The following is a 72,089-nucleotide window of genomic DNA, read 5'->3' as shown; positions in this document are numbered from 1 at the left end:
GAAAGAAACTCAGCCAGATGGGCTTACAAGTAGAGAGGCCCACGGCCAGCTGACACCTCCTGATGTAAATTCTGGGAGACTGGTTTCCAAGATGGCTGTAGATTGATGGACAAAGTTCTTGACTTGGACAGATGGAACTGGATTTCTTCTCTACCACTTATTATTAGCCATGTGTCTTTGAACAAACCACCAACGCTCCCTGAGGCTTATTTTATATAATAAATTGGACAATGTATGTGACAGTGAAAGCAATATATAGCATAATAAAATGGGATACAAATGCTGGGCATTATTTTTTCTCAAATAACGACCTACAGCTAATGAGGAAATATGTCAAGATGGACATCAAACAGAAATCTAGGGGAAAAATCCATATAAAACAATGGCATGTTTATTCAGCACTGATAACTGATATTTCTTTTTTCTAAAGAAATATTACCATTACTTAAAATTTAATCTTATGTATATATCATCTATACAGGTGACCAATTTTCAAGAAATGACAATGCAGTAAACTATTGGAAACTACATACAGAGTAGACATAAATTAACATGTCTTAATAATTCAGGAGGCATTTCATTGTCTTACTACACCTAGGGGTCATAATTATGATTATCAGTGGCTAATTTCCTAGAGAAATGGATGGAATCCAAATGACTCTACGATACAACTGAGAATAAATCCTAGGCATTAATCCCTGCTACCTATTTGGGATACTACTACAGGTCTCTATTTAAAAAAAAAAAAAAAAGTAGCATTACCTCAATAATTCTAAATTATCTGACCTCAGCTTATTAGTGATTTGTATTCTCTCTAGGGCGATGTGAACCACGACAGAAAGGTACACAGTGTAACATATCACCAAGCATATTGCCTAACATGATGACTTTTGGGTGGCACTGAAGGCCAGGAGTTCTACTTCTCTGAATCGGATGTACCAGGTTTGGAAAGAACAGCAGGAAGTAACTGCAGGGCTGGGAGAGAAGGTGGAAATAATAAGCTCGGTCCTGACTAATTGATGGGACTGTCAGAAAGATGAAATGAGTTAAAATTTGAAGAAGACGTTGCAAGTTATATGGCACTATACAAGTGTAAGATAGTATTGTAATTATTACTCTCAATAGTCTTGCTCAGTTTATGATGGATGTTATATATAGATTGAAAGAGAAGAGTTCTTTTTCAAACGATGGCATGTTTATTCCTCCATCATCCAGTTCTTGCTTTCTCAGCTCAACTCTCAGCCAACATGAGTGACATGTATAGTCTATTCTTGTTTTCTTCTGTTTTTGTCATAGTTTGACACAGTTGGAATAGATGGGAAGATCTTGCAGTGAACAGAGCCGCAAGTGAATTTGGAAATTTTAAAAATAGCTGTCTCTGAATGGTAAGGTATAAAGGTTTCTGTACGTAGAAGGGGAAAGAAACTTCTTGTTAATAAGGCCAAAAGCATGTAGCAATTATTGCAGGATAGTAGAATGTTCTGAAAGTTCAGTGTTTGCACACTGTATCTGTTAGGGTGCCATTGTCACAAAAGGCAGATTCATGTCATGATGATTTCCACTCTGAGCTTAGCCATCTGAATTGCCTCTTTGAAATAAACAAATCTGCACATGTGCACGGGCATGCGTGTGCAGGCGTGGGTCCTTATGGTTGAATAATTATAAACACACAGTTATACAAAAATATGCCACAGGAAGAACCCAGGACACATTTGGCAGAGTGCTATAAAACTCTACAAAGCGATCAACAATCATCCAAAAATCAATTGAAAGTACAACTAGATTAATTAAAGTTGGCGCTCATTTCTCCACACAGAAAGGGCTGTTTTCACCTCCTTAATTTCTAATGCAAGTATATTTGGAACGGCTATAAGCACAGCACACAGCTTAAAGGGGGCAGTGGAGAAAAGTAAAAAGTGGTTGTGTAATGGGCACTCCTTTCCTAAATAGAATGAGGGGGCTTTAAATCAGCCAGCATGGAATGGTCACCAGATAGATACATAGATAGATAGACAGAAAGAGATAAAAAGCAACTAGTAGAAACATAGCCCCAGGTAGGTTTCAAACACACAAACAAAGTGTATGTATGATAAAGTGTAAAAAGAAGATGAAGCTCAATCTGTTAATAGATGTCCTGTCTGGGAAGGGAAGTAGAATTAGGGAGGGGGGAGCAGGAGGAAGAGAGGGAGCTCCTTTTGCCTCTTAAAATTTCACTGTGATTATTATTATTTTTTGTAATTAATTTTTAAAGAAACATAAGGTTAAAGAAATACAAGTTATGGCACCTATACTCAAGGAATGTTGAATGTAATTACAGGTCTTTTGTAATTGAGCCTACCACTATCTTGATTGCTCACTGAGATCTGTAGAGTAGAAATTCTTAACCTATGTAAATAGCATCTTTTTTGGCATATGGCCACTTATCTGTTACAAGCACTTCCAAAGCTCTACCCAAGACGCTATGCCCATGATAACCTCAAATGTAAGGAGTCAAAAATACTAGTAAATCCATCATGCTCCTCAGCCCACATTCACAGGCAAAAGGGTTTTCCTTCTTGTTTTTAATGTGACAGATTACAGCGCTAAAGAAAAAACCACACCATACTTGTTAAAATCCTATCCATACATGCTCACCATAAAACACTCCCACGATCAGCTGTTGCAGAACATGGGCTCAGGTGGAAGCACACACCACTTTCGCCACTGACCATGGCCTTGTTCTTTATACCATTATCAGTGCATTTAAGCCAGCATCTTTGGAAATAGGAGAGTGCAAGGAACTAAGTCTTAAAGATTGGGTCTGACACTTTGTCTGCAACAGGATCAGCTTGACTTACCAGTTGGCATATAGAGCCTTAATCATTCATTCATTTGTTTGAAAATATGCCTGGGGGTGCCTGCAAGGCTCAGTCCTTTGAGCTTCAGACTTGAGCTCAGGGCGTGATCTCATGGTTTCTGGTTCAAGCCCCACATCGGGCTCTCCATTGTCAGCATGCGGAGCCTGCTTTGGATCCTCTGTTCTTCTCTCTCTCTGTACCTCCCTGCTCATGCTCTCTCTCTCTCTCTCAAAAATAAATAAACACTTGAAAGAAAGAAAGAAAGAAAGAAAGAAGAGAAGCACAAAGAAAAGAGAAAAGAAGAGAAAAGAAGAGAAGAGAAAAGAAAAAAAAGAAAAGATAAGAAAAGAAAAGAAAAGAAAAAAGAAAAGAATAAAAAGATGCCTGTATCATGAAGCAGGCATTTGGTCATGGTGAAAGTGTGTGATAAATTATCATCCCTGCACTTCCCTCAAGAAACTTGCAACTGTACAAGCAATAACTTCAGATATAGAAAAGATCTTAAAAAGTATTAATCTTTTGTAATCTTTGAAGAATTCACGTATTTGTCTCTGATCATAAAATTTTACTCACTAAGGAAGGAAGCATTAATTTTCATGTCCATGACTTTAAAAATCAAAATAAAAGAGTTCCGAGTTAAATGAGGAGTTGGCAAAGTATGACAGTGGGCCAAATCCAGCCTGCCACCTGTTTGTGTAAATAATTTCTTTGGGACACAGTCACGCTCATCTGTTTATGTATTATCTGTGCCTGCTTTTGAGCTACAAGAGAAGAGGTGAGCAGACACAAGAGAGAATGTATTAAGTGAAATCAGAAGGTGTACTTAAAAAAAACAAAGTATCTATTTGTCTTCCATTTTGGCATGTTCTCTTTGGAAATCTATTTCTGTAGGATATTCTAAGAGTGATTTCTTAAGGAATGTGTGTGTTCCCTCTCTGATTCTAGGAAGAACAAAAAGAGATAGTGAATAAACAGTACTGTAAAACACAGGAAGAAGGAATATAAACTAGAAATGGAGGGACTTTACAAACAACGTTTTTAAATCTGAACTTGGCCACCACTTTATTCACACCTATATAGGTCAAGTGCTGAAATTTGAATGTGTGTAGGTGGGCCTAGAAGAAAAGACTTGAATTAAGTGATTAGGAAAATAATGGAGCTTATTTAACCAGTCTTTGAAAATGTTTATAATATTGGGAGAACTGCCCCCAATTCCTGAATGTCTCTTCCTGAAGAGAATCTGTCCAAAAAAAAAAAAATTGCTTAAGCTAAATTTTTGCAAAACATTTGCATGGAGGGAGCTACATAGTGTGCTGCCAAAGATGCTCCAATTTAATTATGCCCAGCAAGTTGGCTAGCTTGTTTGGCACTTCATTAACAAAAAATAAACCTCACTCTTTTTCCTGAGAAAATAGCATTTATAGTATTTTTGGGGACAGCAAAGTTCAGTGTGCTACTTCTTGGTATGAAAAAAAGTGTATGTGGATAAATAAAGCTTTAAAATTTTTCCTCTGGCATGGTAACTGACTATCCTGTAAAATCAATGTTTTAGACATGTGAGTGAATGAAGGTCGTATAAAATTTATCTTTAAATGTTTTAAAAATCACAGAGAAGCAATGTCACAAAGCAGTAAGAGCCTAGATCTGGAAACTGAGAAAACAGATTCCTGTGACCCTTCTAAACGAACAGGGGTGTTCCATGCAAGCCAATAACTTAGTCTTTTTCTTTCTTTCTTTTCTTTTCTTTTTTTTGGGGGGGGGAGGGGGGAGCGGTGGGGGGAGAGGAAGAGGGAGAGGGAGAAAGAGAATCTTAAGGGAGCATGGAGCCCCACATGGGGCTGAGCCGATTGAGCCACCCAGGTGCCCCAACTTCATCTTTTTCAATTTCAGCTTGTTTGGCAGTAAAATGTAGGTAAAGTGTGGATGTTGGGAGAGAAGGTAAAATAAAGATACTTGTATATTTGTGACTTAGGTTACTGCTCGCTAAAGAATGAAAGGTAAAATTAAATTAAAGGTAAATTATATACATATAACTCCTTACATGAAGAGCTCCCTGACTCGAGATCAGCAGAGGAAGAGAGATCTTTCCAATACTTACCAAGTTCTCATCCAAAGAAGTCAGTCTGAATTTAGTTGAAAGAAATCAGTTGCTAACAAGTTGTTCACAACAGTCAATCAACTGTAGAGCTCACACAAACACAAACTAGAATATGATGTAGCTCATGCCATGACTGGAATATGCTCAGGGCATGGGTAAGGATAGTTGAGGTGGAGGGTGAGAAAACACACAAAAGAAAGATTCTTAGAAGAGATGACACATTTGTGTTTAGTAAAAGAGACCTAGGAGTGGGCCAGGACAGAGGACAGAGAAGTGACTTAAAGGCAAATGAGACAGAAAAAGCCAAGAAATGATAGGGTTCATAGGCAGAATTCCCAGCTGTTGTCTGTGCCTGGAAAGCAAAGTTTAAAACAGGAAATTGTTAGAGATAAGATGAGCGGGGCAGGATGTAGTGTTTTTTAGGCTAGAATTTAAGTTGGGACTATTTTGGATTTTATCCAGCAGGGTAGGAAAACACACCCGTGTTTCAAGCTTGCAAGAGGCAGGTCTGCCTTGGGATGAATATGTCAGGGGGACTTGATGGTGATAAGGTTGATGGAAGAAAGGCCATTTAAATAATTCAGATGCCCAAGAAAAAGAGAAATCATAGCCAAATAGCAGCCGTTCTGAACTATACCAGTGGCAGTAATGATGGGCATTACAGACGAATGCAAGAAGTATTTACGATGGAAGACGAGCCGGTCCTGGCAATGGGTTGGACACGGAAGATAACGACAGTGGTGAAAAGGAAACCAAAAATGAGTCTCAGGGGTCTAGTCCAGGTGAACGCGTGGACGCGGTTCCACAATATGATGTAGAATGAGCACAGAATGAGAGACCAGGTTAAGGGGGGCCATGATAAGATCAGTTTACACATTAAACTGGAGAGTGCCTGATGGATACAGCAGACAGTTGTATATTTGAAAAAAAAAAGGTATTTGAACTACAAATAAAATTATGAGTAACTGCAAATCTTGAAAGTCGCTGAGAATACGGGAGGGGAGCAATGGGCTGAGGAAGAACCCTGGGGAAGAAGGAGGAAGAAGAGACAGTCACAAAAGAGATGGGGAAGGAACAACCAGAGAAACTTTAATAAGGAGAGAGTGATCCATCAGTCCAAATGTGCAGAGAGATCCAGGAAAGGCTCAAAACACCCACTTGGTTGAGCAATTTAGGAACCATGAGTTCAGTTGTGAACTGAGAGCAGGTGCCAGATGCTGGGGACTGCAAAGTGGAGACAAGGAAATGCACAAAATACATATACATCAAATTTTCAAGTGGTTAGAATGAGATGGGGAGAGAGATATTGGAATGAAGATGGACAGGAACCAGGACAAGGGGAGGAAACTTAAAACAGGAGAAACACAGGGATACACTTGAACTAATGAACTGTGCTGTGCTAAAGAATGAAACTGCTAACCCAGCCCTGAACTGCTGTTCTGAACTGCTAACCCAGCCCACAGCAAACTCAGCCGTGGCTCCATCAGTGGCTGTTCCACCCTCCTATCTTCTTTTACTTACGCTTTCTGTTATACCACATTCCCAGCTGAGAAACCTCTTGGGCAATTTGCCCTGCTCCCAGGATTTAAAAAAACCAAACCTCTTTAACTCCTATTTAAGCCCTGTCATTACCAGAGCGCTTATATGGTACTTTGTCATAATGCTGTTGAGACAGATGTGCAGGTACCTTATGAGATATCACACATGAAATCTGATTTGTTGGTGGATGGCAATTATATGTGCAGTTAGCCTTCTACAGCACAGAAATTCCTACACTGGAAAGGGACAGCACAGCATAGTTAAAAGAGGGTCATCTGGATATGAATAGATGTGAGCTTTTCCTGGCTCTGTCACTACGTAGGCCTGTGACCTTCTAAACAAGCTCCTTCTCCAAGTTCAGCCTCTCTTGTAACTTTGAACTGAGGTGCTTCCACTCAATGGTTTCCTCTTCTAGAATTTCCAGCCAAAAGACAACTATGACCGACACTTCCATTATATTTTGTAAGATTTAGGAAATTAAATCAAAATATGGTTTCTAGATACTGAGGCAAATATTGAGCAGTACTGAGGTCATAAAATTACGGCATACTTCTTGGGAGAGAAACACCTACTGACAATAATTAGAACAGAGAGCTACACACATAGCCTTTTCTTTTTCCAAATGAAAAGCTCATTTGAATCTCACAATATTTTTCTTCCCTTTCAAAGTCCAGTAACAAGTGTTTGATGACAAATCAAAGCAGGATTGTTCCAGTCACAGTACACATGCCAGTGTCTCCAAAAGCAAAGTCAGAATGACAGTTTCTGGAGACAAATGATTCATTTCTGTTTCTGCTCTATTCACTAGAAGAACATAACTACAGTCAAGATTCAGTCTGAGGTTCAGTAATACAAAGACAGCAGTTTCTCTGTAGTGTCTCCCTAGACAATGGGGAATAAAATGATCTCAAAGAACTCTAGTGGGTGGGGACTAGGAAATTAAAAAAATGCTTTTAGTTTAATATAAATTTAACTAATACATATTTTGTGATCCTGGAGATAAAATGGAGTAAGTCATAGTGCAAAGAAATAATCTTATTCTCTTTCTTCTTCTTTCCAGAGACAGAAGAAAAAAAAAAAAACCACAAAAACATAACAATAGGTATGCCTGGTCCTTTTTCTAGGATTTGCTGGGATCCTGTCTATCTTTGGACTTGCTCTATCCATCATTTCTCCATCAGAGAAGAAGCAAGACCTTCAAACTATTAGTCCCTTTCCATCCTTTACTGTTTCGGAGCCCTCCTTCTTTGATGTTGGGTTTTGTGGATGTAATTGTTATTCTGTTTGATTATATCCTCCGTCACTACCACGTTACCCTCGTTTTTACACGGTGTCCTCGGTGTTAGTCCTGGGCTTGGTGATCCCTCACCTGGATGACTGTGGCCTCTTTCAGCGGGTCCTCTGATTTCTCAACTTAAGACTCTTCATCTGCCTTTGTGCCGCTTCCAGACGTCCTGAATAAGCCTACTGTCAATACACAGCAGAACCACCAGGGCTGTTTCCCATGCTTTTCCATGGACCTCATGTCTCCCAATTCCTCCTTAGGTTTCCACATTGGCATTTCATCTGGGAGGTTTCCCCAGCCTCACAGCCCACATGGGCACCTCACCCTGCCCTATCTGCTTTGCCTCCGCACCCTTTCCAGCCTGCCATATTCTTCTCCAGCATGTCATCTTGATGCCTACGTCGTCCAGCCGTGTCTCTTCCATTTCTCAGCCTTCTCCCAGAGTGTGCCCTCATTTGTGATGATGCCTTCTCCATACTTCCCTCAGCAACGCCTGGCTCTAGCTTTCTGTCAGGACTCTGCTTTTGCTGGCAAAATCTGGAGAGCAAATGTGCCTTAGTAGCAATTTCTCAAACACACACTATTCTTTAGGCCATCCCTTTTTAACCCTGAAATCACCCTATTTGCATATTCCATGTCTTCGTGACTTTAGTAGTATTTTCTCACTCCAAATCGTTGTTATATTTATATTTTCTTTATTAGACTTTAAACTCCCCGAGTATAGGAATTATATAGGTCTAAAGCAACCTTTTGAGGATTGTCCAGTCACCACTTAAAAATGATTTTAATAGTGACAATAAGATAGAAAGTATTATGCGAATTTCCCTGTTTTTCCACGAGGACATAAATGAACAAATCGTCTCGGTAACCCCATAGCTTGGCTCTATCAGCTCCCCAGTGGGCCTTGAAAGCACTAAGCCTGTTTCTTACCTTGCTTTCTGTCCTGTGGAGCTAATCCAACCACAGACTTGCCTTTGAAGTCAACTGGAACATCATGCATGGGTGAGCTCCAGAGAGCACACAAAAGCAAAAAAAGAAAACTGACATGTTATTCTTAACCAAAGGGACTGTGCTATTTCCGTGTTTCCGTACACACTTAGGCATCCCACAGATTTCAAGAGCCTGCAGATGAAGTAGGAGAAGAAGCTGAAGTTAGCAGGGTCTTGTGAATGGGGAATGGGCAGGAGATGAAGCACAACAGAATCAAAGTTTTAAATTCCTAGGAAATAATTCTCTTTTTTTCTTTATCAAGAGCCATACAAATCACAAATATAAAATTCTTCAAGGCTATAAAACTCCTCCTTGAGAATGTCAAACTCTTCTGGAAATGGCATCCACTCTTCATCTAAGGCATAACAATTGCCTCGTAGGCTAGTATCCAATTCCATGCAACAGCCATTTATCCAGAATCGTTACTGAAAAGGAACTGTGCTCATCAAGATGAGAGCATCATCACTATCTTCAAGAAGAAAAATATAAAGCAGTTCTCATAGCATATAGCTCTCCACGGCCACTTACAAAGAACACTCTCAAACAGCAACAATCTGCAATGCAGCAACATGGTGAAATATAAAATACAGCTTTAATACTGCTTCTCATAGTCAAGGGCTTAAAACTAGAAGATGTTTAGAAATGAACTAAATTTATTATGTACATACCTTTTGACCCTGCAAGTCCTTTCTTAAAAAGAAATTCTATGGAAATAAAAGAACCAACAAGAGGCCCCACTACTTAGCACCAATGTGTATTTTGGAGTGGATTTACTTTACCTCTCTAAGCCTCAGTGTGGTAATTTGTAAACCATGAATAATAACAGTATTTGCCTTATAGCCCATGTGGGTCTGATGCCTGGCATGTGGGAAATGTTCAAGAAGTGTTAGTAAGGTGAGTATTAGAATCCCTATTTTGCAGAGGAAAAAAACTGTTTCAAAGATGTTAACTAATTGGTCCAAAGTAATAGCAAAGTTTGGATTTGAATCTAATTTGGTTCCAAAGACTATCCAAAGACTATCTCCTCCCTGCTTCAAAGGTTGCTGCTTAATTTAGGGCCCTAGAGTGAACAAAAACAGGAGACATCAACTGAGAAAATGCTCCAACTGCCATCTGGATGATCCTTTAAGGAGGTCTGAGTTCTTATCACCCTGTCTTCAAAGTGTGTGCTCAGATATTAGAATATTAGACTTTTGAAAAACATCCGAGACCCTCAAATCACAGGACATTAAGCTCAAACATAACAATGACATGACCAGTTGAGGTAGCCTAAAAAATGAACACGAACCTGAAAAGCTAACGGTCAATTATTGACAAGATATGGATTCACCATAGGTGTGAGAAAAATGCTCTGTGCTCCTGGCCATTGACACAGCACTGTAATATTGATTTCATATTTAAATATTTCAAGATGAAGCACAGGAATTTGTATTTGCCATCAGAAGCATTATTAATCAAAATACTCTGGGGTAAAGACTTGGATGACAAAAAGCAAATTATACCAACGTTAAGTTGTCATGTATGAACACCCTCGAGAGGTGCCAGAAAGGTGTCATCCCCAGAAAGAGCAAACAAGGAAAGGATGTCTACACTGAACCATACTTAGAGGTAAATCAAATTTTAAGAAGACAGTGGACATTATGATCTAGGAAGAGAAACTGAGAATAGATGAATCCATAATTCAACAAAAACTTGATCTCTTTGTTTCTAAACGCTGTCTTTCATCCCTTCTGATTCACAGATTAAACCATATATTGTGTTCCCCAATACAGAATGCTTTTGCCTTCTCAAGTTTTTTTGTTGGTTTCATTTTTTCTTCAAATGGTGTGAGTCTAAATGTGTAGTTTTTTTTTAATGTTTATTTTATTTTTGAGACAGAGAGAGACAGAGCATGAGCGGGGGAGGGGCAGAGGGAGGGGGGGAGAGAGAAAGAGAGAGAGAGAGAGACAGACAGACAGAATCCAACTCAGGCTCCAAGCCGTCAGCACAGAGCCTGACGAGGGGCTCGAACTCCTCAACTGCGAGATCGTGACCTGAGCCGAAGTTGAACACTCAACCAACTGAGCTGCCCAGGCATCCCTAATGTATAGTTTTAAAGGTAGAGATTGATAGGAGGTGTCTAAGTTTATAAACTTCATGTTCCAAATCACCTGCTGGGGGAGGTAGGAAAGATATAACTGAAGAATTTCTCAGACATACTTTCTTTACATTTCATGGAGTCTGAAAATGTCTTCTGCAAATGTCTATCAAAAATGAAATACAGCTTAGAGTAGACAGCAGTGAAAGGACTTCCTTATTTGGGGACACCAAAGGCATTCACAAGTCACAGAGAGAAGGTGCATAATGTCTTTGCTCTCTTTATCTGTTTAGACGGATGGTGGATCCTGCTTCTCAAAGACACTGAGAACCCAGAGCTGCCACTTTTTAGACAGGAAGCTGCTCTCTATTTTCTGAGTGGGGATCATTAAGTATCCTTCTGTCTGAGTCTCCCTATGATGCATCTAGTACAAGTCCATTCATAATAGGAGACTCGGGAGAATGAGTCCTTTGCTGCACCCTCCCCCTGGTCCCTTAATATGAGGGGATCTGTCCTCCTGGTTTATCAAATGCTATATACACTGTCCACAGGCGATGTCTCCTAGGACTGGGGTGCTTATTTGTCTCCAATTCTTCCCTTCCCTGAGAAGAGAGGGCAGAAATGCTCAAGGCTCTTTTCTCTATGTCTATAAACTCCACAAGATCAAGAGTAAGAATAATTGGATTATTACTGGGCTTTTCAATATGGAGGTCTTAACATAACTAAGGGCAACAACCTCAAGGTTTGTAAATTAAAGTTTAACAATTTTTTGGCTAGCTGATCTTTGGCTGCCCTGGTAAATGGCAAGTACCTACATCCGAAGTTGCTTTTCCTTAAAATCCTCAAATTTTATAATTGTAGTAAGAACAAATAAGGAACAAATCTGAAAGCTCTTTGCTTAATGTTAGGTGTTGCTTGGCCCAGTGTTTTCAGCCATGTGGGTGAGTGGTGTAATATTTCTGCCAGGGAACAAAGTCCGGGCAGGGCTTTACACACCTAAGGATACTGTTAAATACAGCTTTGAAAAATTTTCCATTGCCTAGAATATGTTAGTCTGTCTTCTCAAGACAGCAAGGAAGCTGAAGTATTTCAAAAAACGTTTCAATTTTCATTTGGGTCCAAATTTTAAAAGACTATCATGACGTACAATTGAGGCAATGGTAAATAAACTCCACCCCCATCCACACACACACACACACACACACACACACACACATTGTTTATTATAAACCTTCAATAAAGTATTTGTAAGTTTTGGACAGTTCATAACTAACCCTGTGACATGGTTAATTTTTTTTAAGTCTTCTTGAAATGAAATCTTTTTGCTGATGAAATAAATTGAAAATTGTAAAATCCATTTTCAAGAACTAGCCTTTATTCTGAATGTACTCATTACTGTTCTCACAACAAATAATCTGAAACAATGTTGTGAGCCAAAAAGCTACATTTGATTGTTAATACTGCTTTCTACCTGTGAGGGAATAGCTTCTCTCTTCACAGAACTGAAGTATGATTGCTAAAAGTAATTTTATTATATTATCCAATTAATTCTTGAAAGTTCTTTTTCTCTCTCCAATTATATGATAGTTGATGAGGGAAACATCATATTTTTGCCTGTTGTAAAATCCTCAGTGCCTTTAGCAACACTGGTCAGACAAGATAATTAAGGGGGAAAAAAGCCAACTGAATAATTGAGTAAATAAATGATTTGAAGTCTCTCCCAATTTATGACAATAATCATGATTACTAAGTAAAAACAATACCATTTTAGTTAGAAAGGTCTCACACTGTACCAACTTCAATTCAGCTTAGAATGAAAACAATAAAGCCCCCAAACTACACAGAAATTCTGAACTCTTTAAAATATTATATTCTGTGGTAAAGATGAGAAATTCTTTGTCCTATGTACTAACATCTCTTATTATACTTACCCAGCCAAAAAAATAAATACTATCGAAGAGATAATTGACGGAAGGAAGTTTAAAATATTCATAAATATCAGAAATCCAATGAGTAACAGTGAATTGAAGCAGGTTAGTCTGGATCACACTGCACTACACTGAATTAGCAGAATTAAAGTACAATGAGGACTAAGTTCTGGATTCAAATCTTTCCAGCACTTTGAAAGCACCAGGATTAAAAAAATAGACCTTAGTCTTTAAGATGATATGCTGCCTGTTTAGACAGACAATCCTTTTCTTATGCCATTTTCCTACTAGTCAAAGCTATTTCTCTGGACTGATTATAAGCACAGCATCTGATGGGAAGCAATGGGTATTTCCTGTTTCCATTAAGTAAGTACCCACTTCCTAGGTGACTTTCTCATCACTGGAAAGTTATACCATTTTTGTCATTTATTAAAAAATTAAAATTAAAAGCAGCTAAAGTGAAACTATTTTTGTAAATGTCACCAAAGGGAATTTATTTTAAAGATCAACAGCCTCATCATGCCTAAAAATGGAAGAGTATCATTCATGCGTCACAGCCTTTCACATGTTACGTCCACAGTGAGCCAACAAACCGGAGGACTCAAGGAACTTAAAAAAAGATCTTTTGACCAAAATGAGTTTTTAATTTTGCATTGTTAAAATACCTTCGTTTCGTTTGGACATTCAAATTGATAGACCATGTCCCCCAATTTGCATGACAAGAATCTGGGAGGGAGCCAAAGGTTTTATTTTTGCAGTGACAAAACAAACAGTCAATTCAGAGAAAACAGAGTCTTCAACCAACTCAACAGATTATGACTGCATGGAGAAAATTGGCTGATTAAATATTTCCCTCTCCAACTGCATGTGGTGTGTTCTTATGGCAAATCACAGGGGCTAAATATTGTTCGCCATTGTGCACCCAGGTGGCAGCGAGATACCAACAATTACACACTATAGCTAAGTGCCAAGGTTCATGCCTGAAATTAGTGTCAAAATGAAAGGACCATGGAAAGTCAGGGTTAAGGGGGAGACGAGCTCATCCTCAGCATTTTACTGACATCAATACGGCTTGTGATAAGCACTTGGAGCACATTTTTGTTTTTGGAACTCTCATGGGCTGTTCAACTGCTACTATTACAAATACAGACTGTGGAAATATTCCTTGTTTCCTAAAAGCAGGATGTAGCTCAAAGCCTCATGGAGAAAGCTTTATCCTCACTTACCTCAACTGGCAAGTAGGGATTTCCAAAGAATGGGGCTGCTTCAACAGAGTACTCCCATAAAAGTAGAGGGTACACACAGGCTATCATGTTCCCTGGTTCAAGGTGCAGCCTTTCTACCTTACTTTACCCAGGGAGATTAATACACGGTACAGATACATTATGTATTAGTGATCCATCCTTGAAGTAAGCCCTACAACTCATAACTACGTATACAAGCCATGGCTCTTATAGTGAGTCCATAAAATAACTCCATAGCAAAGGTCACGCATAGTAGTTGCTTTAAGAAATATCTACCTGGATTCTCCTATGAAATAAAATTTCTACCTTAAGCACTTGATTTGAGAACCCACACAAAATACAGACATATATATTTTTCTAGAGATTTCAAGGCTATGCTTTTGAATACAATGGAGGAAAAACATAAATAAAATTAATCACAAGAGTTGCTTGTTGGTAGAGGGGACATTGCATTAGGATTTTGAATACCGAACTTAGCTTTTATTGAAAAAAAAAATCTGACATAAAGTATTAACCAATAAAACTTTATGATGGTTAAGAGGAAGTCTCTTGGGGGGGGGGGTAAGGTGGCCAGCAATTTCTGTGATACTAAATAATGTCCCAAGGGATAGAGAAATAATCATACACAGCATAAAATAACACAACCAACTTAGAGTCCCCTGTACCGTGGGCCTGAATAGTGATGATAAGCATACACAAACATAACACAATTGCCCTTGCTCTTAGAAACACCAGAAAGTTCATTCCATATATAAAGTATTAATGTTGATAAGAGGGACAGTTTATTCCTGGAAAAGGCAAAAACATACATGCAAGTGTGTATCTTTCATGATTTTGCATATCTATGCATTCCTTAATGGGCTCTCTGACACCAATTAAGTATTTAAAGATCTTTCAAGGCCTGGGGCTATCAATTTAGGAATATTATTTTCTCTTTCCCTGCTAACTTTCCTCCTATTGTCAGTCTCTCCTTCCTTTGTGCTGCTCTTCTCCCCTTCCCAGCCTCAAATGTACACTAACTGCATATTCTATACCAGGCACTGTGCTAGACTGGGGGGCTCTTGTTTCCAAGCTTTCCAGTCCTTTTCCTCTTCTATTTTCTTCTCTTATTTTACTGTTGGTTCCCTGAACTCTTTGCTAACACGTCAGCTGGGCACATGTACAAATACTAAAGCAGCCAGGACATAGGAAACACGTGAAATGTTACCTAGCCTCATCTCTCTTTAGTTGTTGCAAATGCCATGTGTCAAATGATCAATGCAGATGAAACAACTTTAGGATTTCGTTTCTAAGACACACTTCGTTGGCACCGTGGGCTTTGACCCAGACGCAGAAGGATGGGAAGTGTTGGGAAAGCAGTGGCAAAAGTGTTTCGGGGCAGCAATGGTGGGAGGAAACACAAGGCAAACTTCACGGAGGCAATGAGCAGACCGGTCTTCCGGGTTAGCAAATTCCTCTTTTGAAATCTGTAAATAATGCAGTTGGAAAGAAAGACTGAAGCCAAATAGTGAGAGGTCTAAAGAAGGTTTGAAATTCAAATGTTTTATGCTATTGGTTCTGGGGAATCCATAGATGCAAAGGGAAATAACATAATGAATGTATCAAGTGACTACGTGCTCCTATTCTAAGGGCAGAGGCTTGCCTGTTCTAGCCACTGCTTTATTCTAAACATGTTGAGCAGGCCTAGGACATCATCAAAGCTTGATAACATCGGTTGAATGACTGGAAGGATGAATAGAATCTGAAATGGTTGGATTTTAAGTCATCTCACCTGCTTGCAAGCTCTGTGACCTCGAGGGAGTTAACTTCTCAAAACCTCAGTTTCCTCTTCTACAAGCAAGGATAGTGACACTACCTTTCTCATAATGTAATTGAAGGATTAAACAAGAATACAAAAGTAAAGGATTTAGTACCTTGACTGGCATATAGAAAATAAATGTTAACCATTAATAATTAGAATTAGAGGTCCCTGAACATAGTATGAGCAGCATTAGAAGGAAGCAAATGTAACAAACCCATTTAGTATTTGCTGCATCATGGGCCTAGCTACTGAGGGGGGAAGGATGCATTTGGACACTTCTAAATACGCATCGACAAGATAACTTCTTAAAACATATTCTGACTGCTTTGCCAATATATTCTTCTAAATTGGTATATAGGCAGAGAATATATTTTAAGCCATTTAAAGAACAGATCATTGAAGAACAAGTTCCAAAATGTTATGGATTGTGATGTGATTAGCTGATAGGGTATGACTAACTGGCGAGACTCCTATAATCTGCAAAACCAGGCAAATAATGACTGTTGAATTAATGGTGAATATTAAATTAAGAGCCACAAGAATAGTGTCTGGCACAAGGCAGGCACTGAATAAATGTTTATGGAATGAATGAATGAATATTTTCTAAATCCTTATGGGAGAACATTTTAAAAATAATTTATTTGGTTTCCCGGTTTCAAATTTCTAGCAAATCAAATTCTTCAAACATATTCTGAAAATCCAGTATTGTTGAAGATGCCTGCAGTAAACTATGTTAAAACCCTTGAGATTTTGATAATTAACTGTACACCATATGTTCCTGACCACGGTGTGCCTGCTACCTTGTCTTTCTTTCTCTAAGGAAATTCTTAGCCTTATGGTATATTTCAGTCTGCAGTTGAACTGTGAATTCAATCGTCAGAAAAATACAGGAATTTCAAAGATTTATAGATCACAAGTACATTGTGCTTAAATAATGCCAGGCAACATTAAGAACATAAATTATGGCTCAGAGATGTTATTAAAAATGTAAAACAGTTCTGTTCACTATAGGGTGTAGGATCATAAAGTCTACCAACTTTAGAGAGTCTCAGGGATTATGATTCTATACGAGCCATCTCTTGATGAAAAAAAAATTATAAATACCATTAAGCAAGCTACAATTTTCACATTTTAAAATCTGAACAAATTTTTTAATGCTTCGATTAATTATTAGTGAGTGAGAGAGTGTGTAATTAAGATTTTTAGCATAGCTTGTATTTTCTTAAATCATTCTGGTACTCTTTAAACAAAAGAATCTGACTGATGGTAATGTAAATTAAAATCTGCTGTTGGATCACAGAAGTGATTAAACACAACATACCAGTAGATAAAACTTTACAATGTATCCTTGCCAACATCTCAGAAGAGTAACCTAGAGTGACACCTTCACTAGCTATCCAAGAGGGTCCCACCCCTGCCAGTTTTTCTCATACTAAGTTTCCTAGATGATGCTCAGTGAAAATCTGAGGCTTGCCACTTGGTGGAAAGTAAGGTAAGGTAGCTTGAAGGAAAGATTTTATTGAATTATGCAAGTAACTTGCTACCACTGGGAAACTCTAGATCCCAATATGAGGCCCTTGCACAACATCCCAAAGGCAACTCAAATCTTTCAGCACTCGATACACAATTTCTAATGAAATAAGCTTCTCCCGCCCAAACACAGACGAATAGGTCACACAAATAGCTTCAAAGTCAATATAACTGTCTAGATGACAGATAAGAATAATGGCATACCAAAAAAGACAAAACCCAGAATTATAGTAGGCAGAAAGAAACTAAGAGTAACTAATTTCTCCGCAACACTGGTATCTGGAAGGCAGTATGAAGTGCAAAAAGAAAGCAAACTTGGGGAAATCTGGTAAACATATTAAGAGAGGAGAATAAGCAGATAGTAGAGCTTAATTTTGCTTCTATAAAAAATTGCATGGATGGCATGTTAACTCGGCAATAATATAATATTCTGACTGTAAATATTCACTACAATCAAGTTAAATTGCATACAAATTTTTCTAATTAGTGTTTAGAACAATGCAGTTTGGAAGCTAATGGCTTTGTGTAACTTGCACAGAAAAACCGATTTAAGATTTTTATTCTGAGTTACGTGAAAATTGATCTAACATGTCACAACTCCAGTTCCCAAAAGATTTGACTCTTTAAAAGCTACGTGATTAACTTTACTTGTGTCTACATCTCCTGAAAGAATTGAGGTGCTAAGGTGTTCCTGGTAACATTAGCTGGAATTACAGTAAGTTTACATACATGCATTTACCTGTTCAATATAGACAGATATAATGACTGCATATTTACATACATATATTTGATATTAGTCTGTTTTTAAATTTTAAAAGTACCTGACATCTGGGAGATGCCAAGTCAATTTTGTGATAGCGCATAATATTTATTCTGTCTTCTCAGCCTTCTCCTGACTTGTCTCATTGTTTTCCCTCTTTATACCACAAACTATCATTTGTCATATTCCTCCCTTTAAGATACACCTAATTCTTGTAAGGAAGTACAAAATAAAATAGGAGGAATCTGGAAATACTCACTGTTTTATCTCAAGAGTTCAATGCGGTTGCTTCAGCTGAGATAAATGCATGAAGACTTTTCTGAAATAACTTTTACATAAGGATAGAATGATTTCTACATAAGAAACAATTACCAGCCAACATTATTATCACCAGAAAATTGTAAGCTAGAATGAGCAATAAAAACATTGTATTTGGAATGAGATATTAGAGAATAGCTATTAAAATATTTTACTCAATTTCTATTATTCCTTAAAATGAAAGTCATCAAAATGTCATTATAGGCCTTTTCCCCAGATTCTTCAGAGATGGAATTTAATCATTTCAGGAAATTGAGCGCTATCCAACATTCACTTAAATCCTTTGAAATAACAGCAAAGCAAAGCACGATGTAAAATTTATAAGACATTTTATATTAAAATATGTTCACATACACACAGAGATACATACCACATACTGGGAAACATTTGCCTTCAGATACCTAGAATTAAACATTTCTCGTGAAATTAGCCACTCATATAAAGTATTACCTTCAAGAAGACCTGAAGTGAGAAACCCAAGTTAAGGAGCCCCAATTGGGCTTTGCAAAACCCAAGTCTTCATAAAGCACTAAAAAAAAAAAATACCTCCAAAAATCCAGTTTTTGAAAATGACTTCCAGCCACAGTGGTTACCTGTCCCACAGAGCACAGAACTTTTAACTGCTACTCAACGAAAAAGAGCTGAACAGTTGAAGAAGCTCAAATTAACACCAATAAAGGCGTCCTTATGCCTTCTTTCTGAAAACTAGTGCTCTTTGAGGAATTTTCAGGCTGACAGAAGACCTTCGACATCACCCAATCCCTGTGCTTATTTACCAGTCCTAGGAATAAAATCTACATAAAATAAAGATCGTTTTTATTGATCCCCCAAAGGATAATGTCCTCTAAAAACCAAAAACCTGCTGTTTTTCAAGGCTGACAGGAAACATACGAAGTACCTGATTGCATTTTGCTAACAAAAGCTGGACAATCCTTAGAAAATGACTAACGATAAAATTCCCTAATACTCTCTTCTTTAAACCTCTTATGGCTAGAAAGAATGGCGCAAATCTTAGTTTTATTCAGAAAGCGGCTTTCTAATGCTACTGGCAAGAAGTACATGAAATGGCTTGAAAATCGCACTCTAAAAAATGTTTAATTTTTTACCTTCCCATTGGAGGAGGATGCCACTTCTTATGGAACTCATTTTTCCTGAAGATACTCAGCGCTGGCTGATTTAGGATAAAAACCATTAGCACGTTACTATTAAAAGAAAAAACCACCCTACAAAGCTGCAATCTCTCAGAGGGAAGCGGACGGCGCTTATAAGCAATAAGTGCCTGGTTCTGGTAGCTGTTTTGTCAGCATCATCTTATTAGCGGACTGTATGCTCCCTGCAGCATCAATTAAGCACTTTTTAAGGGAGCGGGAAATGCAGGAGGGCTCATCTGCTAAGCACGGCTGTATACTCCACAACCCCTTAATCAGCGCGGCTCCTTTCTTAACAAGGTTCTAGAATGCAAGCACATCCAGGGACCATTAAGTAGCACACAAGCAGAACATCCCTGGGAGTCGCCAGTATTGGATACAACTTTCCCTCAAAGAACCAGCCCGAGACTGAAGGCAGCAGAGCCGCACCACATCTGCCCATTTATGCCTCAGCGCTGGGCGCTTGCAGAGCGGAGGCCCACCCCATCCCCATCAGGGACTCCGCCTGACTTCCGAGGGCCCCCCGGCCGAATCCAGGCGTCCGGAGAGGGCCTGTGTCTCAGGCAGCCCCAGCTAGGGAGAAAGTGAGGACACGGAAGGTTTGCCCTCTCATCCCCAATCCGCCTAAAGTGGTATCACCGAGTCACAAGTGAAATGCTAATGCACAAGAAAATACGTGCCAATTTCCTCCACTTTGCTGCAAGTTTCAGAGGCCCCTCCGCAATAAAAGATAGCTGTTTGCGGAGGCTGCCTTGTTCCATACCATTAACTCAGAACAAAACATATTTTTAGTGGGACAGCGGTGTTTACTTGTAAGAACTGATGAATTGTTCGGCACCATTTATCACTTACAGACAAAGACATTCAGCCACAATTTTGGACATAAATCAAGGTGCATGCTCCTCAATAAAAAAAAGAAAAGAAAAGAAAAAGGAAAGAAAGAAAGAAAGAAAGAAAGAAAGAAAGAAAGAAAGAAAGAGAAAAGACTGCCTAAGTCCCCAAAACCACAGAGATTGAGGTCAGACTGGCCATAGCAACCAAGAACAGGACTTGGGTCTCCAGAAGGACCTAGCAACCGATAAATGAGTTCAGATCTCTTTTCATCTCCACTGGTGTGAAAGCCAAAATTAAAAAGATTAGATCACCCTGCACCCATTACAAAAGGCGCCACAATGAAAAAGTCATTTCCAGCCTTTGAATCACATCAAATAAATAACATTCATCCTTGCTATAATGAACAACTTTCAAAGTAAATTGAATCTCCATAGTACTGCTTTCCCCGGCTGCACAGTATTTACATAACAATATATCACAGGAAGCTCAGAATGGGTCTTGTAAATGGGGAACTCAGATAAAAAGCATCTTTAGCCCCGATTACTGTATACTCAGACTGCTTTTCAGTCCCCTTCATTTAAACAATGTGTTGTATCAAGAACATAAACAATGTTTTTAAATTGTGGGAAATGAAAGTTTTCAGTACATTTTTAAATGTCTGGACTCACCCCTTCTGTGGGGCACTGAGAATGTAGAAATCACTTAACCTCCTAAATCCATGCCCGGGATTCATTTTTGTGACAAAGAATTCTCATCTATGGGTACACTTGCTTCTTTGTTCATGCCAGCAGTTTTTCACCCTAAAAATCTCCTGAATTTTTATATATTACTTAAGATGAAAGCACCCTCTTGCATATTTTTTAGCATGTGGTTCATTCATTATTTGTCATTTCCTCGAAAGTGTAAGGTATTCTCCACTGCCAGAACAATTATGTCTATCAAGTTTTAGCAATGCCTCCACACAATATATTCCTCTTCTATAGCTAGTTTTGACAAAATGTCTCCAGGTCATTAAAAAAAAAAATTTAAGGACTAATATCCCCTAATACTTAGGTTTCCATAAACTATTGTACAATTCATACATTTCAAATGGAGTATGTTCCATTAAGACAGTTAAATCCACCTTAAAAATATACCAGCTATATCTTATCTTTTTTGTGTCAGCTCACGTAGACATTACTATTTGAACTCCACAGGGAATCTCATTAATTTTTAAAACTCTCTGACCTCAGTACAGTTGAGTATAAAAATAATTTCAAATTAAGAATGAAAGAGCATCACTTGAATTATACACGGCCATATGCTCTACGTTGCACAAAACATTGCTAACTATCATCAAACAGAATTTTTTCCAGATACAAATTTAAACAGCATGATAAATGTCAGCAGACAGACATAAAAAGCAGCTCACCCGTCCGCCCAGCCCTGCTCACGCCTCACCTCCAACGATTCTCGTAACACAAAGCCCTGAGAACACAGGTTTGCAGGCAAGTGACAGCACAGATGATACCCTCGCGAAAATATTTTCCTACTGAGACTCGCTTTCTATCTCAACGTCTCTCTCAGCCACAAGCGTGCAAACATGCAAGAATCGGGGCGTACACGTTTTCTTACCTAAAACTTCTCCAAAGGGCGGTCCTTGGGTCCTTGTCATTGTTGTCACCTCCGGTGCCCCCTCTCGCCATCCTGGAAATTGGCTTCACTGTGTTTATCATTCTGTGCCTCAGTTACAGCTGTGGCACTCATCTGCCTGCATAGAACCTATGAGGGGAAATAAGGGAGGGAGAGAGAGAGGAAGAGAGTAAGAGAGAGGGAGGGAGTGGATGTGTGTGTGTGTGTGCTTGTGTGTGTGTGTGTATGTGTGTGTGTGTGAGAGAGAGAGAGAGAGAGGGAGAGGGAGAGAGAGACTGCTGACTTGAGACTAAGAACCTAAAACCTCCAGCCACGACAAGCCTGAATAAAAATGATCAAAGCTCTGTCCTTCATCAAGAGAGTAGACAGATATTTTTTTTCTCCTCCACTGAAAAGTGGAACTGTCATTGGGGATTCTCACCAGGAAAGCGCAGACAGAGGCAGACCTTCTCCAGAGTGTCAGTGCTGCCCAGCAGTCCGTGCAGAATACAGGTACCTATTGTTCCAGAGACAGATATGTAGCCAGCCAGTCAGACTCTGACAGATCTCAGCAAACCAGTGAGCCTGCCTTCATTTTAACTCCTTATTTACTAGCGCTTTTTGGTCAAATGCAAAAGGTCTTCTCATCACCCAGGAGAAATAAATGGAGATGATTCGGATGAACTCATGGCAGGAAGTAATGCTGTATCTTTTTACAAAGAGGGACTTTTCACTACTGTTATTGAAATGCTGAATTTGATGCAAATATCTTATTTTGTTGGGAGGAAATGAAACATTAGATTAAACCAGGACGACCTAGCCAGTAGAAGAAAATCTTGACATCCAAGATGAATAGCACAGCCAATTTTCAAAGGAAGGCAGAAACTGGGGTTATTCACAGCACCCTGAATATAAATATATATACTTCAGAACATGAGTGGTGTTACCTTAGCCAAAAGGTTCCAACCTTTTGCACAGGGGTGTGGCACATTGACTACATCCCGCTCAAAAACCTAACCTGGTAGACCTCTGTTTTCCTAGGGGCTGGAGGGTTTTGAACTCTCTCTTTCTAGACTTTACTGCTTTCTCAAAACCCCCCCCCCCCAAAAAAAAACCATCTGCCTTCCCCAAACCTCACCAGTATTTAAATTATTAGTATTTAAATTATGTCTAAGGCAGTAACACAAAATTAAGGGAGCTCAGAGAAAAATAACTTGTTCTAAATTTTCCCTGATGAAATCTGAGATCCAGAGGGTATATTTGATTGTTTAAATTCTTGGAACTTCCTGGATTACAGTGGGTTTCTAATTTTCACCTTTGTGTATTAATGAACTAATTTTCTCCTAAGGAGTGGTAGAAGGCAAAATGCTTTGCATCTGATTGTCTGGAACTATTAGAAGGCAGAGCATAGAAAAACAAAAGAAAAAGAAAAAAAAGAAAAAGTAGTTTCTTATTGAATTAAAATAAGAGATGGACTTATTCTCCACCCCCCCCACCCCGCAAAAGACTCAATGTACAAGCACTTTAGACTTTTTTTCTAGAATGAACGCCAATTTCATTAATTGTTACCATATAACCAAGAAACGTGGTGCATATTCTGATTTTGTAGGTGTGCTGCAGAGTCTATAAAATGGTTATGAAATTCCTTTGTAAAACCCACACTCAAGCATCACTTTACAAAGCCAGAGGGTAAATGCTCTGCGCAATAGGGGGAGGTTTAACTATGCATGGCTGTCAATAGTAATGAGATATGCAGTTTATGTCTATGCATTGCCCAATTGTTTCTTCTAAATATGTAGGGTTTGTTTTATTTATTAAAAAATAAAATCCTAATCAGAGATTGCATCATGATGTTTCAAAACTCCATTTAAAAAAAGAAAGAAAAAAGACTTAGAAAACACAGTTCCCTCCTTTTTCTTGCCCTAAATCCCAGAATTCTGAAATCAGTTCAAGTCATGCCAATTTAAAAAGAACTCTGTGCAATTAATATAGGCTTTAGAAACTCTTTTAGAAGTTAAAATTGCCTGATTCAGTGACTTCTGAAAGTCTACTTTGTGTTTTGTACTCAGGGCGAGCTGCTATTATGTTCAGAAGGGAAAGGATGTCAAATGACTACCCAAACAGGGAAAAAAGTATCCAAGGTTTCTTATGAAGCTCACCTTTACCTATGACCAGCAACAAGGCAAGAAATCTTGTAGCTTGTTTTTTTCTAAGTGGATAAACGGATTTTTTTTTTCAAATCTATTTTAAAGAACATGCATATCTTTGTAAGCTTAAGGGATAACCTAATTTATCATGACTATCTGAATAGCAAAATAGCGGAAGCCCATTCAGTGAAAGAAAGGAGGATGGATTATGGGTCCACATATAGAACGAGCTGGATCACAGCAGAGGTGACAGCTCCCAGGCAAGGCCCCCATGACTGCCTCTAAGGCTGCAGTTTAAAAGGAGCATCTAAGCTCTCACTCCTGAGCATGTGATAAGACTTAGGTGTAAGTACATTTAATTAGAGCATTACCCAGGCCCCATCCAGATGTCATTATCTTTTACAGTAGTTTTTTTTTTTTTCCTTTGATCTTTCTGTCCAACTTCTGTTGTCTTCAGAAAACCAAGCTTAGTGTGCCAAACAGATTTTAAATATTCAGCTCTTAACATGTCTGAATACAGACAGTTCTCACAGTCGGGGTCCATTATTTTCTGGAGGCATATGAAGAGGGTTATCAACATTAATGAGACTCATGTGCACATGTAAATAAAAAACAGAGGATACACTCCAGCAAAGTGTGTGTGTGCGTGTGCATGTGTGCGTGCGTGTGTGTGTGTGTGTGTGTGTGTGTGTGTGTGGATACTGGTATCTGTATAAGGTATACGTTTTTTTGTTGTTGTCTCATGAATTAGAGGAAAAGATCATTTTTTTCCTCAACAAACTTTGTTTTTGTGACATCCCTACCAGGATGTCTTTGTCCCTAGAATACCCCTGAAGCCTATTACACAGTCCCAAGTTTACAGTTCACACTTCAGTCCCCAATTTGCCAAATAATTCATGTCAAGCAGAAGTCCAAGATAAAGTGCCAACTATTTCTTGAAAGAAAAAAAAAACTGTTTCATGTGCTAGGTTTTTAAGGAATAAACACATGAGGTTAGGGGCACCACTCATTAATAGTAGCAAGGGGGAGGCTAATCCCCCTGGTACTCCGCTGGGCATTTATCTCTTTTCATCTACAACGCTTGAACTGAGGGATGTGAAGCTAGATTTTCCAGGAGAAATGTGAAAGGAAAACAGAATAGCTTCTTTATATTAAAGAATATTCCAATTTTAATAATTTCCCCCCCAGGCCTTGCTAGAGACACCTACAGTTACTCATTCACACAATAAACCTCACACTGTTAAAACTTCTGAGAGACACTCCGGGAACATTGCAGGTAACCCGATTCCAGTAAAGTTAAAAATAGTCTCTGCACAAAATTAAACATTATCTAAGTTATCCACACAGTTATTAAATACATAGAAGATCACCTGTGTGTATGATCTATAAATGCCTTCAGTTACATATTAAAATTCTAATTAAAACTTTTTGTCTTATCTCAGTTGGCCGATTTGAGATCAGAAAGTAAATTTCAGAGTGAAAGCTCATATGGAATTGAGATTTCTGATGGTTGCAAAGTTGGAAGTGAATGGCAGAGTTACAAAGTATTTCTAACGGAAAGAAAATAATACCAAACTATGAACAACTTCCAAGACCCCCTTTAGACCACGGGTATTCAGTGTCATGAAGGCATTCCCTGGTGACTTATCCCACAGAATCTGACTTTCTTGAGAGTTGGAGAGAGACAGACATGAGAGGTGAAATTTCTGTGGGGTGTGAGTAAAATATTAACCATGATTACATTCCAACCTGAAACCTTAAAAATGTGATTGTGAAAACTGGGTAATTAGAAAATATATCATAAAATATAGGAGCTAAAGGTTTCAATATTTAAGATCCAGGATGGGGTAAAGGCTAGTTGGGTTTAATCCACTAAATTAAACACTACTTCTGAGAGCACTGCTCTGAAAAGGCAACGAAAATGTAATGGAAAGGATCAGGGACTACTTTACATCACCCAAACACCTGCAATATTTAATGTTTAGCCATTGGATAATTAACGGAGGGAAAGATGCACACTGATCCCTAACAAGCCCCTCACTGCAGTACAATAATGTATATACTTCACAGAGTCCACCTGACCAACTTACTGACATACAGTTTAAACTAATTAAATATTTGGTTTCAGAAAAACTCAGTGAAATATTTTACTCTTCAGTTAGTAAGCCGTCAGATATTTTGAGGTAACAGTGAAGTATTTTGCCTTCCTTAGTTTACAATAGCTGCTGGAAGTCAACTCTGAGAGCCCACAGAGAACAGAATGTTACTATTTTGCATAGTAACAAAGGATAAGAATTTGCATTGTTGCACGTGTAAGTGAAACAATGTGTTCTCCATGTTTCCATAAATGTCCTCCTAAGTGGTCTCAGACTTAAGCACAATGAAAAAAAAAAGTAATATGGAGCTGATTGATGAGAGTTGATACTCAACACAAAAGCATTTCATAGAAGTTGGGAAACTCCCAGAAGGAAATTACGCAGAAAAGTTGGTAAAGATTTCCCTGTACAGCATTTAAAAAAAAAAATCACAGAATATTCCAGGATATGACCATTTCCTTCAAGAATTACAATTTGAAAGTTTTTGTTAACAGACACATGTTGTCCTGTATCCCATCCTTTGAGTGAGTTAGGATGTACCTGCCTTCTCCTACAGTGGTTTCCAGGCTTCACAGGGACTGGGAGAGTGGCCTGATCCATGATAAAAGTCAGGATAAAACATGATTTATTAATATAGCAAAGTCATTATAATCCTGAGCTAAAATGTTAGTGGACCTTTCCCTAGCTACTGCTGTTTAAGAAAGTCTTTAAAAACCAATTTAATTTCCTTCCACCCAGTCAAGTTTTCTCCACAGATAATTGGTTTTCATTATGTGCACAAAAAGCATCAGTGTAGTCAATATGTATGAGGCATTTAAATATTTTCAAATGAAAGTATGCATGTACTTATGTTTGGGCACCCAAACACATACTTCCATTTGATTCTGTATCATTGACCATTAACATTCTCCTAATATGAGACTGTAAAGGTTACACAAACAGCTGAGTTAGTCATTAGTGGTAGTAGAAGTTCAATAAAGTTAGTCATATTCTTTCATTTTAAACAAGTATATCACTATAAAGTAATGTCTTCTCCCTGCTAATTGTGCTGAATTTTTGCATGCTCACAACCAAAATACTTGTGTTTTCATTTTCAAAGCCTTAATCATTTCACTGGGGGGGGGGGGGAACAGAAAAAAACACTAATTTTGTCCTAATCATCATTTACACAACAGCCCTTTTAGGATTTATAGAACTTGTCTCAGTATATTATTATCATCAAAAGTGTGTTTGAGATGCTAGTGCAGAATCACTAATTGTTCATAAGTACCTTGAAACATTAGATTAGCAATGTTTATAATTGTCTAAATACGGCATGACGACAGGAAATCAATTACCATGCACATCAATCTTTGACATTTCAATGCATTGTAACTGTGGTAAAGTTGCCATAAACTAACTAACTAACTAACTAAATAAATAAATTAATTAATTTAAAAAAGCCATAGTGTCTATTGCCTGAAAACCTAACTAATGAAGCAGTATTCAGTTGTAAACACCGGAAAAATAAGCATAGTAGCATATGCAATGCTGAAACTGGTCTACTTACTTGAATATTCGTCTTCCTCTCAGTCAAGACTGTTACTGAATTTGCAGACTTTTGTGTTTGAGAATTTTTCAGCGTCCTCTTGACCTCATCGTCCCTCCTCCACAGGTGACCTATTATCAAATAAAAAGCTTCCTATTTGAACAACCATACAACTATCTTTTGAGAGTCACTTAACTTCTGAAAACTGTCGAGACACCCTGAAACTTCCTCCATGACACAGGTGTCTGTTGCTGTCCGCCCGTCAGATCAGATTCATCAGTTGTCTCCGTAGCTGCGGTTTCCTGCATTTTCTTCCTCCTGGGGGTCCAGGGTGCTGAAGTGAGAATGGCTTCCCCCTCATATTTATTGGCTTTTTGATTGGGAGGAGAGGGTTAGCTATTTTGTTTTTTCAATTCAAAATCACAGACAGACATAGTTTCTTAAGTTGAATTTGGGTTTGAGATTTGCTCCATTTCTGAACGAAAAACAAATCAAAATCAAACGCAGAGCAGAACAATTCGGTGTGCCTGATTCCATCAAATCACTGTGATTTAAAAGAAAAAGACAATCAAATGAGAAAAGAAAGGAAACATTCTAAGCAAATTAGTTTCTTCGCTCAGTCCCACACTATCCCCTTAAACCCCTGACCTCTCTGCAGACCACGTCTTCCTCCTGTTGAATAGTAACTATTTCTGAATAGACGGCACTTAATGAAGCTAAGGTCAGGCTACTTTGAGTTGGCATTTGCAGTGATAACAAATCAGAAATGATAGCATCATACAGATTTATGAATTTTTTACCCCTGCAGTCACAAACATCAGACGTTTACTTTATAAAGAGAGCTTTTAGATCCTTCCTGCAGTTTCCATAGTGATTTCATTTTTTTCCTTTTATCACAGATTGGCTGAAGAGCTGCTACCCTTTGTGCGTTAAAAGGCTTGTGCTACCAACTGTCGATATAAAAGGTAGCTGAGGCAGAGACGCAATATATACTGCCAAAAATAATTGAAACAGAGACATGTTGGTGAAAGGTTCCAGAAGCATTTTTTTTTCCTTCTGTATCAATGTGAAAGTGCAGAAGAAAATAATTTTGACTGAATTCTCGTAATTACTTTGAGTTAAATGTAGTAGTATTTTACGCTGTGTACCGTACTTATATTAAAACACTCATCATGCAAAACATAATCCTTTCATAAAAGGGTTTAATATAGCTTACACTGTTCCAAGTGTCTGGGCTTGTTCAACATAAAAGTTCATTATGAAAACATTCTTACTTCAGTTACTTTAGTTTCAGCTGCAATGTTTATTTCAGTGTTTATTCTCTTCTTATCTCTCAGCTGATTCTATTTTTTTTTCTGTTAGAAAAAAAAAAAAGGGCACCGCATTTTTAAATTAATCCAGACTGTCCACACAAAACAGTAAAAACTTGTGGAAGAAACACACGCATGTCTGCCTAGCACTTCATGAAGTGAGGGTTCAGTCCTTAATTTAGTTCTGTGTTGTTTTAGGTACTTCTCCCTATGAACACCGAGCATTTAAATGAATGTTAACTGTTATACTGATTTTTCTTCCAACTCTCATGTTATTTAATAATCTTGGCACCTGAATAATCCTAGTCATAGGTTGCTATAATCCTAAGAGAAATGTCTGTACTCTAACAACTTATTAAGTATATTGAATTCTTGTCACGATGCTGTAGATGTTTTACAAGTAAACTTTTAGCTCTGAATGTGTTTTTTAAGATTGTGACAAAAATAACACCGTTGCCAATTACCGCTAAAGTTCATGTTCTATTTATATATAATAAGCTATTAAAATGGTAATAAGCATAAAAATAATTGTCATTTTAGAAAAAGGACACTTCTATGAAAGTACTTAAGATATAATATATTCTTATATATTTCATAATGAAGTCTTTGAGTTTCTAGAAGATATATAGATCTATGGGCCTTACCCTACGGTTATTACAACACATATTTTATCCCAGCCTCATGCTATTTTTTTTTAATTTCCAAAGAACATATAGCCTAAATAGGCTAGCTATTTCTGAATTTTTATTCAGTGTGAACAAAATTATGTGCCATAATAAGATTTCTTCTTCTCCTTTTCATCTCACTTTCATCAGAGAAAATAAGCTGTAAAGTGGATTTTGAAAGAGAAAAATATAAATTGATGTATATGGTAAAAATTCCAAGAGATGGTGGGGTGGGTAGACATGGTAAATGGACGGCTATTTTAGTTAAGCTCTTTGAGGGTCAAGGAATGGAGACTCTCTTGACTTAACGTATCTTGGCCAAGGTCACGGTTAAGCATGAGAAGACACAAAGTAATAATTAATATGTAACTCTCAAACCAATCTTCGGATTCATTCTTCCGAACTTCACAGAGACTAAAACAGGAGTCAAGGCAGCACTAGAGATCTTGTCAGCTAGAATTTACAGATTCAGTTACGGAACAAAACCTTTTCCTTTTCTTTTCTTTTTTTTTTTTTTTTTGGTGCTTTTATTTCTTTTCTTTTTCTTTTTCTTTCTTTCTTTCCTTCTTTCTTTCCTTCTTGAAGTATAGCTGACACAAGGTTACATGAGTTTCAGGTGTACAACATGGTGATCCAACAACTCTATACATTCTGTTGTGCTCACTACAAGTGTAGGTACCATCTGTCACCATACGACACTACAATATCATTGACTGTATTCCCTTTGCTGTGCCTCTAATCTCCATGACTTACTCATTTCATAACTGGAAGCCTGTACCTCCTACTCCCCTTTACCCATTTCACCCACCCCCACTCCCTTCTCTCTGGCAACCATTGGTTGGTTCTCTGTACCTATGGGTCTGTTTCTGCTTTTTGTTTGTCTGTTAAACAAATGCTTTTAAAACACCTCACATACCAGACGCTTTGGTAGATGTATCTTCACTTGTGGACAAGAGACATTATCCTTGCCTTCGTGGAGCTTCTAGTCTGGGGAGGAGGTAGGTAGAGAAAAAAAGGAGAGAGCAAATATATGTAATTGTGTTAAAGAAAATTATAGTGCCTCTGAGAAGGATCTTTGTAATCTGAAACCTAAAGAACGAAGCTACCGCACACAGGCTGTGTGGAAGGAGTTCCAGATACAGAGAGATCATGCCATGATCACTGCATGTTTGAAGAAGTCAAAGAAGCCCGCTATGAATGCAGCAGGGTGAGCAAGGGTGATGGTGGCTTATGAGTTGTTTAGACAGGGAACAGACTGTGGCTGGAAGTCAATTTAGATCTAAACATAAAGGAGTATCATTGAAGGGTTTTAAGCAAACAAGCGATAGTATCAAATTCTATTTTTTAAGATCATTCTGGATGCCTTGTGTAAAATAGACTAGAGCAAGATAAATGTAGAAACAAGGAAACAAATTAGGAGATTACTACAGAGACCCAGAAAAGAGATGCTGATGGCCTGGACTAGGGAGAAACGTCAGCATGAGAAGATGAAGACAGATTTGAGTAGATAGCGGAGGGACAACTGTCGGCATGTGATGATGGATAGGCTGTGGCTGGTGAGTCAGAGGAGCAGCCAACAATTCCTAGTCGTTGCAAATGGGGAATACAAAGGAAGGGAAATCTTTGATGGGGTGGGAAGAACAAAAGTTCAGTTCTGGACATGTTAGATTTTAGACACCTACACGTACGTTGAAGACATGGTCTTGGTTGGGAACATAAATTTGTGAGTCAGATTATAGATAGTATTTAAAGACGATTTTATTCTCTTCCAGGAAAAAAGAATCACTTGGGAAAAGTCTGCACAGAAAGAACCCAAGTCCTGAGCTAGAGATCTGAGACATGTCAGTATATAAAAGTATGGCAAAAGGAGGAATTGGAAAATAACCAAAGAGGTAGGGAAAAAAACCCAAAGAGACTGTGGTGCCTCAGAAGCTAAGAAAAGAGGCTATTTCAGAAAGGAGGATTGGTCAACTGTGCAAACTATTGCTAAGAGGTCAAGTAAGGCAAGAATATAAAAAGTATTTTGGATCAAGTGTTCATTGGTGACATTACGGATTGTTGGAGGCAGAAGCTACACTGGAATGAATTAAGGGATGACTAGGAGGTAAGGAAGTGGAGATCTCATATTTAGGCAAATCTCTAAGAAGCTGGGTCATAAAAGAAAGTATACGGTACAGTAGTGGTTGGGGAGGAGATGAAGTCAAGGGAGCTTTCCTTCTTTTTTTCAATACGTAAGATTCTGGAGCATGTTAACAGTGATGAGATTAATCCATTCAATAAAGAAGTGTTTATTGATTGAGGAGAAAGAGAATGAGGGAAGAACTCAAATCTTTGACAAAGCCAAGAAGGGATGAGATTTAGAGCATCAGTTGAAGGATTGCCCTTTTTTAGGAAAAGAGAAATTTCCACCATTATAACAGGAGAGAAGAAAGAGAAGATGGGTGAAGCAGTAGATAGGTGTGTAGATTTGGTGGTAAGGAGGGCAAGGCAAGTTCTTGACCGACCAAGAACTTCTATGTTCTAACTGAAGTGTGAGTCCAGGTGATCAGTTAAGAGCAAAGAGAGAAGAGATGATGTTGAAATTTAAAAATAAAGTAAAAATATGTCCTCTTATGTTAAAAAATTATTCATAACAATTGTTAAAGACAGTAGGGAAGACTTTCTTTGAGAGGGACCACCACAATGAGGTTTCGCATGGGGGAGAAAGATCAGCTTGCCTCAGAACACAACAAGGACACGTGGGAATTTACAGCCAATGAACAGAGGGGTGGTCAGTGGATGGAAAATTACTAACAGGAAACATCAAGGGTAAAGAGGATTCTGGCTAAACCAACTTGACAGGATTTTTGTTGAAGGCAGGTCAACATATCAAGAGTGGGGCGGGTGGGGGGGGGGAGATGAGGAATTTGATCAGATATTGAGGATGATCAGATACCAAGGGTGATAGATTTTCACTGAATGACTCAGTAGGATTCTTGCTAAAATTAGACTAAATGAATCAAGGACAGAGCCCAAGGGGGGCCTACTCACAAAAGGGCCTGGAGGAGCTTGGTCATGGAGACAGTCTATCAGTGATGGGTTAAAAAGATGAGTTTACTAGATAAATATAGAAGGGTTGTCAGGCAAGTTTGAGATTTATGATCTTGAATTTCAAATGAAGCAAAATTCTGAATGCATATTTGATTGTTTTTTTTTTCCCCAGTGAGCTTGATACACTTGATTTGAAAAGGTACCAGCCTAGGTCTTTGCCAAGAAAAAAAAGGCCAAAGAGAATTAGATACAATGAACTGGGAGCATTTGCTAGGCCATGGTTATGTTAATGGACTATGGAATCCTATTTTGGGAAGGAGGGAGAAGGAGACTTCTCTCTCTTCTCAGGAATGAGAATGGTTAGGGTACATGAATTTAGGACCTGATAAGGTTGAAACTGAATGAAGAACTGAGATGAATGGATGAGAATGGAAGTGTGAAATGAGATAGTTGGGGCGCCTGGGTGGCTCAGTCGGTTAAGCATCCTACTTCGGCTCAGATCATGATCTCGCGGTCCGTGAGTTCGAGCCCCGCATCAGGCTCTGTGCTGACAGCTCAGAGCCTGGAGCCTGTTTCAGATTCTGTGTCTCCCTCTCCCTCTGACCCTCCCCCGTTCATGCTGTCTCTCCCTGTCTCAAAAATAAATAAACGTTTAAAAAAAATAAAAAAAGAAAAAAAGAAAACGAGATAGTTGAAGCTGAGATATCAGAGGTAGTGTAGTCTCCATCAAGGCCAAGGGTAATGGCCATAAGAGACATAACTGAGACTGAGCGTAGAAATAGATCACTGGCAACAAGGAAGTTTAAGGGCCTGAGAGGTATGCGTATGGGGTCAAGGACTGGGTTGCTTTTCTGGAACATGGTAAACACTTCCTGAATAAAGGACTCTTGGTAGAGAATAATGTGTTCTAGAAAGAACGTTCTTAGAAGAGACTTTTCAACCAGATGGGAAGGGTGATAAACATCACTTAGGAGGAAAGTAAAAGGCCCAAAAATGTAGAGAAGAATCTGTGTATGCTTACTAGTGAATGGTAGAAATGAGATACCTGAGTTCTCAAGTAATAGGAAATGTGTCACAAATAATAAATGTACCTTCCAACACAGAGATATCAATGAGCAACATTTAGACAATCAATTGAAATAGAAAATTCAACAAAAAAGGCAAGTATAATTCTGAAGTATTCCTGATGATTGACATGATAGCACTCATGATTATGAAAAGGTATACTTTGCCTAAAATAAATAAGCTTAATGGAAGAAGTGGAAGTAAAATACAATATGTCAAGAAAGAGGATGCCAGTAGAGAACTGTATGAACCTGCAGGTAGAAAGGACTTGGATAAAAATGGAAGAGGAAAGGAACAGGGGGAATCATGCCACTGGGGTATCTTGTATATTTCCCTACTGGAAAAGACAATTTATAAAATAAATAACTACAGAAGAAAGACATGATGATGATAAGTAACTCCAATGATGAGTAATCCCAACATCCAATGATGATGATGAGTACCTCCTCGTTTATTTTATCTAATTATCTCTGGTGGTTTTTTTCTTGGCAAAGACCCATGCTGGTACCTTCTCAGATCAAATGGATCAGGTTTATCGGGGGGAAAAAATCAAATATACATTCAGAATTTTGCTTCATTTTAACTCCAATAAGTAACTTGTTTAGAAAAGTCTCCTTCTATTCCAAGCAGAACAATCTGATAGCTCCTAGTCAACCTTCAGGACAATTTCACTTCTCACATGATGCAGTAAGCAATGATCAGGGCAGATTCCCTAAGCTTCACTCCGATTTAAGGAAGCATTAAATTCTTAATGCATTAAAAGTATTAAATTCTTTCAAAACAAAGTGTATTGAGATGCTATTAAACATTTTACTGGAAACCAAAAGTGAAACCTAAGTACCAAAGATAATGTTTTGAGGGTTAAAATGATGGGATCCTAGCAAGACCATTCCCACTTCTTTTGGTTTGTAATAGCCACAGAAGAGAAATGTGCACTCTATGTATGCGGATTTCAGAAAGCTCGAGGAAATACAGAGGCTGGGGTGGGTGCTCGTGGTGTCTGTGCTCCAGGAGGACCACAAAAGGGAAGATGTCTCCAGGACGATGAGAAATTCTTAGGACCGCAGTTTTGAAGAAGGAAGAAGAGAAGGAGAGGAAGTGGAGAGGAGGAAGAAGAAGAAAAAGAGGAAGAGGAACAGGAGGAGAAGGAAGAAAAAGGAGAAGGGGCGAGGGAAAACAAAGAAAAGTTGAAGAAAGTAGCACTGCTTGACAGTATATGCTTTCAAAGTGCATGATTGAGGGGCGCCTGGGTGGCTCAGTCGGTTAAGCGTCCGACTTCGGCTCAGGTCATGATCTCGCGGTTTGTGAGTTCAAGCCCCGCGTCGGGCTCTGTGCTGACAGCTCAGAGCCTGGAGCCTGTTTCAGATTCTGTGTCTTCCTCTCTTTCTCTGACCCTCCCCCATTCATGCTCTGTCTCTCTCTGTCTCAAAAATAAATAAACGTTAAAAAAAAAATCAAAGTGCATGATTGAATAAAGGCATATATAAATGACAGGAGGACAAAGAGCTATAAGATACAGTCAGGAGGAAAAAGGCCTGATTGAGTTAAGGTGTGTGAAAAGTGTAAAAAACCAAACAGGCTTCTTAACCTGGTTAACCTGTTTTTTTGAGGAACAACAAGAAAGGGATCAATTCACTACTTGAGGCAAAATGGAGTCATTCGTTCATGCAGTTATCCAACAAGCTCTTCTGGAGTCCCCACTGTGCACTAGGTACAAAGATAAAGTTGGAAAGCACACACCTCGCCCTCAAATAAAAACAACAAAATTTTAAAATAATAGTTACTAATAAATGAGTGCTTACCATGAGACAGGGCACTGTTGTAAGCAACTTCCATGCATTATAGAATGAATCCTATTAGCAATTCCGTGAGTAGGTACTGATATTATTTCCACTTTACACATAAGGATTCTGATGTGTAGAGAGGGTAACTAAATGTTCAATATCACACAATTTATATAGAAAGGGTAAGGTTTAAATTCAAGGTATCAGCCTGAGAATTCATAAATCTATCAGAAAATCTTCAGGCCAGGTATGTTTTGGAATTCAGGGTTTTTTTGTACTTCAGGAATATCAGACAATGTACACACATTTATTTTTTAATTATTTTTAAATGTTTATTTTTGAGAGAGAGAGAGAGAGAGAGAGAGAGCAGGGGAGGGGCAGAGAGATAGAGACACACACAGTATCTGAAGCAGGCTTAAGGCTGTCAGCACAGAGCCTGACGTGGGGCTCAAACTCACGAACCATGAGATCATGGCCTGACCCAAAGTTGGACACTGAAGCAACTGAGACACCCAGGTGCCCCCACTTTTATTTCATTATATCCATGTATAGTCTGAGATAGTGCTTATGATAAATTTATTAACAGTTTTGTAGCAAAACATATTAGCATAATACTAAATGGGATAACAAAGATTGCAAACTCCATATATCAGTGCAGGTTAAGATTTATGGTCAAATGAGTTTTAGTATCAGTTTATTGAAAGAAAGGAAAGAAGGAAGGGAGGAAGGAAGGGAGGGAGGGAGAGAGGGAGAGAGGGAGAGAGGGAGGAAGGAAGGAAGGAAGGAAGGAAGGAAGGAAGGAAGGAGGAAAGAAAGAAGCTTGGTTTTTGTTTTTTTCTAATTTTGGAATCATGGATAAAGGGTTGTGGACCTATATACTATATAAATGGCAGAGGGATGAAATTCAAAGTATTTTACAGCTGTATAGATGGGGCACTGGCCAATCAGAATGAGAGACTGGAAACTGGCTTTGGGGTGGGATCCTTAAAAGCCTCCTATGTCAAGAATTAACCTTTTAGTTGCTGTATTTAGAAAAGTCCAAATGGGGCGCCTGGGTGGCGCAGTCGGTTAAGCGTCCGACTTCAGCCAGGTCACGATCTCGCGGTCCGTGAGTTCGAGCCCCGCGTCAGGCTCTGGGCTGATGGCTCAGAGCCTGGAGCCTGTTTCCGATTCTGTGTCTCCCTCTCTCTCTGCCCCTCCCCCGTTCATGCTCTGTCTCTCTCTGTCCCAAAAATAAAAAATAAAAAAAAATAAAAAAAAAAAAAAGAAAAGTCCAAAGAATACTAGAGGTGGGGATTGGGGCTGGCACAAAGACAGTGAATGAGAACACTCCGTGAAAAGGTGACCTTGAAGCGACAGCTTTTTAAAACAAACAAGAGGAAAGATTTCAATTTATTATCAGCCAGTACCTTGGAGACCATAACATTATATCATCTCAGCGTTGGCTGTTACAAATATATATGCAGAGTAATATAGCAAAGAGAAAGAATATCTAATACATGGGAATTGTTATAGGGGACAGAAAGAGGGTCAGAGAAGTTTTTCTTACTACACGTATACTTTAACAATAATAAAAAATGATGGCAAACACCGATTGAGATTTTATATATGCCAGGTACTATTTTAAACACTTTATATGCATTAATTCATTGAATCCTTACAATAACTCTATAAGGGGGACTACTATTATCCCCCATTCATAGATGAGGAAACTGAGGCACAGAGCAGTTAACAAACTTTTTGCAGGCTAAATGGTCACTAGGTATCAGGGCCAGGTTTAGAACCTAGGCAGTCTGACTCCTGAGTCTATGTGGAAAACCACCATAGTATGCACCCTATTGTACGTACAGATTTACATATCACTTCCTCATGCTGCACCAAGGGTTTGAACTTGGGACCAGGTCTCATTCATTTCCATATTCCTTGCACAGTGCGTAGGTTAGAGAAGGTGTACAATAAATAGCTGTTGTTATGACTGCTATTATATGATATAATGCTGGAAAGATTCTGACCAGTTAGAAGAAGTGGAGAAGAGGATTCTAGACAGAGCGCAATGTGGACAAAGGTAGCCTTTGGCAACAACCCCGTTTGTGCTTTCTTTTTCACTACTAAGGAAAACAATCTTCAAGTTGAAAGAGGTATAACTCACAAGGATTTCACACTCAAAACACTTCATGGACCAGTGTATATGAAAATGCTAGGTTACCACAACAGAAAAAATCCTTGGTAAGGATTAGGTGGATTGGACAATGGATGCCCCACCCAAAGGCATTCTAATTCAGATTTTCCAAGCACTAGTTTTGCAGTTTCTGATTTAGAGGGATTGAGAGGTGAGATTATGAAAAATGAACATTTAGGGACTTTGAAAAAAAATTCAAGTCAAGAAAGTGATGAACTGATAGGACCATTTTAGGTCCTCTTAGTGTAAATAGACAAATGGGAAATAATCCAGGATATGGAATGTGGGTAAATGTATTCATACCCAAGAAAAAGGAGAAAAGTTAGATTCCTGAGCCAACAAATCAATGAATCTGACATCAATTTCTGAAGAAAATTCTAATAGAGATGATTGAATAGGTAGGTTATGAGCAATTCACAAAGGAAATGGAAATAATTGGAAATCCCCCTAGATTCTTTAAAAAAAAATGAGTTGTCCTGAATGGAATTTTTTTTTTTCTTTGATAAGGGCTTTCCAGGCTACCAGGTCATTGTCTTAAGACCCCTTGTGAACAAGATGGAGAAAACAGAGATATTTTAGCTACAAAACTGTAGTCTGTCCTCTGCCCTGGGCAAGTTCTATAATGAGTATTATGTTGAAGTCAAGGAGTCTAGGCAATGAAGGAATGCTGAGCACTGGGAGCTCATTTAGAGGACACAACCAGGTCAGTACGATAACTTGAAACCACATTAGTATGTAGAGTAATAAGGACATTTGGCCTAGAAAAGACAAGAGTGGGAAGGGGGGAGCAAAATGCTGTCTTTAAAAGCTTTAAGGCATGTTATATGGAAGAAGAATGAGGTATAAACAAACATATTATAGACTACCTTATGGGACAATGACATCCCAGATGCTGGACCCTCGTAGCTGTTGGAAAGATATCTTTCCAGTAAGCGAGGCAGACTCACAATTGTATTCCTTTAGTGAGAGTCTACCCAAGTCTATGACTTTACTAATAAGGAAACTGAGGACTGAAAGAGGTAAGTATTGTCCAATGCCACATAGTACTAGGAGAAAACCTAAGATTCCAAGTTTCTAGTTCTATGGCTTTTCAAAAACATTATGACACCTGGAAGCTAATTTAGCTCCTTCTTCATGGTTCTGGGAACTAGAGAAAGACAGTGGTAATTATCCTATTACATTCTACTATGGTACTTAAAGGCTACAGGGTTCTAAGCAGAAAAAGCCAGAATCTGTACATTTGAACCAATATTTCAGCCTGAAGTGGTATATTCATCGAATGTCATGTAGAAATTGCCTCCTTCCAAAGAATTTAATCTGCTTCATGAGGCAGACTGAATTTGACTTGCTGGTTTATACTAAAAATCTGTTATTTTCTGGTTGATAGTCAAATCTATTAAACTGACAGAACTTTAAACCTAGTATGCAAATACTCTCCAACAATACGTTAACAAAAGTTTGGTGTGCCGGTAAGTAGCAATTTTCAATCACAAAGGCGTGCACATTTTCCTGTCATTTACAACAGCAACCACCATAGGGGTCACTTTATAAACCACTTAAATACTCAGTACAAAAAAAAAAAAAATCTCCGTACGTGTTCCATGTCAGGTAACGCTGACATGAAATATTTCCAAGGGTGCCTTTCCTATGAAATCTCAAATAGCCTGACTCTGTAGGATGAAAAGCAAAATTTCACCTAAGCTGACTTGAGCAGCTCCACTAGTTTCAGAAAAGGAAGGAAATGAAGACTTGGCAGACAACTTTCATAGGACAGGCACTGGCATATCATCTACTCCTCGTAGCAATCTGTAAAACATTTTATTTCTTAAATACACATTTATCTGCATGCTGGGTTACCAAAGAATATTTTGGGTAGTCTATGAAACAGGTATTAATGTTTTAATTTTGCATATAAAGACACCAAGGTTCTAAGTGTAAGCAGTTTTCCCAACATTTCAGCTAATAAGTGGAAGAGCCAGGAATGGAACATAGACCTGTTTATGCCAAAGCTCTGCGTGCTTTTTCTGCTGTACAGGTACCAAAGGGGTCAAAGTGGAACCTTCTATACGATATAAAAATTCAAATTTAAGGAAAATAGATTTAAAAGTTAAAATACTTTTATGCTATTATGATGGTGTCTATATAAATTTCATGTATTTTCAAGGTGTGATTTTTTAAAAATCATTCTATCACTAAGTCAAATCAATAAGAAACAAGTTTTTCTTTTAAACTTTCTAACATTTATTTAATTTTGAGAGACAGAGCATGAGTAGTGGAGGGACAGAGAGAGAGGCAGACACAGAATCTGAAGCAGGTTCCAGGCTCTGCGCTGTCAGCACACAGCCCAATGCGGGGCTTGAACCCAGGAACCGTGAGATCAAGACCTGAGCGGAAGTCAGATGCTTAACCTACCGAGTCACCCGGGTCCCAACAAGAAAGAGTTTGATATGCAAGGTTCAACAGGGGGTCTAAACCTTTCTTTCTCTATGACCAACTGTGGCTGGGAATAGACTTTAGGAAGGAGGTCTGAAGACCAGAGTTCTTACTGCTGTTCCAATACATATGCTCTCTGGGTAGCAGTTTCTTCACCTGCAAAATGAGAGGCTTTGAACAAATCATTTCTACAGCCCCTTCTGGCTCTAACCTTCTATAATTTTTAATTTCTGCACTTTCTTCTTTCAAAATTCAGAGTAGCTCTATGTGGGGCCATATCAAGCAGGCACTGCAAAGTGGAATAAATATGAGAAATTAAAAATCAAAACCCGAAGCAAACTTCTCATTAGGTTCCAGAAGACAAAGGCCTGATTACAATACATTTAAAAAAAACGTATTTCCCCCTTGCTACCTCAGGCTTTCTGATTTAGTATAGGATCAAGGGTAGAAATAAGAAATATGTGGGAAATTTTGATCTACTTGTAATTCTAATCCAATTATAAGCAGAAAATGCCAAATACATCTTCTAAAACCCATCGTTATATTCCCTGCTCATTTTTATAACTTTTAGAGTTGATATAGTTTTGATGCAAATTCTAGACTCCTGGGTACCTTTCATATTCAACCAACGTAAGAAGTAAATATGCAGAACTTTACAAGATCAAAAATTCTTCCTGAAGGACACTTAATTAGATTCACTTCTTTCCTTTTTTTCCTTTGCTTTACTTCCTATTTTCTAAAAGCAAAATCGGCTTTTCCTGTGGTAAGATAACACAGGTGCCTGAAAAATTTAGTGCCCAATAGATACTAAGTATCATTATTAATTCTTTCAATGGATATTTATAAAGTGCCTACTATGTAATAGGTTCTATGATAAGCACTGGGACTAGAATACTATACAAAAGGAGCCATGCTCATGGACCAGACATGAAAACTACCATTGGGCTAGTAGAGGAGACAAGAAAACTGCAAAGGAAAGGCATAGATTCTGTGAGAAAATGTAACAGGGCACCTAGTAAAGGACGCCAGGGAAAGGTTCCCTGAAGAGGAGACGCTTGAATTGAGATCTGACAGATGAGCATTAGTTAAACAAGCAAAAAAAAGGGGGCAAATTTCTGCAGGCAGGGAACGCAGGTGCAAAGGCCCTGAGGTTAGAAAGCACATGCCAAGTTTAAGGGAAGTAAAAAAGATCTTCTGTTCCAAAAAACGTAGTGCAGAGGAATGATGTAAGATAGAACTGGAGAACCAGTAAATGTGGTTGGCTATGTTAAGAAGTTTTGATTTTTTTTATCCTAAGAGGAATGGGAAATGATTTAAGGGTTTTCAGTAATAGAGAGGGCGGAAGAGGAAATGTGATAGATTGTCTTTTCTGAATTTATTATTATAATTTTGATAGTATTTCTGAAAATTCCATTGAAGATTTTTTCCTCTTATTTCCAAATCACATAGTTTAGGGTGAGTTTTCTATTAGAACCTCTCCAATTAGACATGACACTCCAAATAAAACTAATCATATGGTGGGCTTGGATTTAATTCTACACTGATGGTACTGATTGAACCATATGTTCATTTTATACAGCCATAAACACTTTTTGACTAATAGACTCAGAAACTGTTGGGTTATCAAACACTGACAGCTTAAGGTATTATTATTTCTAGTTGTGTTATGAATTTTACTAAGAAAAACACAAAAAATTAAAATTTTAACTTAAAATTAGATTAAAATTAAAATTTTTAAATTTTTAAATAAAATTTTAATTTAAAATTAGATGTTTAGGGGTGCCTGGGTGGCTCAGTCAGTTGGTGTCCAATTTCAGCTCAGGTCATGATCTCACATTCGTGGGTTCGAACCCTGTGTTGGGCTCTGTGCTGACAGCTCAGAGCCTGGAGCCTGCTTTGGATGCTGTGTCTCCCTCTCTCTCTGCCCCTCCTTCACTCATACGTGCTCTCTCTCTCTCTCTCTGTCTCTCTCTCAGTAGTAAATTAACATTAAAAACTTAAAAAAAAAATTAGATGTTTAATCATTTAGACCTTAGGGACCATTAGTTCCTATTTTTTTTTAAATAAAGGCTGAAATATAAATTTTATAAGGTAAAAGCTGGCTTTATTTATTTAATCATTTTTGAAAAGAATCACTAGTAAGTAATGTATTGATCATTAAAATTGGTTGAAAGAAAAGAGATCAGAATAACTGATCATTTACCATATATATTATATACTAATATATTAATTAATATAACATGTAATATATAACATTAATTATCATAAATTTTTATTACTAATAAATACAAAATTAATAATAATGCATAGTACATTATAGTACATTACAATATTTCATGATAAATTATTCATTTTATTAAATGAAAACATTGTTGTCAATGTAGTTTATGTGAGATGTGGCTATTTCTGATCAAAACAAAAAGGCATGGTGGAAGTACTTAACCAAGTGTTTGGGTTAAGACTATTGAGACACATATTTCTAGTAAGGTGGTATAAAGTTAGTATTTTCACTTCATCCTGTTGGAAATTCCCCTCCCTCAAAGAGTTTGGGTGAAAGTAAATAAGACATTTAAGCTCTATTTCTTATGAGATTAGGAGACAGCTGACCTTAAATCAGAAAATGGATCTATAAATCTACACGGCCAACAGCAGTGTAGATCATACGGAGTTACCTACAGGGGGACAAAGCTGCAGGAATCAGAAGGAACTATTATTCTTTCTCAAACAAAGGTTAAAACCTGACTACTTGCTCTGCTACCACCAAAGTGATGTATACCAGCTAGAGACGGGACTTGCCCTAGATCTGATTGGCTTCTGAAAAGCGAAGGAAGAAAAACATAGAAAAGCCAACTTTTTCAAGAAGCGGGTTATGAAAGAAGGGAGAGACGAAAGTTTACATCATGAACCACCCCAGAGTTGGCTTTCGCTATTAGCTGGTGAGACTTGAAGGCTAAACAAGGTGCTACACCACCACCTGGGTCAAAAAGAAAATTCCTACTCAACACAAGCATGGTTTTGGGTCTTCCCTGCCCACACAGAGAAGCCTCCAACAAACCATGGATTCAAAAAAATTTTTTTTTCTGCTTTAAGATGAGCAATCAAAAAAAAAAAAAAAACCAGGTAATATTTCAATCAAGAAAATAAGATAAGGAATCACAACGCAATGCTAGGTGAAGAACACTCACCAGAAACAATCTTGAAAATAGTTCAGTGGAGCAGATGAAAACTTTGACTAATATTCAACTCTGAGTTAAGTACTATTACTACTACTGCAATTGCTTCTATGAAGCAAGAATGCAACCCAGAGTACATGACCCCAGGGAAGATAAAGTCAGGAAACAGGAGACAGAACAGGAACTCCCAGAGATCTGGGAAAACAAAACAAAACAAAACAAAAAACAAAAACAAACAAACAAACAAAAAAGAAATGAAGGTGAAATTGGTAGGAGCGTTAGAGACTACAGACACCGCTGAAACACAGTAAGAGCAACAAACAGCATAAATAAGAAAAGTCAGAAAATTAAATGGAAGAATGTGAAGGAAGAAAGGAAGGGTGTGAAGGAGGAGAGGGGAGAGAGGGAAGGGAAAAAGGAAAGGAGGAAAGAGAGAAAAGAAGGAACTCAAGAGGAGTTATGAACAGGCAAAAAATCCAACATACACATAAGTGGAGTCTCAGAAAAAGAAAACCAAAATAATGAAATAGAATAAATGTTAAAATATATAAAGACAAATTTCCAAAAATAACAAAAGAACTTAATCTTCCTATTGGGAAGGTACATTATTACCAGAAAAAAAATAACTCCATATGCTTAATACTAACAAGTTATTAGAATACAAACATGAACACTGTGGTTCTCCAGTCAAAATAGTAAAGTAACTTATAATAAAATTTAAAAATCTGGTTGCCTTAAACTTCTCCAAAGCAACACACAACCTTCAAAATCTTAAGAATAGACAATGTCACCCTATAATCTAAAGCTAGACAAAATGCCAGTCAAGTATAAAGAAAACCAAAAGTTTAAAATGTTATTCAGAGAATATTTCACACAAGAACGTTGTGAAGAATCTACTAGAAAATAAACTTAAGCAGACTCATACATAAATAGAAAAATCTTTGACAAAAGACCACTAGCGAAAACTGAATCTATTTAAGTGCAGGATTCAGATGAAAACAAATATGAGGACTGTGTTTATAAAAGAGATCATCAGGGCACCTGGGTGGCCCAGTTGGTTGAGCATCTGACTCTTGATCTCGGCTCAGGTCATGATTTCAGGATTTGTAAGATTGAGTCCTGAGTTGGGCTCTGGGCTGACAGTGCTGAGCCTGCTTGGGATTCTCTCTCTCTCTGCCCCTCCCCCACTCATTCTCTCCCCCTCTCTCTGTCTCTCTCTCAAAATAAATAAATAAACTTAAAAAAAAAATCTTACCTGATCTCCATGGAACATAACAGAGCCAGAAAACAATATCACCCACAACCCTGGAAAACTAGAAGCTCTCTGTCAACCACCTGTTGAGTCAAAGAACATGTTTATAAATAAAAATTGCAGAATACTTAAAAACTGACAAAAAAAATACCTCTACATATAAGAACCTGTATGATTAAGCCAAAACAGCAGTCATTAGTGAAATCAGACTTAAATATTTATATTATATAAATATATATTTATATATATTTATATTAATTATGAATTAATTAATTTATTTCTATTAATAAAAATTATTATTAATAAATAATTTGTTATTAATTTATAAAGTAATTAGAATTAATTTAAAATATTTACAATATTTAATTACAAATTTAATTAAAAATTAAATAAAAATTAAAAATATTTAAAATAATTTAAAAATATATATAATTATATAATTATAATTATATATAATTGATTATAAATTTATTATAAGTTAATTAATTATAATTAAAATTAATTTATAAAAATTTATTATTGATAAGTTATTATTTACTAATTATTATTAATTATTATTAATAATATAATATATAAAATATATAAGTTATAAAATATATAATTGTATAAATATATTTATATTGATAAATAAAAATGAAATAAACTAATTGAGCATTCTTATGAAAATACAGATTAAGAAAAACATGAGGGGGCCACCTGGGTGGCTCAGTTGGTTAAGAATCCAACTTTGGCTCAGGTCATGATCTCACTGCCGGTGAGTTCAAGCCCTGCGTCCAGCTCTGGGCTGACAGCTCACAGCCTGGAGCCTGCTTTAGATTCTGTGTCTCCCTCTCTCTCTTCCTCTCCCCTGCTCTCTCTCTCTTTTTCTCTCAAAAATAAATAAACATTAAAAAATTTAAAGAAAGATAAACATGAGGAATCAGAAGATGACTATTAAAACAAAAGTTAGTAAATTAGAATACAGAGGATATGGAGATCTCACAAATAAATACAAAAGATGGTCTTTAAAATGCAACAAACACATCCACATACAATACTACAAATTACTAACTAATACAATCAAGAAAATGACATAAACACAGAGAATAAGAAATAATTACAGACAGAGAGGAAATTTAAGTAATTATATTGTATGACTCAGATCAACAACTTTGCAAATTAACTTGAAAATCTGATTGAGATGCATAACTTCCTAAGAAAGTATACCTTGGCAAAAGTAACTTCAGAAGAGAGAGAAAATCAGGGGCACTTGGGAGGCTCAGTCGGTTAAGCGTCTAACCTCAGCTCAGGTCATGGTCTCAAGGTTTGTGAATTTGAGCCCTGCATTGGGTGGTCTGCTTTCAGCGTAGAGCCTGCTTCAGATTCTCTGTCCCCCTCTCTCTCTGTCCCTCCCATGTTCACACTCTCTCTTTCTCTCTCAAAAATCAATGAACATTTAAAAAGAGAGAGAGAGAAAATCTAAACTGATCAATTAGTATAGAATATGTATAGAATATGTATTCAATATGTATAGAATACATAAAAACAATTGTTAAATACTTTCATCTCCTCACCAAGAAAAGCCCAAGGCTCACTTGGTTCATAGGAGAAGTTCTAACAAACCTTTAAAGAATAGCTAATTCTCATGCTATTTCAAACTGTTTAAGATCACAGAAGAGAGAATAAAGCATCCAATATTTTTAATGTAATATAAAAACACTGAGGCAGAACCCCAAAAAAGTTTGCACAGAAAGAAAACTACAAACCAATAAGATGAATATAAGTTAAGAAATCCCATATAAAATACTATTATAGAGAATCAGTAAGCATATTCAAAACAGTATACTATGACCAACTAGGGTTTATTTAGGAATGTAGGATTGATTCTTTCTTTGGAAATCCATTACTATAATTCACCCTGTTAGTAAGATCTAAAGATAAAAATCATAATTATAACCAAACATGCTAAAATAAGTGTATGAAACAATTCAACATCTGTTCTTGAGAGATAGTCAGTAAAACAGAAACACTTGGAAAAATGTATTAATATAGTCTCCTTGTTTCCACCTTTGGCCCTCCCTACTGGTAGTCTCTTCTTCATAAATTGACCACAGTGATTTTTTTTAAGGTTTATTTATTTTTGAGAGAGAGACAGAGACAGAGAGAGACAGAGAAAGAGAGCAAGTGGGGGTGGGGCAGAGAGAGAGGGAGATAGAGAATCCCAATCAGGCTCTGCACTGTCAGCCAAGAGCTGGACGCGGGGCTCAAACTCCCTAACTATGAGATCATGACTTGAGCTGAGGTCGGGTGATTAACCGACTGAGCCACCCAGAAGCCCCCACAGTGATGGGTTTTAAATGGAAGTAAAATCACATTCTTCCTCTGCTGAAGCCCCTCTATTGTTTCTTCAACTCACGCAGAGTAAAAGCCGGGTCATCACAATTGCCACAGGCCCTGCATGATCTGCCCACTGCCTCTCCAGCATCATTTCCTGCCACTCTCTTGCTCACTGTTCAGTCAATACTGGCCTCTGTTTCTTCTTGGACACACTAGGTACATCTCTGCTTCGGGCCCTTTGTACCTGCTACTTCCTTTGCCTCAGAAAGTCTTAGCGTACAAAACTGTATGATTCTTTCCCTGTCTTCAATTTCTTTTCCTCCCTTTTCTCTCAAATGTCAATTTTGTGAGGACTTTCCTGATCTAAACATTTGCCCTCTCGCAGTATATCCCTCTTGCTTGGTTTTTTTCCCCATAGCATTTATCATTTTCCATCAACATATATGACTGGCTTGTGTTCTTTCTTTTTTATTGTCTGATCCCATTAGAATGTTCTAGAAATATCCATTAGATATTTTTTGCCCATTCTGTTTTCCGTTTTATTCATTAAGGCCTGGTATATAATAAACACCTACTGTATGTCTGTCAAATGAATACATTGATAGTCTATAATGCAAAAGTACAAAAATGTTCTTTATATATAGTTATAGATAAATGTCTAAGGATATATTTTAAGTGAAAAATGTAAAATGAAGTAGGGTATGTAAAATATGCTACTATTTTGTGTAGAAGCAGAAGGAAGAGTGGGAGAGAAGAAGGAGGAGGCCACTGAGGAGGGGAGGGGGAGATAAAATAGGTCCCTATTTGTACAGACAAAAACTATTTCTAGTAGTTTACACAAGACACTGGTAAGACTTAATGCCTTTGGCGAGGACAACTAGGTTGGGTGAGGAACAGAGATCTGGAGGGGGACACTACTCATAATATCACCTTTTGTTTCTTTTGAGTGGAATGTATGAGCTTATTTCAAAAATACCTTTTTCAAAACTAAATACATAATTTAAATGACCAAATACTATAGAGAGAAAGACTTTAATGCCCATTAAACACACACACACACACACACACACACACACACACACACAATACAAAAATATATTAAAATGAGTGAAATAACATCTTGCCTTTTCCCAATTCTGGAGTAGAAGAAAATAACCCCAGCAGATACTTGTATATATTTCAATATTTCAAGGTAGTTGTAGTAGATTTACCAGTTTTAGGTTATTTTGTCTATTATTTATCTTGTCTTGTCTTTGTTTGATTTTGTCTTATTTCTCTGCTCCCCCTCTTATGGTATACCCTTGACTTTGACTTCGAGAAACTGCTCTTCACCATGTGCTTCAGACTGAGAGATGAGCATGTGATGCAGGCTAGGCCAATTAGTGTATTCCAACCTTCTCACCACAGTTATGGGTTCACATCTGGACTCTTAACCAACTGGGGATAATCAATGACAAGACTCAAGCCCAGAACTTTTGGTTGATCTATTTAGGAAGCCGGCCTTTTCTTATACTGGTCAGATGTTGCAAGTCTGAAATGGACAGGAGTTGCTAAATGGACCTGAGAATATACTCAACCAAAGAAAGCACAGTGAGACCTAGACCAAACCCTGCCTAAAGGTAGATAGCTCTACTCATGGACTTTTGAGCTCATATTGGCTAACACATTTCCTTTTTCCTTATGCCAGTTTGAATAAGGTTATATGTCACTCATAACTGAGGAATCTTGACCCATAGAATGGCCGTTACTCTCCTGACCCAAAAACACTAGAATACTGAAATACTAAGAAGCTAGAACTCTTGCTGAACGTCACAATGCTGAAATTGTTAAAACCAAGAATTGAACTCAGGATTAACTGGCTCCAAAGCTTTCCTTCTTCTTACAACACTTTGATGGTGAATCTCAGGAGAGGGAGAGAAAGACAAAGAGTGAGAGACAGAGACAGAGGCAGAAGGAGAGACTGAGAGAGAAGAGACAATATTGTAGGGAAACAATATCACATAGGAGAAAAAAATCATTAAACAATGGGGCAAAAATTCTCTGAACAAAGCTGATATAAGCATGAATTGGAATAGACACACAAGGTTAAAGACCTTAAAGACCCAGGGTTAGGGGCACCTGGGTGGCTTGGTCAGTTAAGCATCCATCTTCGGCTCAGGTCATGATCTTGAGGTTTGTGGGTTTGAGCCCCACATCGGGCTCTGTGCTGACAGCTCAGAGCCTAGAGCCTGCTTCGGATTCTGTATCTCCCTCTCTCTCTGCCCCTTCCCTGCTCATGTCTGTCTCTCTCTCTCAAAAATAAATAAACATTAAAAAAAAAAAAGACCTAAAGATAATTTGTTTCATGTGGCACTTAGACTGCTGAATGTATTTAAAGTACTTTCTAGGTTTTCTCTTATAGAATATGACCAAGGGCTTTTGATTATTGGGGAAAAGGGTGATTTCATTGACTATTTTCTTCATGCTTCTCACTAAGCCCCTGAAGAATAAGAACATAACAGATAAACAAATGAAATAGAGTTAATAATTTAAGTTATAGCTTGTTCTTTACAGCTGGTATTTCTTTTGACATTTTCTAAAAAGGAAAAAAAAGTGAACAAAAAACTTGCCCCAGGATTCCAAGCTGCAGGTGGCATCGAAGGAACTAAAACCAAGAGGTGAGTTCCATCCATCAGCCTCCTGCTGGCCAACAATTTCATCTGATAAGAATTTGTGGAGGAGCGCTGTAAGACACGGTCGTCCCCTTCTTCATACTGTTTTCCCTGGTGGCAATAAAATTGACTTTCTGAAACATATTCTTAGGGCTTTCTATGCTATGAAATGCTAGACAAACAAAGATTTAATACTAATAATTGTTCTCATTATTAGAAAAAAAATGTGCTTTAGAGAGATGGTTCTCGACCAGGGTAAGTTTTGCCCTCCGGGACACATTTGGCAACGTCTGGAGACATTTTTGGCTGTCGCACCTGAGGCTGCTGGTGGTGCTACTGACTGACATCTAGTAGATGGAGGCCAAAGATGTTGCTAAACATTTTACAAATGTACAGGACAGTCTCCCAGCACAGAGCATTTCCGGATCAAAATGTAAAGGGTGCTGAGGTTGCGAAACTGATTCAGAGGCAGTACAGCATTTTGTGCGTGTGTGTGTCTGTGTGTGTGTGTGTGCGTGTAGCCACAGTGATACAATGCCATCCTATGTATATGTGTATGTGTATGTGTGTGTGTGTGTGTGTGTGTGTATGCAAGTGTGTTGGGGGAGGGGGACTAGCAGAGTCAGAGTATTATCTTCCTCTTCCACCATCCGGGCACCCACTGGGCATCAGCTAGCTTATCCTCGTCAGTGAGTCTGAGGTAAGCAGTTTGCCAATGACGTCATCACCGATGGCAATTTTGGGCTGCCCTTATGGAAAGAACAGCAGATGTTTATGGAGAAAAGATGGTTTCAATAGTACATATAAAATTAGTCTCCAATCTGAGTCATTAAAATATTTCCAGGTGGGCTTTTTGGTTGCTGCAATTTGGGGCAGCCTCTTGTCACCACTTTGGAAGTATCTCATCGCTTTTGTCACATCTCCCGGATATGTTTTTGTCCTACCCCCAATTTCAGCACCTGTTCATCTGACAAGGATGGAAATGACTCTCTCTTTAAGCTTACATTGCTATATACTAATTTCCTGAGCCTTTCTGTCTCCCCGTGCATTATGTCTCCACTCATCACCACTAATAGGTAAATAATCTTCCCAACCACCTGTGGCCATACTTCAACACACCTTGAGAGGCTCTTAGAAAATGCATTTTAAATAAACTCATTAGCAAAATACATATAATCAAATAACATGCTTAAAGGAAACGGAAATCCCCCATAAAGAGTGAGTCTCCTATCAAGACTTTCACCTTCTCTCACGAAACTGAAAGGTCCTTCCCATGGATGTGGGCCATCGGGGGTGGGGGGGGCTGGGAGGGAGGGGGTGATGGTGCAGAAACTACTCCTCACTGTTGCCATCTGCACTAAAATTCCATGGGGGGAGATGGCCATGGAAAAGATAAGTTAGCAAATAGTAATTCTGTCCTTGTCAAATCTGCATGTTTTGGCATAGTTCTATATTCTAGTGATAAACATGACTCAGAGTTACTATTTTGAAAAATCAACTATCCAGAAGATGTAGTGAAAAATAAAAACTCCTTTTACCCAGTTCCTGTAGTTTCTCCCCTCTTTAGAGGAAACCACTGTTAACAGTTTATTGTGAATCCTTCCATATTGATTCTATATTCCATTAGTAAATTTTTATTAAGTACCTACTATGTGTTTGGCTGTTAGGGTTATAATAGAAGAGACATCATTCTGGCCTTTTGGTGCCTGACATTTTAGTGAAGGAAGGAAACAGAGAAAAGCAACAACTTCAGATTAACATGTAAATAAGATAATTATAAATTGTGATCAGCCCCAGGAAGGAAACAAGACACAGGACTGAAATAGGGGGCCTGCACTAGACAATGGGATCAGAAAATACTCTCAGAGAAACTAAAACCCAAAGGGTAAGAAAGGCAAGTAAAGAATGAGGGAGAAAGTTCTATCTATAACTTTATTTTATTTTCACTTAATATATAATAGATATTTGTCAGGCACCTGGGTGGCTGAGTTGGTTAAGCGTCCAACTTCAGCTCAGGTCATGATCTCACAGTTTATGACTTCGAGCCCCGCATCGGGCTCTGTGCTGACAGCTCAGAACCTGGAGCCTGCTTCGGGTTCTGTGTCTCCTTCTTTCTCTGACTCTGCCCTGCTCCTGGTCTGTCTCTCTCTGTCTCTCAAAAATAAATAATCGTAGGGGCACCTGGGTGGCTCAGTCAGTTGAGCATCCGACTTTGGCTCAGATCATGATCTCACGGTTGGTGGGTTCGAGTCCTGAGTCGGGCCCTGTGCTGACAGCTCAGAGCCTGGAGCCTGCTTCGGATTCTGTGCCTCCCTCTCTCTCTGCCCCACCCCTGCGCACACTCTCTCTCTCTCTCTCTCAAAAATAAATAAACAAAAAAATAAAAAAAACAAAAAATAAATAAATCTAAAAAATAAAAAATAATAGCTATTTGTTCGTGTTAATTAATAAAGATTTATTCTTTGATTTAATTAATAATCACTGAGAACCTGTCCATGTGCCAATCTTGTTCCCTAAGGATAAAATAATGACCAATATCTTTCTCTTCATTACCTTACAATCTAATGGTAGAGTTTTGACCCATCTGATTAATTTTAATGGCTGCACACTATTCCATAGTATAGTACGCTAATATTTAGTTATGCTCCTATGGATGGACATGTTGGTTGTTTCTGGTTTTTCACTATTACAATCGGTACTCCTGGAAACATCTTTGCTCATATATGGCTGAGTATATTTTTGTAGAATATTTTCTAAGATTGCATTTGCTATGTGACAGCACAATTATTAATGTGTCATTCATAGAATCCTCACAATCGTGCTTTAAAGTATGTGAGGTTCTTTTCCCCATTTTATAAACGTGGAAACCACAGATATGTTGAGAAACTTATCAAAGACTTCAAGATGGTAAGTGGCAGACTCTAGACATAAAACCAGGGTCCGACTCTAGGATCTGCTATAGCCCCTCCCAAGGGATAGTATCCATGATTTTGTTTTCTGGTTACAAAAAAAAAATTGACATGTTTTTATTATTTAGAATTTGAGAAATATACATAAAATTTTAAGATTTTTTTTAGGCTGTGCCACTAACTTATAATCAAAATATATTTTGTCACTGTATCAAGTCAGGAAGTTAAAAGCAATGTGATTGTGAAAGATTCTGATTAGCAGACTCTACAAGAAGATCCTATAAATATTCCTAAAGAGTTTATATATTCCAGTCCTCTGCCATCTTGACCATTTCCTGGGAAGAGACTGGTTTCACATGGAACCCCACAATTTCCTTGCAATGAATGAGTAGCCAGGGTTTCTGCCGTCACTACAACAGGTTTCCCAGCTGCTCCAGTCGGAGACTGAAGCTTGCTTAATACTCTGCAGGAAGCAAAGCAGGCCAAAAGATGGTCCATAGAATGCTGCTAGAAGTCCGTACCCCAAATCCTCAGATTCCAGGCCATCCCCTGGATTAATCTGTCTCTGTGTTAGTTTCCTCATGTAAAATGGGATAAATATTAGAACTGACTCCATAAATTGTTAGCAATAATTATGAAGAGTCTATTAATGTCTTTGAAGCACTTAAGATAATGTCATCAGGGTTAGCACTTAATAACCGTTATTGTATTATGGAGTCATCTCTAGGTCTCTCTATGATTTCTTCCTTCAAGAACTTACTATTGGGCCAGGTACTACCAGTTTTCTATACCGAACAGAATAAAAGTGATATTTTTCTTCTTGCTTTTGCTTCCCTGTGCTCGCCAAGCTGTCTTTACTGAATATGTGTTACTTTCAAAAGTTAGAAAAGCCAATAATTTATTTTTTAATAAAATAAGTTTTCACCAATTCTACTGTTTGAGAGAAAATCAAACGATTAAGCCCAGTTTTTAAAAACAGATAACTGCAAATGTTATTCATGGTGACTTAATTCTTAGTTAACCTCTCTTGACTGTTAGGTATTACCTTCGTGATTGTCATCATCGTGATCACGATCTTTACCACCAAATGCTTTTACTAGGGGTGATGCCTTAAATAAGCAGAGTGATGCCAATGTTAGTCATATCATTTTGACACTCAGTTCCCCCATCTGTCATACGGGGTTAATAACATCTGCTTTATCAATCTCAACACTTCACAAGAGGATAAAATAATACAAAGTATTATAATGCAATAATGAGATTTACATTTAGATATATATTAGGAAATCATTTAATTATAACTCTCATAGTTATACTTTTCATTAGTTTATTCTGACAAGGTAGATAAGAACCCTTAAGCCACTTGCGGAATAAGGAAATGGAGGCACAGAGGATTTGCAATGATTTCTCAGTGCACACATTGGATAGTGGCAGAGACTAAACCAAAACCGAGTGTCCTGATGCCCAATCAGTTCTCAGTGGTCTCCTAGTTCAGCATTTAGCTGCCATAATCCAAAAAAAGCCCTCTTCTAGCAACTGACAGCTTCTGTACCTCTACTGATTGCAATCCTACTCCACAGTAAGCCTTGGGACCTTGGGGAATTTTTAGAACCATTTAGAGATGAAGTAAAGTCTCAGTGACCTTTTCAGCCCAATAATGCAAAAAGACAAGCTGAAAAGGTTTAGAAAGCGTGATGAGAAATAAAGCATTGCCTATAACTGTTTACTATCTCCTCAATAATTCTAGTCTTCAACTATCTTTGAAAAGTCAAGGTTCTAAATGTTATGCGGGAAGGCTTCCAAGAGCGTCAGGCTGAAATGTAAAACAGGATATAAAACTGGAGATAGAGACATAAAATAGACAGACTGACAGACACAGATACAAGTGCCGTCTTCATACTGCCTCTTTGAAAAAGATTAGAAGAAAATACACCAAATGTTCATGGTTCGTCATTTCTAAAGTGAGATCGTGAGTGATTTTTTAAATGTTTTTATTACTCTTGGAGGCAGTTTTCAAATTTTCTACAATGAGCATAAATTGCTTGCATGCATGCTGAGAGTAGAAGATGCACAGACAGTAGCATGCGCTGTGGCTGTTTGTCCTGTAAATAGGGGGCAGTGGTGAGGGTTCGGGGAGTGGGCACAGGTCGTCCTCCAACTCAAGGCATGTGCCCTGATGGTTTAATCCACAGTTTAGCCTACAGTTTTATCCATCTCCCTGGCTACCTGTCAGATAAACCCAGCCCTAGACAATTCAACCTGTAGTGTGATTCTGGCCAGAGGTATTGGTCCAACGTAAACACGAGGGGTAGTTTTCTGGGGGCTTTGGGGAAAGAAGGTTCAACTGATACAGCCAGGAGTTTTTCTCTTCATCTGCTGGTCTGATATGGAGAAATAAAGCCTAAAACTGTCAAGGCATTCTGCCAGCACGGGAGAGGTGGGCCTCAGGAAAAGCAGACGATAAGGAAAGATGGGAAAGAAACAGGATCTCTAGGACATCGGTGAACAGCTAGACCAAGCCAGCCTGAAACCCGGTGTGTGTTTAGACCTTCCAGTTAGAGAAGCCAGCAGATCTTCTTCAGGGTTAAAGTCAGTTCACATTTTCTGTTACTTATATTATAGAGTCGTATATACGGGTACTTGCCACATGTGGACATTTATACAGAGGGACTCTTTTTTATAATTTATGAATAACAATAATTTATAAATAAATAATTTATTAACAGTAACTTCCCAGTTGACCTTTCTCATCGATATTTTTTCTTTGAAAAAAATACAGAGCGGTTGAATTAGAGAATCTATTTACACCCCAGATCTAAAACCCCCATACTTCTTTGAAAATTCAAACTGTAATCACATACAATTTTTGAATTTTAGATGTTTCAAACTTGGGTTTCAGGTGTTTCAGGAAGCTATTTGCTTTATGACAAAGTCTTCCAATTTAGAGAAAATCCTGCCAGTTGTGGCTTTATGCATATTTATGATCTTCAAAAGTGGAGAGAATAAACCATAATTCTAGTAAGAGGGATGGAAAACGTAGACAAAACTCATTAGCCTTGTCAGACATTTGATAAATAATTATAAACCAACTGCGGTAAGAGGTATGAATAAAGCCAACCTTTGATCTCTTTGAAAACAACTGTTCCCTCAACAATTTAAAATTTTAATCACACGTAATGTATCTTCAAGTATAGAACACATAAATGTTCCTTCAATTCTGCCCGAATCTGGATCATTTTCCACATGATTGTTAGTTAAAAAGCAGATTCTACTCTGCACCACATTTAAATAATGGGCTAAATAGTTAGCATATAATTTGGGGACTAATCAGCAAAATGTTTATCATACACTAAATGTAATCTTTCCCACATTAACACTGTTGTTAGGCTGTGGAAAGATTAACTACACCAAAGAAATATACTCATTAGCTTTTAATGATCGTAACAGACAGATACCATAGCTTTAAATTGCTTTTCAAAGTCTGGTTTCTATTTTTATAATCAATGTTCTAACTAAACATTCATCATTACGAAGACAAATCCTGTAAGTCATACACATATTTCTGTCTCCCTATGACAGACATTGATTTAGAAAGGAGAGACTAGATCCAACCTCCAGGAAACAGCTGGTCTCCTCAGATAAGGAAATCATTGAACTGGCTTTTAATATTGTAAGAAAAAAGGAGAGAGAAAGAGAGAAGGGGAGACTGTAGGAGCAGACAACAAAAATCTGAACTACCTAGATGAGACAACACAATTTATAATTCACAGAACATAACTTAATTATATTTCTTGAAAGTCTACTTTAAACTATAGGTTATGTCTTCTCCTAAATCAAAACTAGCTTTGCCACTGATAATAGAATGAAACGTTCAGAGAAACTCAGGTGGTATGAAAAGGGTTAAAAGAGGACGCCTGAAATCCTGAGGAAATAAAGCTACGTTACCCGACAGGCCACTCTGGAATCTGCAAATAGCAGTGGAAGCTTGAAGAAAGTTCGATGCCCAGGAAAATGTTTTATTGTCCTCTCACACTAACAGATCCCTGTGGCACAATGATTTAATAAATGCAGATACAGGATGTTATCAGAATATCTGCAAATCTCCCCAGGTAACTGATGATGGAACACTATTTGTCCAAATTTCAAAAGTTTTAGAAATGAAGGTATATTTTATTTCAGTTGCTGGGGATGTTCCCCTTTTAAGAAATGAACATAAATCAGATTTCACCTTTTCCTAGTCTACTGGAATCTTCACAGTGTCAACATTAAAAGAAAAACCGTGGGGTGCCTGGGTGGCTCAGTAGGCTAAGCGTCCAACTTCAACTCAGGTCATGATCTCATGGCTCGTAAGTTTGCGCCCCACATCTTCGGGCCCTGCAGTTGGTAGCACAGAGCCTGCCTTAGCTTCTCTCTCTCTGCCCCTCCCCCACTGGTACACACGCTCGCTCTCTTTCTTTCACAATGAATAAACTTTAGAAAAATAAATAAAAGAAAAATCATATTATCTCTTCTTTATTTGGGACTAAATGTTGCCTGAAGAAATGAAAACATACATTAATGAAAGACTATTTCATTTCAAGTCACTTCACTTGGCTCTGTTTAAGCGATAGTTTTCCTTGGTTGACTTTTTTTTTTTTTTTTTTTTTTTTTTAAGAATTAGAAAACTTGGAAGGGACTTCTCTCTCCCAAATCTGTAAAATACTCTGAAGGCTCTGAGAAGGGAGGTGTTCACTGAGCCTATGGAAAGAAGATACTTAGAAACTTCTAATCAGCCGAATAATGACTCTTACCTCTGCACAAACTCCCAGGTACTAGCAAGGAAGAAAGCAGTTGCTCACACTATACTCCATAATGTACATTCTCAGTATACCTTTTGCTTTCTTTCTTTCTTTTTTTCTTTCCTTTTCTTTTCTTTTTTTTTTTTAAAGTAGGCTCCATGCTTGGTGTGGAGCCCAACTCACCACCCTGATATCAAGACTTGAGCTGAGATCAAGAGTCCAGGGAGCCACCCAGGCACCCCTACCTTTTGTTTCTTTGTAACTAAAAGTGACTTTAGGAAATATACTTCTAGGATTACATGAGCCAGTTGCTAATTTTCTATGAATAAACTCCTGCATGGTGGAGTTCACTGGCCTAGATAAATACAAACCTGCAAATAATCCCCAAATCCTTGTTTTGGGGCTTAAAATGTATTACATGATTTTAAAAATATATTTAATTTTCTAATTATATTTACCCTACCCTAATAATAAAATGGATTTGCTTTTCCAGGCCACAACAACGGTAACCTCTGAACATTTCAATGATGAGGGAAATCACCCTGGTTAAAAATAAATAAAAATATTATATATATTTTAAAAGTATACATTTCAACAAAATAAAATATTAAATGAATATATTAAATACTAAGTGTATATTAAATATAATAAATATATTAAAACAAATATGTGTTTTAATGAGATAAATATTCATTTTAATATATGTTAAAATAAAAAATATATAGAAGACCTCTCTTGGACATTAAAGAAATTTCTTAAAAAAAAAAAAGTCTGGAGATAAACAGACCAAAGTTGGAATGGGGGCTTTTATCTTTCTACTCCACCTACCCCAGCATGTGGCTTCAACCTCAAGGTCACACTATTGTGTGATTGCACCAACTTTCACATCAAGTTGCAAGCCTGAAAGAGCACAAGCAGAAGGACAGAGAGGAGGTGGGTCTCCGTTGGATCAACTCCCTTTAAAAAGTCTTCCTGGGATTCCCATGCAATACTTTCTCCTGTATCCCATTGGTTAGACGGTGGTCATAAGGCCAAATGTAGCTGCAAAGCAGCCTACGGGGTGTAGTCTAAAATCCAGTGACAGCTGCTATTGGGGGTGTTGGTACACACAGGAGGGGGAGAATGGAACAGAAGCTCTACTGTACCACAAATTCTTTAGTTAGCATAGAGTCATCTATACTAGAAAACAGCAATCTGGACCCAGATCATCTGAAAAATCCTGGTTCAGGCCCTTAGGAGCATGGTGCAAGATTCTATGTTCAATTGTTAAGAGCACCAAGTGAATTAATACACGTAAAGCACTTGGAACTCTGCCCAGCACACAGTAAATACTCAACTTATGCTAATTAGCAATAGTTTATTTTGAAGTGTTAGTTTTTCTAAAAGAATGGGTTGTTGCTTCCCGGAATTCTGTTCATCTTAAATTCGGTCTATTTGGTAAGAATCCTCTAAAAGTCCCTTGACATTAAAAATTTGTCAGCTTTTTAAATTCCTTCTGGCAGTAACATTGTGAGATTCTTTGATTGTGTTATCTTTGTTATTGGAGAGATTAGGTAGAGCTCTATCACTCCTTAATGCCCAAAGGTTACGTAACATTTGAAAATTACATTTATTTCATGATGCTGGTACTTTTTTTTTAATGTCAAATACAATTTTTTGTAACTGAGTTTGGGTCTAGTGGGAATTATGCTCATGAAGGCAAAAAAGAGACAGAGGGAGAGACAGAGACAGAGATAGGGAGAGACAGAGAGTCAAGGAAAAATCCTTCAGAAATAAAATGGTTAGCCATTGTTCCAACTTCCAAACTATTCTTAAGAATTTGTGAGCTATTGTCTCAGGTAAGAATAGTTGGGGGTCATCACCTCCTTAGCCCCTGGTTGGTCACTCCCCTCCTTATCGGAAGCAGAGAAAATGACAGGGATTTGCTTAGCACATTTACCGAAGTTGCCTCCCTTTATTTCCCCTCAGCTTCATGAGTTCCTACATGATTCCCATTTCAACAGCGAGAAAGTGAAGCATTCAGGAAGATGAGACAACCAGACTGAAAACTCAAAGTGGTGAGTGGCTAATCCCATGCAGCCTCTTCAAATACATCCTGCCCCTCTTACAACTTTATTGATGCAATTAAACTCCTAAAAATGGATTTGAAAGGGACTGAGCAGCCTCAGAGAGGCACAAAGCCCATGGAAGGTAACCTTATCTTTGACTATAGGATGTGAGTTCTTTCTTTTCTGAGAGCCTGGAGAGAACATGTCATCGTAGGTTGTAAAGGGACAGATTAATCTTTCTATGAGCAGAACCAGTTTTTCAATCACTTCGGTGGGCACTGACATCAAACGTCAATATGCACGGAGGGTTTGTTTTGAGGAAGATGAGATTGTTTTGTTTTGGCTCAAGGAAGAGGATTTTATTGCTGCTTTATGTTTGCGTGTGTGCATGAGTGTGCGTGTGTGTGTGCGTGTGTGTGTGTGTGTGTGGGGTACCAAACAGAGGAAAATGGAAGGAGATGGTGGACAGGTTGGCAGGATGTCTGATGCACACTAGCTGAAGGATACACTTTTAAGTGTTACTCATGGGAGGTATAATCAGGTGCAGAAGCTGAAGAGCAGGGTTTCTGAAGGACTGCAAAACTAAGGGCATAAACAGTGCTGCTTTTAGGACATAAATGATGAACATACATTTCTAATCAAATCTCCAGGGGAAAGGAGTCCATTGGTTAGGAAGTGTAGGTTCAAACAGTCTCACATATTCAACAGACTTGTATTGAGGACCCACCATGTGCTATGCCAACTTGGGAGTCATTGCTGCCTGGAATTGGTATTAGGTTCCAAAAAATACTAGACTTGGGAATTTCAGATGTCTGGGTCCAGGATGAGGCACAGTTCCTGCCTCTCAGTACTTATCATGTAGAAGACATTAACAACACCCATGGATTTTTCTATATAAGAGGGCATATCCTTAAATGATATATAGAGATACTAGAATTACACTGATCAGTACAACCAATTATAATTGTTCTAAACAAGTGGGCACATGGGCAGGGAAGATGGAGGTGGTGAACAAGGGTAACTTCAATGTCAACAGAGCTCCCCTACCTTTTGCAATCACAATAAAATTATAACAACACTAATGAATAAATGAACAAATCCTTCCTCTACACTTACAGTGCCAGTCCCTGTTCTAAGTCCTTTGTGTGCCTTAACTCATTGAACCCTCACAACATCCTCATGAATGATGAACCAATAGGCACCTACCATAATAAACCCCACTGTTCAGAGAAGGGCACTTTAACACGGAGTTAACACAAGTTAAGTAATATGTCTAAGGCCAAACAACTAGTAAAGGAGGAGTTGGGATTTGAACCAACTGCAAACAGAATTGGGTTAAATCATATTCCATGTGTGATGGGAGAACCTCATTCCTACTCATCTCTCCAAGAATTTTAGAGACAGGGTAGCAGCTTATAGTTTTCCTCCTCATCTCTGGCTCCAATTTCATGCTTTTGCTCAATTATGGCAATACATGGATTGTCTTACCATCCTCTACATATTGTCTTGTTCTACACTACAGATTTGAACTCTTTTTTCTTAATTTTCATTGTGTGTGTGTGTGTGTGTATATATATATATATATATGTATATATATATATACACATATATATTCATATATATTCATTCATATATATTCACAGAAGACTACATATACACACAAGATCTTCATATGAGTCACAGAAAAAAAAATGGGCAATTTTTAAGGAATACTAAAACAAAAATTAGATTTATAAGCAAAATCAGCTTTTAAACACCATTAGCTTGAGATGAGGAATCACAACTACAAAATGGCACTCCTCACATGCTAATATTTGTTATATTTGCTAGCATAACATTTAAAAATGTGAATGTGAATACCTTCAGAGGAGGCAAGCACTTTAAAACTCACCCCAGGCCTCACCTCTCCCTATTGCTTCAGGCAGGTCAGCTTCGTTAGCCCTTACTGCCATCTTGGACCGGAAAAGCACTTCCATTTGCCATCCTAATGACAGCTTCCTTGCATTAAGCAAGTTTAATGCTTGGGTTGTCCATTTTCAGCTTCTGGAGTTGAAAACCAGAAGGCAGAAGGTAGGGTATCCAATACTGAAAGTCTAGTATACATTTCATCCACATTTCTAGAGTAGGAAAAAAGATCACTGCTAAATAATATTTGTTATTATCTTACTAGAAATCATCTGTTGGTGAAAGTAGAGAAAACTCTATCACTATCGTAGCAAAATCTAAAAAACGATAACCCATTTTCCTCAACAAACAAAACAGTACACAATTTGGTCTATGCCTCTCAACTAGGGACAGAGGCCAATAATTTATACAAGTAAATGCCAGGCTACTGGAAAGAGAAAATTGGGAAAAGGAAAGACTGTTCGAACTTCAAAGTAACTGAAACCTGATGACACCAAACAGTAAATTTAAATAAAGTCACCTTAGGTGGGCCATCAAACCTCCTCTGGGTCTCCTCCAACTTTTCTGAAAGCCTGAAGGGTAGCAGTAGCTCGATTTCAGTCATTTATTCATTCATTCAAAAATATGTATCAGGATCCATCCTGAGTCACACAGTGCTCTAGGTCCTTGGACGACAGCAGGAAACAAAACAGACAAAATCCCCTCATCTAGTAGGAAAAGCCAGACGTTAAGCAAACACATGGTTTATACAGTAGTTTCAGAAAGTGGTAAGTACTCTAAAGCAAAACAAAACAAAAAGTACAACTTAAAAAACCAAAAACACAGGGGTCTAGGGATGCGAGGACCACCTAGGAATTTACCAAAGATTTTGAGAGAGTGAGAGAGCTCAATTCAAGACACGCACTCAGAATTCAATATTCAGCTTCCCGTTCCCGAAACAACCATCATTTCCGCTGCTCAGAATTTCTACTCCTCACTAGCCGCCTCAGCCTTCCTTTACTCCTATTTTCCTCCTTATCTGTTCCTTTCCACATTCCCCTATTCCAGTTTATTGTGTAATTAGCTTACTTTTCTTCATTTTCACTCTCCCACCAACCTAGGCCCTCAGGTTCTCACCCTGCACCTCCTATTGTATTTATCAAGTTATTTTCCTTACCCAGCTGAGAAATGTGTTAGCAAGTTGCCAAACCATCCTGACTGTACGATTCATCTCTATTTTCTTTGTATTGGTCCTCTTTCCAAGCCGGTTCCGAAATGTCTGTGCTGAGCCATTGTGTTCCATCCGGAAAGCAAACTGGAATAAGGCCATTACTTTGTATGATACTATTTGCACAGTGACTTTTTTCACTCAAGCAGTAAGAACTTTGCTTAATGATATCTTATTTGAAATGTGAGAAAGATTTTCACATTCAATTTTTGCTGAGGACATAATATGTTTTCTAGAACAAAATCTATGTGCAGTTATCTAAGGGGAAAAATGACTTTTCTTTGACAAAATATAATTTAATTTTAGGAAGAACTATTAGCAAATAGAACTATTCAGTTAAGAGTTGCAACAAGTAATTTCAGTTGTGGGTGCTAAAGATAATGAACCGCTTCTCTTTCGTTTATCACTGGAAATGGCCAAATCATTACAGATCTCAGTAGCAACTAATGGTCTAAGACAACAGGGTTGAGCAAATGACGATTTTATAGCTCAGTGACTCTTTGAATGCAGGCTAGACCATTCAGGTATTTAAGTGTAATCCACAGCCTCTTAAATTGAACAAATGGGTCCATAATAATTAAAATACTGTAAACACCGGTGACACAGTTCCTGAGTTTTCAAAGAGATTCTCTATTCCTAAGGGAGCAAAATGAGGTGTTGCCTTGTTAGGAATGCATTGTTTATATCTAGAAGCATCCTGACAAGCTGGTGAAGAGGCTCATTTGTGAACCCACAGCCCCTCGGTGGCTCTCCCTTTTCATTCCCCAGAAGTTTCCATGAAGGGGGCAGTGAAAGGCGACAGCAGCTGAGCTCACTTAATGCTCCTTCCTCGGGCTTTCCATCTCAACGAGCAGCCTTCTCGCTTCCCGAGTCAGGCTCCGCCAATATGTCATACTCTACAAGATCTCAATGCATCAGGGAAATAAAAAGTAGTTTCTATTTTTAAAATGATTGGAGACACTCTACATATAGGAATGTCTTCCTTGTCCTCACCTTTGGGTGGATATCCCATTTTCACAAGAGAAAATGTTATTACAGTTTCTTCTGAAGAAAGGAAGTTCAAATGCAGCTATCTTGATACAGAACTATATTAACTCTGGGCAGCCAACAGTGATTGAGGGAAAATTTCTATTGCTTTCGAAACACTTAAAGAACAAACACTATATTATAATTATAGCTCTGAAATATTTTGTTGACCTTCTGCTAAAGGTGTATGAGAACAGTAAAACAAAGTATAACAAAATGGCACGAAAAGGAGGTCAGGTAGTGAAGTCAGGTCCCACCTTGTTGAAGTTTAATTAGTTGTACCTCTAAGGTCTGAGAGAAATTACCTGAATAACCACAATAAATTGGCTTCCAGGAAATGGCGAAAACATATCCTTACAGGGACACTTTCAAGAAGATATGACCTAAAAAAGAATGAGGTTGATTTTTGATTGACTGTTTGGGGAATGTTGTCTCCTAAAGGATAGGATTCGTGTCTTTTTTCATTAATTCTGGAGTGTATCTCACCCAGGGCACTTGCCAGATAAAGGTTCAAGCCATTCATAGAATCACAGACAGAAAGAAGCTCAGGAGGCCACAGCCAACAGTCCCCTGACTCTAGGAAGCACCCAATTCAAAAAATTATATTTTTAATAGGTAAATTCTTATCTTTTGCCCTCAGAAAAAAAATACAGACTAAGACACTCCAAACATTTTCTTAAAGGCAGGAAGTTCTTCCTGATATTTCGCTAGAATCCCTTTTAACCTGCCAAATGTAGAAGCAGAGAACAGCTGCTTAAAATCATTCACATGGCATCGTTGCTTCATTCCCATGAAGACGGTGATTAAGATCTTGGTCTCCCCAAGGTTCTCAGCCTGGGGAAAGAAACCTAGTTCTTTAATGTTCTTTCATGAGGCTGTTCCCCAAACCATTGATAACATTTTAAAATGGGTCCCTTGGAGATCTCCAGGTTCTCCTCAACAGCCTCCTCAACAGTAAGATTTATGCTTCTGGAAACAATGGCTTTCAACAACCTTCTCCTCTTGTGTTAAGCAGAACTCTTTCTCCTCAAGAACCACTTTTCTTGTCCAGCATACTACAGGATGATCACCTGGCCTGGTGTCCCGGGGTCTGAGGGAGGTCCTGGGATGTGGGACTTATGGAGCTAAAACCAGGAAACTACCAAGCAAACTGGGATGAGTTCATCTTCCTACAAATGAAAGTCCAGCCTGTTGTGACTGGTGGGAGAGTGTGGGTAGGAGGCTTAGGGCCCTATGGCTCTCCCCCAACCCTACCCTCCTGAACCACTTTGAAAGAGCTCCCAAGGCTCCAAGGAACTCAGACTGAAAATCACGCTCTAAAGAATATTTAGAATAGCGCTAAGTATAGAGCAGAGATTCTCAGCAGCTGCACTATTAACATTTGTGGGGGGCATGGTGATTCTCTGTTGTGGGGAGCTGTCCTGTGCACTGTAAGATGTTTTTCAACATCCTTGGCCTCTATCCACTGGATGCCAGTAGCACCCTCCAAATTATCACAACCTAAAACATCTTGGGTTATCACATAATCCCTCCCAACCCCACTCTATTGCAAACCACTGGTATTGTAAGAATACTTTCTCATCCTTTCCAGATTGTAACCCATTAGGGGGGTCATAAAGATCGATGTAGTGGGTCATACTAACATTAAAATAATAATTTAAACATGAAGACAAATAGAAAGGGGTAAGATAGGATAGAATAGGATAGCCTAGAATGGAATGGAGTGGAACAGAATAGAATATAGACTCTTACATGTAGTAAGGGTATTCTTTTGTTAAACATTTGTTTCAGGTATATGTATATGTATATGTATATGTATATGTATATGTATATGTATATATACTAGGTCACAATGCAAAATTATTTTTTACTATGAGTCATGCTCAAAAAAGTCTAAAAACCTCATGCTAGGATCTGTCCATCTTATTTGCACGCATTGATGTGTGTTAGGACACCTCCTTCATGCCCTACCTTCACCTGCCCATCCCACTTAGCCTCCAAAACCTGGCTGCCACTTTCTTGCAAAATCAATCCCACCAGTGGCTTATATTTATAATGTTTGAATTATCCCACATGAATTTACCTGTGAAACCTCTTGCTGTTTGCGTGTATCCACTTCTCCAAATTGTCAAGGTCACCTTGAACTTGATTCAAGTTCACAGAAGTAGGTGTCACTGACAAATTTAATATGAATACATTTTCTGTACTATTTGAGTTGCTCTGTAATTGTGTCGGCTCTCAGAGAAGTACTTTTGGGGTGCAGGTGTCTCCTACCTGGTAACAGGATTTATTTATGTCCCCTCCGGTTTTGTAAATGCTGGAGATTCTCAAATCTGGGTCTATTTCTCAGTCTAGGCTCATTTCACTCCTTTTCTGAAGCCCACTGCTATTTAATCTATCCCATCCATCGCATTTTGCTTTAAATCAGGGCCGTCGGGCATGTAGCTGAGTGTGTTGGATTATGCACAGACCACACCTGACAGATACAGCAATAATAAAACCAGGACCCAGGGGACCCTGGCAGAATGCCGAGTAAAGAAAATCACTGACGTTTTTGTCTTCCTGAAGCTGTGAGGACTGAGGCCTCCGTAGATTTGTAGGCCTCATTCAAAGATCTGTTGGGCCATTAGAAAGAAATTATGGTGGGTTTGATTTTTAGTGGGAATAAACCTTGCCAGTAGTCCATCAAAGACCATTTGTCTTGGTCCTCTGTTCACTTATGGTCCAGAAGTAAAAGTCAGCGAAACTGAAGGATTTGTGTTTTTTGGACGATGCTGAGCATAATCAGGCTGGGCTGCTGTGACCTCATGGTCAGCAAAGTGGATTTCTCAGGAGCTATTTGTCCCCAATAGTTCAGATCTAATCCCAGGTGGACATGGGGATGACAGTGAAGGGATTCAGGGGCCCCACATCCTTCTTCTCATTAGCAGTTGGCTACTGTAGATGCTGTGGGTTGAAGCGTGTCCTCCCCAAATTCACATACTGAGGTCCCAATCCTCCGTTCTTCAGAATGTGACCTTTTTCAGAGATAGGGTCTTTACTACAGAAGTAATCAAGTTAAAATGAAATCATTAGGGTGGGCCCTAATTCAGTATGACTGGTTTCTTTATAAAAGGGGGAAGTTTGGAGACAGACACGCACAGAAGGAGAACCACACGCACATACGCTACACATATTATATACACACAATTAATATCCCATACTCACATAAACATCCTGACATTCAGTGGCTGATGCAAGATCTCTTTAAAACTATTTCGAATCCTATAAAATAAGACATCATTTAAACCAACTCTCTTTCTCTCTCTCCATCTTTTGTTCTCTTCCCTATAAGGAGATGAAGAGAGGGAGTTTAAAGCATATGTCCTAGGCCCCATTTTGCTAAAAGCAACTTTGGGGGCACAATCGAGATTTTCTTCAGAGTGAGTTCTTCACAGAAGAACTTCCCAAACTTTCATATGTTAATGCACGGAGGTCTGGGTTAAAATGTTGAGTCTGACTGATGTAAATAGGTCTAGAGTAAGGCCCAAGATTCTGCATTTCTAACCCCCCCCCCCCCCCCCCCGGTGAGACCAATGCTGCCGGACTGCCGACCACACCCTGAGTAGCAGTGTTTATAGGAAAGCAGTGTTTTCCAAATCTGGTCCATCATCAAAATTCACCTCAGACCTACTAAAATCTGAATTTCCAGAGATGGGACTGAGGGATTTTTTGTTTTGTTTTGTTTTTGCTGTTTTTTAATAAAAGATCCCTAATTTAGATTATCACCAAGGTGTGGGAACTACCACTCCATATCCCAGTGCCCTCTGATTGGATTTTCACACTATGGGACAAGGAGGGGAGAATGAAGTTCCAGAATTAAACAGCCCAGACCCAGACATCATGGCGACAAGACCCCAGGAGGATTTCTGGCCTAGCTGAGTGTGAAAGTTAGTAACTGTCACGGCAAAGTTGGGCAAGCATTTAGAGCTCTGTTTTGGGAGGAGATGGCAACAGAAATGAATAAAGAAGGACAAGGAGGAGGAGATGTGGAGACACTAAATCCAATTAGAAAATCTACCATGTCTCCGACACACTTTGAGTTTCTAGCGGAACAACGAAGACTACTAGATTTCCAATTGATGTTGGCAACTGAAGAACTCAAAGATGATAATGTGACACACCAGGACAGAAGACGGCACGAATGTGGGCTTTCCAGGATATGGATGAATTTCTGTACCACCCTTAACGCGACCACATCAACAATGGCTCGATATCAGACTTAATGCCAGTTTCTGGATTAAGGATAAATGATGCAATGTTTATCAGTACGAAGTTCTTAACCATACTTAAATCTCCTACCCATAGAGCTGAGTTGTGAGAGGTTATGGTTTATGCCTGGGGTGTGGTTCAAAGTTATGCGCCCTGCAGATGCTTGCTAAATACTTGTTGACTATCTGATTTAACCCCACCATGGATGCTGAGCTCCTCTGTATTTTCTATAATCTTGTAAAATGCACTGGAACCAAAGAAGCACCAGGGTGGGAGATTTCTCCCATCTCCCTTTCTCTGCCAGAACTCCCTGAGCTGCTTATAAATATGCTGATCAAAACCTGCATCAAAGAGAAAATGCATTTCCATATTCCCAGTTTCCTTTATGATCAGAGAATGGATCAAAGAGAAAACACATCTCCCCATTCCTGTTTTTCTTTTTCTTCCTGATTTAGAGGTCAGAAATGATTCACATGTGGGACTAGAACAAGCAATGCAAAGTCCATGTGGGGGCAGAAGTCCCTATGAGCTCAAGGTACAAGATTTTTCAAATTCTTTCCCCAGATGCACTTACAGGGACGAAAAAATGTCTTAATTCTTTTACTTAATATATTCTATTTTACTAAAAGGCAGTAATAACCATTTTTACATTTTGATACTTGAAAGAAAAAGGAAACGTATTGTAAGCCCTAATATAGTACATGATGATCTATTTAATTTTAGTCATAATGCCTAATTCAAAAATAATATTTTAGGATTTCAATTGCACTTTAGATATAGCTCAGAGATGAAAATGAATTTGCTCCTTTTAATTGAAAGTGTTCTAAGATCCATCTTAAAACTGATTCACTTCCTTGGTTGTTTAATTGATGATCACTAGGTTAAGTTTGAATATTGTAATTGTTGACTTTTCTCTCAATATTTTCATGTCATTTCTTTTTGTTTTAATTTTGCAGACCCAGGAGTAAGAAGCCATGCTGAGAACATGAGTAATTTTCCCAACAACTTAGTGTGAATTAAAGAAATTAAAGTATGCTATTGTGTTTGTTTGAACAGCTTACCTAGGATTATAATATTAATGTTTCTGCTTTCCTTTTGTAAAGGTGCTATTGACCTGGGAACAATTTTATTATATTTTAAAGAAGGTGCCTACACAGAAAACAAGCTATTTTACTTCATAGTTCCAATTAGATAAAGAACTCGGTATAAATTTCAATATATTAAACAATGTGATTCCAATAACAATTTATTGGCTATAGTGAACTAAAATAAATACAATTTCTTAATATCTAAAAAGTAATTATTCATCCTGTTTTTAAAGGGATTGCTAAAAATGAATTCCTAATTTGAAAAAGGAGGAAGGAAGGAAGGAAGGAAGGAAGGAAGGAAGGAAGGAAGGAGGAAGGGGGAAAGAAAAGAAAGAGAGAAAAGGAGGGATGGAGAGAAGAGACAGCAGGCAGGCAAGAAGTCCTAAGAAGTAACATACCAGATAGATCTAAGTTCTCTTTAGCTTTAAATGAACCAACTGTGTGGTAAGGCCAAACCACACCTTCCTGAAGATTAGCTTCTAGAAAATGAGGCTAACCGAATCAGATGGCATCTCAGATCCTTTACAGTTCTGCCATTCTATGATTCTGTGCAAGAAAATCAGCCTCACAAGGTTCATAAAGGTTACCTTGCAGATATTTGGTGTTCTCTAGTTTAACTTTTGAAAGCTAGATTTTCTAGAGTTCTCCTACCTTCCTTTGTGGTGTTAAATAATATCTCTGACGTTCACACGAGATTTTTACAACTCTCCTCGTGGGCTCAGAGCAGAAATTTCCAGAGTCTGCTGCATTCTCTTTTCACTCTAGAGAGGATGCTCTTCCCTGAAGCTGCTTCCTAGTCTACCACGTGAAGACTAGCCCTGAATGGCCCCAATGAAACTCCCTGGAGTCTCCCTGCTTCCCTCCATCACCCACCAGGCTTCTCCTTCCCCTGCCCCAGCACAAGCAGCAGCAGCATGATCCTTCTGGTCTTCCAGTAGGAGCTCTTGATGCCCTCATCACGGATACATTTTTTGCTTAAATCCCTCCTCATGTGTTTGTGTAGCCACCCATAGCATCATCACATTATCGCTGCTAAGCAAGTTTCCTTGGGACTACCCACCTGCGCACACACACGCGGCCATAATCTCACTTTTTCACTGAAGTAGGACTTTCCATACAGTAAAGTACACAACTTCATAAATTTTAATTAACATCCTACAAAGTGTACAGTTCATGACTTACAGTTATGTATTCACCAGTCTAACCCCCCACCAGATCAAGCTGAAGAATGTTTCCAGTACCCCACAGGACTACCTAGCCCTACTTGCCAGCCCATGACACAATTTCCATCGTGCACACATGCTTGAGGAAAGGCTCTCTCCCACCCAACACTTGGTCATGTCATGGCCTCCTACGGCTGTCTTGGGTTTCCACGTCTCTGCTTCATCTTGCTGTCTTCCACGTGGCTCAGTGACTTCTAGCCTGTTCCAATACTCTCATTTTTTTTTAAGTTTACTTATTTATTTTGAGAGAGAGGCAGAGAGGGGCGCAGAGAGAGGGAGAGAACGAGAGAATCCCAAGCAGGCTCTGCACCGTCAGCACAGAGCCCGACGCGGCACTCGAACTCATGAACCGTGAGATTGTGACCTGAGCTGAAACCGAGAGTCAGACCCTTAACCAACGGAGCCACCCAGACGCTCCCCCCGCCCAACACTGTCATTTCTTTCTGTGCAGAGCAGGTACGGTGCTGAAGCATGATGAGAACAGCAAATATTCCACCATAGGTGCAGGCAAGCTCCATACTTACCCTTAACAATCATCATCTCATTCAATCCCCCACATCACTCATTTGCTTCTGTAGACTCTGCTAATGTCTCTTTCAAATCTCCGTCTACACAAAACCCACTCTGCCATAACACTGGCTGTCACTTACAGAGCACCGGCTGTATGCCATCCCAAGGGCCACCCATAGGAGAATGGAGAGGTTACGGGTCTTGTTTCTACAACTGAGGAAGAGATGACACACACGAAAAATTCTTGACAGTACTGAGGGGGACATGCTTCATTTTACAGATGAGGTTTACGGAGCTTAACTGTTGTGCCTGGGATTACCCAGAAAATAAATGCTGAAAACAGGGTCTTTAGCCCTGAAGCTTGCACGCTTTGTCCTTTCCTTCTATGCAGGACTTTCATTTGTTCATCCAACAAGTATTTATTGAGCCCCTACTATGTGTCAGGCGTTGTTCTATGTACTGGAGACACAGCAGTGAGAAAACAGATGAAAATCTTTGTTCTCAGGGAGCTTACAACTTAGTGAAGGAAGGTGGTAAAAAATGATAAGAAGGTAAAATATATAGTATTATTAGATAGTGTAAAATGCATTTGAGGGGAAAAAAGGGAGATTTATTGTGGACAGTGCGATTGGCTGATGTTACAGTTTTAAATTGAGTGGCCAAAGGAAGCCTCGCTGAGAAGGTGACAGTCAGGCCTTGAAGGATATGAGGAAGCCAGGTATGTGGTTATCTGGGGCAATAGCATGTCAGGAGAAGACCTCAGCAAGTGCAAAAGTCCTGAGGTAGAAACAGTGAGTTGACCAGTGTGAGGTGAAAGAGGGAAAGAGCAGAAGGTGAGGTCAGAAGGGAAGGGCTGGTATTTAGGTTGGGAGGGCTTTGCAAGTCAACTAAGATCATTCTTTCTCTTCTTATAATTATGGCCACAGAAGAATGTTGTGTGTGTGCGTGTGTGTGCATGTGTGTGTGTGTGTGTGTGTGTGTGTGTGTGTGTGTTTTACCATAGTTGTTAGAAATACAGATTTATGTTTGTACCGACAGAATGCTGTGTGTGTGTGTGTGTGTGTGTGTGTGTTTGTGTTTTACCATAGTTGTTAGAAATACAGACTTATGTTTGCACAGACCTTTTCCCAACTAGATTATAAACTTAAAGACAGAGAACATCTCTTAAACTCTGGCAGGGGGGACTTCTCCTAGATTCCAAAATACTATACCAAAGAGGGCAAATATCCCATGATTTCCTACTTCTTAAGCCTACAGGGTGTGTGACATTAATCCTTGCCTGCCACATATTGATGTGGCTTCAGACTCCTGAAGAACTAATTATACTTCAAAGTGTTTTTCATATCTATTGCCATTTTTTTCAGCTGCAATAACAATGGTAATCATTCAGTACATCAAAAACCATTAAAGCCTAACATTCTTCTCCATAGAAAATTTCTGACTACATTACATCAACAACTGTGTGCATTATATTATCAACAATACACATCAACAAGGACAGCAATAATTGTGTGA

The sequence above is a fragment of the Panthera uncia genome, chromosome B4 (genome assembly GCF_023721935.1).
Source record: "Panthera uncia isolate 11264 chromosome B4, Puncia_PCG_1.0, whole genome shotgun sequence".
NCBI lineage: Eukaryota > Metazoa > Chordata > Mammalia > Carnivora > Felidae > Panthera > Panthera uncia.
Note: the sequence above shows the minus strand (reverse complement) of the source record.